Source organism: Lynx rufus, unplaced genomic scaffold, assembly GCF_022079265.1.
Source record: "Lynx rufus isolate CCGP_SWC_20201006 ecotype Redwood Valley unplaced genomic scaffold, mLynRuf1.p SCAF_18, whole genome shotgun sequence".
In the NCBI taxonomy this organism is placed as follows: domain Eukaryota; kingdom Metazoa; phylum Chordata; class Mammalia; order Carnivora; family Felidae; genus Lynx; species Lynx rufus.
This window is the reverse complement of record NW_025814832.1, coordinates 19,603,037-19,675,125: the sequence shown is the minus strand read 5'-3', so window position 1 is coordinate 19,675,125 and position 72,089 is coordinate 19,603,037. Positions and strand designations below refer to the sequence as shown.

General features: G+C 38.7%; 1 pseudogene; it reads right to left on the bottom strand.

Moving 5' to 3' along the window:
* Window positions 1-39,759: 39,759 nt before the first annotated feature.
* LOC124513188 (cytochrome c oxidase subunit 6A1, mitochondrial-like) lies at window positions 39,760-61,058 on the bottom strand (annotated as a pseudogene).
* Between the last annotated feature and the right edge of the window lie 11,031 nt (window positions 61,059-72,089).

Below are 72,089 nucleotides of genomic sequence, written 5' to 3'. Positions count from 1 at the left end.
TTGGCTCCTGGAAACATTCCATCCACTCCCTGAGCCTAGTTATCATCCTTCCAGTAAATAACCTTTTATTTAGTTTATCAAGAGTTTTCTTTTTTGCTTTTTTAACGTTTATTTTATTTTTGAGAGAGAGAGCATGAGTGAGGAAGGGGCAGAGAGAGAGAGAGAGAGAGGGGAAAGAAGATCCAAAGCGGGCTCTGCACTGACAGCAGCGAGCCTGATGCAGGGCTCAAACTCACAAACCCTGAGATCATGACCTGAGCTGAAGTCTCGGACACTCAACCGACTGAGCCACCCAGGTGCCCCAAGAGTTTTCTTATTTATTTGTTTGTTTAATGTTTATTTCTTTTTTAATGTTTATTTCTGAGATAGAGCATGAGTGGGGGAGGGGCAGAGAGAGAGGGAGACACAGAATCTGAAGCAGGTTCCAGGCTCTGAGCTGTCAGCACAGAGCCTGACGCGGGGCTCGAACTCACGGACCGTGAGATCATGACCTGAGCCGAAGTCGGTCACTCAACCGACTGAGCCACCCAGGCGCCCCAATGTTTATTTATTTTTGAGAGAGAGAGAGAGCATAAGCAGGGGAGGGGCAGAGAGAGCAGGGCTCTCCGAGCGGTCAGCACAAACCCTACGCAGTGCTTGAACCCACGAACCGTGAGATCATGACCTGAGCCGAAGTTGGACAGTTAACCGACTGAGCCACCCAGGCGCCCGAGTTTTCTTATTTTTAATTGCTAGCATACCAGAAACTAGCTGATAGATTTACCAAACAGCTATATAACCTTGAGGAAATTACATCCTTTCTAAGGATGATAATAATATCTGCCTTAGAAGGTTGTTGAGAAAATTAAAGGAGGTAAACTGCTTAGCACATAGCTAGCCACTTTGCTATCCTTATTGTTGTTGCTGCTATATGGAGTGCATAATCACAAGCCACAAAAGACACCACAAAAACATGGGTGCCTTTCCTGTGGCTCTCGGGCATTCATATGAAAGCCAACAGACTGAAGGGATATAACATAGGGGTTTTCTCTCATATATCCAACAGCCACCTTTAAAATCAATTTTCAAGCATAAAACCTGACCTCGGTTTAGAAATAAATGGAATTATTTTCAGTACTTGCTTCTAAGCCTTCCTTCCTCATGCCAGCTCTCACTCACCGATTATCTTTAGTGGTTTTGCTTATTTCGGAATCCCCATAAAATTCATTCAAATAAAATTCTCCAGGGCATCAAAATTGTTGTAGTGGACTGGACTTCCCTGACAATGAGTTATCAGTCACAAAGTACTTTCTCCAGCTGCATAGATATTAGGGGAAGAACATCTTATTTATTCTCCCCAGTTGAGCAACTAGCCCAGGCAGGGGCCAGAGAAAGCAGAGTTAAGTGATAAGTGGCTGGATATATGATACGATTATTAATAGCCTGATTGATCAACCTTTTCTGACAATCTCTTGTCCCTAAGTAGTAAATTCCCCAGTGAAAGCAAAAAATGTGAACTCAATCTAAAACAACAACAAAATGTTACTTCACCCACTCTACACATTTTTGCCCTTTGATCTCATGGTCCCTTTCATGTGCTGTTTGATTCCAGTGGACAATTCAAATATATGTGGATGGATTTTTTTTTCCCCATAGAAGTAATTAGGTTGTTTGAGATAGTACAAGCTGAGGAGTACATACTGATTAAAGGCTTCTGCTCCCAGTTACAGAGAGCCGACCTTAAATCTCCTCTCCTCCCTATGGTGCACACTGTACATAATTGGGAATATTTTGTACCAGAACCAGAGAAGGCATTTGTATGCAGGGTCTTTGCTACACAGAGCTCATGGAACCAGGCCCACTTTCAAGGTTTATCTGCAAGAAGAAGAAGTCACTTGGGCACTCACAATGCTTAACCATTGCACTAGTAGCTGGGATACGACTGCACGAGAGAGTGGTCTTTTGCCTGGCAATCTTAATACAATATCTGTAAATTCAGACAGACGTAGTTTTGGATGGCTATTTTACCTTCTGAAATGTCCTCAGACAAGACGTCTTTTTGTTATTCATAGAGATCAATAGCTTATATTCACAATCTGTTTTGTCGTTGTGATTCAGAATCAAACCTTGTTCGCTGCATGTTTCCTTGAAAACTGACAAGTTTGGGGAAGAGAGGAAGGGAAGGTAATCATTAAAAAGGCACAAAAGGGGTGACTGGGTGGCTCAGGCAGTTAAGTGTCCCACTCTTGATATTGACTAAGGTTATGATCTCACAGAGGGGTGAGATCGAGCCCCACGTCAGGCTCTGCACTGACAACATGGAGCCTTCTTGGGATTCTCTTTCTCCCTCTGTCTCTCTGCTCCCCCACCGCCGACCTCTCTCTCTCAAAATAAATAAATAAACATTTAATTTTTTTAATGTTTATTTATTTTAGAGACAGAGAGACAGAGCATGAGCAGGGGAGGGGCAGAGAGAGCCGGAGACAGAATCCGAAGCAGGCTCCGGGCTCTGAGCTGTCAGCACAGAGCCTGACATAGGGCTCAAACCCACAAACCATGAGATAATGACCTGAGCTGAAGTCGGACACTCAACCGACTGAGCCACCCAGGTGCCCCAATAAATAAACATTTAAAAGAAGGAAGAAAAAACCCTGTATGAATTAGTTCCCTGTCATATTTTCACCACTATCCTTGGCTTCATGTCTGTATGGATTTCACTTAAGAACATGGGGTAAAACGGGCCTGGCTGTTTTTGCCGCTACTGACTTTAACTGGCATGGCCTTTTCATCAAGTCCAAAGGGAATGCATCACTTTGGAGGTATCAGCTTGAGTTGGAAGGTTTACAAATAGCCTTCATCTTTCTGCATAAAGATTCAGGCAGTGCTATTTTCTGCAACATACCAAACAGTACAGTTGCCACTTATCTATTTGAGGTGCTCCCAACAAATCAAACTAGATAAGTAAATGCTCAGGAAAATGCTCAGTATTATCACAGGAAAAATACTAACAGTGGCCTGTGAAATGGAGACACAAGGCAAAACACGTTAAATGTGGAAATGCACATAGTATGGTAACTGACACACAGTTCCATAAATGTTAGCTAAAATCATAATAACGCATATTATTAATTTTTATTCTCTTAAAGTAGATCTGACTAACCATCTCTTACAGTTCCAATTACCTCCTCTATGATGATAAATCTCAAATGCATCACGAACCCAAATCTCTGAACTGAGTTCCAGGTGTAAACAACTGATCGATTGAATCCAATATTTCCTTCAGTGTACCTCCAGCCCGTCATACCCAATATTTTTTATCTTGGCTTATCGAGTTTGGAAACCTAGGAAGCCTTAGATTCCTTACTCATTCTTCACTGCCTGTGATTGAGTCACTGAGTCATTCGATTTCAGCTCCAACATCTCTTTAATTCATCACTTCCTGTTCTCTATACTTCCCATGTCCTTTTCTTGCTCACATGCTCATTTTTCTCAAAGGCATTATTGCAAGATCTTTGGCACTCTTCCATTGGTTATCTTTAAATTATAACACATAACATGTATATATATACATTCATATATGGACATAATTATACATATATGTAACTACAACGTTACATATAATAAATATAACAATATATAATATATCATGTATATAACATATGTAACAAATATATATATGAACTAGGATTAGCTACATAATTTGTGGGGCCCTGTACAAAGTTAAAATGAGAGAACCCTTCTTCAAATCTGGAAAAAAAAAAGTACTGTGAAAGGGACTAAATGTGTAAAATATTCTTTTTTTCCAATCTCTCTGTCTCTTTGTTTTATTTCCCACCTTCATGGTGTTTTTTTGTTTGTTATTTAAAGTAACAGTCCCTCCAGGGGCCCTTGGCTGGCCCCATCAGTTCAGCAGTTAAAGAGTTAAGCTACCCACTCTTGTGTGACCGAGCCCCTAGTCAGTGCAGAGCCTGCTAGGGATTCTCTCTCTCCCTCCCTCGCTGCCCCTCCCCCACTGGTGCACATGCTTGCTTTCTCTCACAAAATAAATGAATAAACTTAAGTAAATAAATAAACTCACACTCCCTCCAGCGTGGGGATATTCACAAGGTGAGTGAAGAACCTCACAGGCGCCCAGGGCCAGGCCCATGATTCTCCATGCGGCACTCTCAAGGCCCAGCAGCATCTGAAATACCCTCACACCAGCTGCCAGACGTGTGCACTGAGATCTGGCAGGGCTGGGGAGTCAATCGCTCCCTCAACACACGGCAGACCAGTGCCCCCAAAAGAGGGCACGTCTTCGTGTGGGGATGTTATCTGTACCCAGATCAAGATTGAGCGGCACACTCTTTCCCTACCCAATCACCCCTGGAAGGAGCAATAACTCATGATAAAAATATTCTTAGAGAATTCCAAATTTTCTCTCTAAATAAAATATATTGCAGTGATTAATTATATAAACTTTGGGGTCACAGAGCTTTGCCTGCCACCAGCTTTATGATCTTGGATAAATTTATTAAATTCTCCAACCCTCTAATTATCACAGATGAGTCTGCAAAATGAGATAATAATAATACCAACTTTATAGGATTTTTCATAAGGGCTAAATGAGACTATCATGTAAATTGCTTGCTTGATGTTAGCTATAACTGATATTAAATAGTCTACCTTATCCTATTTATTGTTTTCTTCTATGAATCCTAAATTATCTCTTATTAATATTTCCACTATTGATTTGTTAGCATTTTCCTATTATAATGTTCCCCATCTCTTTATTTTTAACTTTTCTTGTATCATTTTTTTTTTGTAGTGTGGCTTGAGAAAATAGCATGTAGTTATTTTTTTTAAAGCATGGGAGAGTTTCATGGGGAAATTTAACCAAACTTACTGAGTTTAGTGATACACTAACTATGACCATATGTTTTTACTATTACTTTTCTTCTTCCTACTTCAGAGTTTTGCTCTTGGTTAATTCCTTTTTACTACTTTGGTTTGGAAATTATACATCCTTACAATTATTCTATCGGTTTCCCTTAAATATGTAATAAACATCTATTAACAGATGCAGATTTCTATCTACGCCAACACTTAAACAAAACAAAGCCCTTAGTCGTTTTCTCTTACTAACTCCACCTTTGCTTCCATGTTTCTTAAATTTGAGTATCACTGTTCCCTATACGTCATTTCTCCTCTTTTTGACACTTTTGGCTCCTTTGCAGTGCATGCTCCATTTTTGTGTGTCCGTGTGTGTGTGTGTGTGTGTATGTGTGTGTGTAAATTTTATGAGTCATTACATGTCTGAAAAATGCATTTATTTTCCCCTCCAATTGAATGCTATTATGGCTATGCACCATTCTGATTTTTCTTCCTATCTTTGCAAACACTGCTTTACTGTTTTCCCCATTTGATGTTGCAAGTCCGAAATCTAAGGCTGTCTAAGTATCATTCATTGTAAGTAAACACTTTTCATTCCAGGTTTTATCTTTTCTTTTTGGAAACTTTAAAGATTTTATTCTCATCTTAATTGAGATTCAGAATTTTCACCAGAATAAGTTTAGATGTGTCTGTTTCACTTTTGCTCAGCCTCTGGCAGACTCTTTTAATCTGAGACTGAAGTCTTTATGAAGAAACCAGAATACCAAGCATCAATAGAGTAATGTCAAAAAAAATAAGAGTCTTCCCTAAAGACGGTAGTGGGCGTCTAGTCAGCTGTAATTAAAACTCCACAGCCTTGTCCCCACTTTTCTGCCTTAACAAATGCTTCTTAATTATTCATGGTGCTTCAAGCACATTCGGGCATATTGCGCTATGAAGCAAATAAGAACATTATTATTTACAGCTATTAATTTCCATCAAATACTTTCCCTTGGGGGTATGTTGAGGCTTCTCTTGTTCAGTGCTCTCATTCTGTGTTGGACATCTCTCAGAGGCTAACTAGCCAGGGAACACTCAATGACACATCACTCCCCTTTATTATTCTGACACAATTTTGGGGCGCCTGGGAGGCTCAGTCGGTTAGGCGTCCGACTTCGGCTCAGGTCATGGTCTCCTGGTTTGTGGGTTCGAGCCCATCGTCGGGCTCTGTGCTGACAGCTCAGAGCCTAGAGCCTGCTTTGGATTCTGTGTCTCCCTCTCTCTCTGCTCCTCTCCCACTCATGCTCTGTCTTTCTCTCTCTCAAAAATAAATAAACATTAAAAAAAATTTTAACCTGACACAATTTTATCAGGCACTCATTTTGTTACAAACCCCTAGCTGGGCAAGAATTCCATGTAAATGAACATGTTGAATCCCAAATGGTATGAGGAAGTAAAGGTTGCTTTAAGACCCTGGCACCAAAACCTTATGTAATATTTTGTTTCTCTCTTTTCCTTCAGACACTACATCGTGGCCTGACCTGATTGTTTTCCAGGATTTTTCTTTTTCCAGTTGGTCATACCCTCATTGATCTGATGCTCATGATATGAACACCTCTATCTACTTCTATTTGTGTGTGTGTGTGTGTGTGTGTGTGTGTGTGTGTGTGTGTGTTTACTGCTCCTTGGGAGATTTCTAACTGCCTGAGTCATTGGCTTTGGCTGCATAAATTGGTGAGCTGAGGCTGCAGATATGGAGCTGTCCCGACCTCACTCCCAGGTTATAAATGATGCTGTCTGGCTAGAGGACACTGCATTAATGGGCATTATGGATGGGCCTGCTCTATTTCAGAACTGTGCTTTTCAAGCCAATCTCTGTCTGAGACAGGGGAGATCTAGAAGGCTACGGTAGAGGGAAAGAAGTTCCCTTTTTCAGGTGAAAAATAAGTGTAAGGTAACCATAAAGTGACCAGATATGAAAGCAGTAGAGGTATGCTGGTGACAAAAAAAAAAAAAAAATTAAAAACCTCCTATTTTTTTGCCTGAATAATCTATTAAAATCTCAGTTTCATTTTACTTTGTGTAATAAAATGAAACACAAAATGAAACAAAACAATAAAAACACCTCTCCTGTTATTTTTAAACTTATACCAAATCATTTTTATATTGAGGGACTAGAATGGAAATGTATTGCCTATGATCAGTGCATTTTAAAGTCAAAGGAAAGTAGGGGAGGCTACCTTGGGGCAGAGAGGGGGCAAGATAAATGATTATTGCTGGTTCAACATGAGTCAAGGAGGTTGGTGTTGGCAGTAGCCCTCTTAGGGGGTGGAGTGACAAGCCGTAGGACAATGACTTGCCATGTCAATAATTTACCTACGTGGTTATCCTATTTACTATAGTTCCTTCAAGGGAAAAATATCTTTAAAAATGTATGATTATTGATAACTGAGGAAGGAGGAGGAAGTGACATCAGCTGGGATTTTGAACTTAGGACATCAGGACTCTGTTTCCTTCCCTTACATTAAATTCCGGAACGATCTTAAGCAAGTTATTCCACCTTTCTGGACCAGCTACTCCTCACCTGAAGAGGAATGTGACAACAGCCCCCCTACATTGATGTGGAGAAGATTAATGCAATGATGTGTTTCAGTGCCAAGCACAGTGCCTGGGGGGATTGAAAGTGAGGTGCAAATACCTGCTTCTCTCATTCCACCCCCTCCTTTGGATCGCTTCCCATCTGTCCTGCCTGCATCGGCTTCCTTTTTAAAATATGCATCATGCAGGTTTTTATATTTCAGTTGAGAGTTTACAGTTAGCACTTGAGACTCACATTACCTGCCTTTGAAATGCTCTCAGTTTCCCCTTGGACGTCGAGAAAATCACAGTGCCAGATAGGTTTTGTAAACCAGAGTAGTATCCATTAATTCAGTCCCTAGAATGTGGAGAGAAAAACACAGAACCATTTTTACCCTGACAATTTCCAAGGCATCGCTGCTTAAGACTGAAATAATTTGAGAAAGCAGATCATTTGAAGCTAATGGCATTCAGTCATGTTCTCAATTTAGAGACCTTCTACTGAGTATCAATTACTACTCACACTTCAGAGAGGGTAACAAATCAACCCGATTTCGGATCATTTGATATGAGAGAAAAAAAATTACTAGGAAGCTTTATGTAATTTTCACTTTCACTGCTTAAGCCAAAGAGGGAAAATGATAGAGAATCAGAGACCAAAATCTAACCTAATCAGTGAAGTTCCTCCTGGCTAAAGAACTAAAGACTATTGTAAAATTGTAAAATTCTTAACTAAGGAGCAATAAATTCTTACAGTTAAGCTTTTTAGACAACAGAAACTTAAACATTAAGAAGAGCAGGGCATGATCAGTCCCTCAAAGGGCTTACACGCATTTCCTAAATTGATCTGGCTTCTAATTTCTTCCTGGTGCCTTGGGAGTGGAGTGTGATTATCTGTGAAGTGATGAAGGTTCTTTGTGCAAAGCACATATGCCCCAGCCCCAGCTTAGGTCCTTATGAGGGAAGTACAGTCATTAAGTCTCACCAGCATGTTCTTGAGGCAAAGCTATGTCCGACAAACAGACAGCTGGGGCCACTTGATTTAAATGTTTTCTCTTGACCCTCAAAGGCACATCTGATTGGTAGAGAACGTCTTTGTGCTAAAACTGGCCAAGTCTTTCCTCCAGATCTGAAGTGAGGGCAGAAATGTTTATTTATGGATGAATGTTCTGGGGTAATGCTCTGGGGTAAAATCACCTGGAAGACACAGGTACAAATTGCCTTTATAAATTGATGGGCGATTACATCATGAGTTGGCATCCACTACAGATCACAAAAGTCAGTCCACAACACTGCAGGTGACTTAGGTATGGGTGAGACTCCTTTGACCCCTCATGGGCATTTCGGCTTTGGACTTAGTATGTCATTGCCCAGCCCACTCTTAAATATACTTAAACATCTTTCTTGAGTCCTCATTGACAGGCTCATTACAGGGTAACTTCATCTTGACAACTACTAAAAGCGTAGTGCTTCCCAGCAGGTGTCCCATAAACAGTATTCACGGAAGCTATGTGTCTCTATGATGAGTGTGCAATGCAAGTGTAACATAGCCACAATTAAGAAGTGCTGCCACAGGTGCAGTGTTTTATGAGGCATCATCTGGGTCCTGAGCAGAAATTCATAAGCCCGTAGTGTTTGCATGCTCACTTGTTAAAACATGGGATTCACTCACCAACGCAAAATACTACCAACAGATATTTAAACTTTGCTGGGTTTTTACTTTGTTGTTTTTGTTTTTACTCTTTCTTTGCTCCCTTCCTTCCCTCCCTCCTTTATTCCTTTCTTGGCCTTTTGTTTTTCACTTCATTTACCATGAGGTTTTTGTCTACTTGAAGCCAACTACATATTAAAAGTACCAATTATGTGTAAAACATTATGCTAAGCACAGTTGGGGATATGGCTACAGCTATAACAATGTCCTCATCCTCAAGGAACTTACTTTAGTTCCCAGTGCAAATATGTGCACAAATATATATATAGCAAAATAATGATGACAATATACACCAAGGAACACTATGCATGCGTATACAAAGCCCTCTTTGCATAGAGACATTTACATAGAAACAAAAATGGCACCTGAATTGAGCTTTGAGGAATGAGTAAGGTTTTTCAGAAAGCAATAAACTGACAATAAGAATTCAAGACAGATAGGATAGTATAAAGAGATAAGAAAACTAGGGGGTCAGAGCCAAGTTTTTTAGAGCTTTTAAGGCATAGTGATTAAAGGTTAGTGATATGATTAGCCACCAAAACAAAACAAACACCCCTTGGAAAATTAGCAGATGATAGATGGTTTGGGGATAAAATGACAAATAATATATATATGATCAGAGCCATAGACCCAGAGTGTTGAAATCCAGAGGCAAGAACTAATGTTTTGGGAAGATAGGAAGCCAGGACTTTATAGCCTCATAAAGTGATAACATTTCAGGAGAGAGTAGATATATAGGTCACTTAGACAGTTGTGAGAGGAGGAATATGTCAGGACCTTGGGAACACACACCCTTTGGAGGTAGGAGGAAATCAAGAGAGGAACCAGGTTAGTGAAGAATAATGGACGTCAGAGGAGAAGGCATCATTAGATCGGATGCTATGAGGATCCAAGAGCATGAGGACTTAGAAAGGACTAGAATGTATAATTAGGCAGAGAGCAGAGCATCAGACTTATAAGTCCATAGTTTGAGTTTGTATCCTTGATCTACCACTTAGCTGTGTGAACTCAGGGAAGTTATTTAGCCATTCTGGCCCTCCATTGTCTTATTCATAAAATAGAATTGTGGTTGTAAGCAAACATGGAAAAAATAATTTGAACAATACTGGCAAATAGTGAACAATACAAATATGTTCTCCATCTTTCTTTCCCAGCAGACTCTCTTCTTCACGCCTATTTACACCAGCTGCATTGAGACTGATCTAAATGACGGTTGCAAGTCCTGAGTCCACATGACTTGTTAGCTCAAGTGCACCCAACACTGATCAAACATGCTTCTTTAATGTTTTGTTTTTGCTTGGTTGTCTCCTAATTCTCAACAAAAAGAATCTAATTGACCCAACCTAGTCAGATTTCTTCCCCCCAAGTCAATCAGCATTGGCCAGAGATCAGAGTAAGGTGGTACTGAATTGGGCACCATCAGAGCTGGGGAAGTGCAGACTATCTTAAGTGGCAGAGATGGCCAAAGTGGGCTTGATTGCCATTTCCGATACAAAGGGAACAGATAAAGGCTAGAAAAGGTCAAATATAAATCCTGGGTTCAGAGTGCCATCTTCTGTTTATGTGCTTATAGTGCATAGAATGGGGGATCTAAAGCACTCTAGTTGGCCAGCACAGATTATAGCTTATGGTTCTAGTCAAGCTAATGGTTTCATTCACCAAAACCTAACAGTGACAGTGGAGGTGGTAAGATACCTCACTCTTACACACATGCCCTCTTCTGGAGTTTCTGCTACTAACCATTACTATTCAATCACTGAACTCTCCAGCCAGAGGACCGATGCTATACAGACAGAATCGTGCTCTGAGACAGGCTCTGCACTTATTATCTGTGTGACTTTGGTTGAGTTCCTTAATATCTGTGCCTCAGTTTCTTTTTGTGTTAAATGGGAATGTATTCACCAGCTCACAGTTTGTTACACCTAGCACAATGTCTGACCTATAGTAGTTGTTCGATAAATGTTATATGCCCTTGAAGAGTGAACACAGAGTGGAAACATTTACTATATGAGACAGAGTGAATCAGAGGAAATGAAGCTTGAGCAAAAGTCCTAAGATTCCATTTCTTTTTTTCTCTATGAGATGCCCTAGTTATGTGATGTTCGAATCTCAATTTTCCTTTGAACTTCAAATTTCTCATGTACAAACAGGGATAGTCTTTAATTGCTATGAATATTTTTCTAGATGTTCAAAGAGCCAAGTGAGCTAGGGTGTAGGAAAACACTTTACAAATTAGAAAATGCTGAATACAAAGTATCATGAAACCTTATTCTAATCATTATTATTGAATAACTGGAATTTTAAAACGTAGTCCATATAGATTTTGTTTTTAAAACATCATTAAAGTAGATTCTGGAATAAAATATGTTATTCTTAATCTCCTAAACAGAAATTTCTTATGGTGTGGGCCAAATATGATGAACGAGTGGACTTGGCTTTGTCCATATGCTACTTTAAAAATATGGCTAAAAATGTTTTGAAAACGTGTTTAAAATGGGAGATTTCATACAAAAACCTCTATTTGCATCTTCTCTTGAAAAAGAAAAGGAGTGTCTTATAATACAGAGACAACATTTCACGTGGGCATGATGTGCCATAGCTGAGTAGCAGCTATCTACTTCCAATAGTGCACACACACATTCTGGTTTGCCAGAGTCTCCACTACTCCTTAGTATACTACACACTGAAGCTGAGTGTCACTATTTATCAGCAAACACTATTTTATTCTACTTACACCACAGTGTTTGGATTTGCTGTTGTTGTTGTTTGTTGTTGTTGTTTTCAGTTTTATTTATTTTGAGAGAGAGAGAGAGTACCAGCAGGGGAGGGGCACAGAGAGAGGGAGAGAGAGAATGCCAATCAGGCTCTGCACTGACAATGCAGAGCCTGAGTGGGACTTGAACCCACGACCATAATAAGATCACGACCTGAGCTGAAATCAACAGTTGGACGCTTAACTGAATGAGCCACCCAGATGCCCCACTACAGTGTTTTTTGTGTGCCAAGTAGTCTCCTTTATTATTTACTTTATCTGCCTGTGCCCCCTGTCCCAAAATATGCATAACTACATCAGTATTCCTCCACGGAGAATCCATTTCCTGGGCATAACACCCAGGACAGAGTCTGAACCACCAGTAAAATGGTATGATCAAAGGCACAAAAGTGAATTATTATTATTTAGAAATAATTCCAAATATAAGAGTGAAACATGCTGTTGTCTTCCTGTTAAATATAAAACTCATAAATCTGAACAAGACACTCTCAGCAAATGCCAGTTAATCTAAGTTTCCCTACATTTGTTGCATATTTTTCTTCTCACAAAACCAATGATATTGAGCTGAATGCACCTGTGAATGGGATTCCTAGAGTCTGTAATCTCTAATATCATATGTAACATTATCTGTGTTTGCCTTTGTCTAGGAAGTGGTCCCTTATCATCATATAAATTCCTAAATATTTATTCCTTGATATTTATTTATATCATATATATATATTTATATCAATTAATATCAATAATTTATATCTATATATATATTTATATCAATTCCTTTATATTTATTCCTAAATATAAATTCCTTCACATTTAATGTGAAAAGTTGCTCAACATCACTAATCACTAGAGTGATGCAAATCAAAACCAAAATGAGAGATCACCTCACACATTTTAGGAGAGCTATCAAAAAAAAAAAAAAAGATAAGTGTTGTTAGGGCTGTGGCGACTAGTAACTCTTGTATACCCACTGGTAGGAATGTTAAATTGGTGCAGCTACTATGGAAAACAGTATGGAAGTTCATCAGAAAAAATTCAAAATAGAACTACCATTAAGATCCAGCAATCCCACTTCTGGGTATTTATGTAAAGGAATTTTAATCAAGATCTTGTAGAGACAGCTGCATTCCACGTTTACTGCAACATTATTTATAATAGCCGAGATACAGAAGGAACTTACATGTCTATTGACAGATAAATGGATAAAGAAAATGTTGTATATGTATATAAGGGAATATTATTCTGCCTTAAAAAAGAAGGAAGTTCTTCCAATTGCAACAACATGGATGAACCTGGAGGACATTATGCTTAGTGAAACAAGCCAGGCACAGAAAGACAAATATATACGATCTCACTTTTACATGGAATCTAAAATAGTCAAAATCATAGAAGCAGAGACTAGAATGGTGATTGTCAGAGGCTTGGGGGAGGGTAGAATGAGGAGGTAAGGGTCAAAGGGTACAAAGTTTCAGCTATGTAAAATAAATAATTTTTGGAGCTCTGTTTACAGCATAGTCGCTACAGCTAACAATACCGCATGGTATATTTAAAATTAATTAAAAGTTATGTTAAGTGTTCTTACCACACAAAAAATCATCATCGTTATCATCATAAAGAGGGTGGAGGAAACTTTGGCCTTGATAGTGGTGATGTTTTTGTGGGTGTATACTTATCCCCAAAGTCATTGACTTGTATACATTAAATACATACAATTTTTTACATATCAATCATAAGTCAATATTTTGGTTTTTAAAAATCACTATCCTACAGAGAACTAATAGTATTTTAACTATAGTATCTAAGTCTGTGTTGAAATTTAATAATTATGGGAAGAGGAAATACATTTTCTCAGCCAATCCTGATATTGAAATATGGTGGGTTGAAGGCAGGGATGTCACAGTGAAAGAAACTTGTGTATGTGTGTAGAGGTGTGTGCACGTGTGTGTACATGTGTATATATGTGGAAATCCCGATTTCAAAAAAAAATAATGGAAATATGGAAAAAATCCTGAAATATGCTCATATCCAATAAGATCTACTCAGATGCTGCACACACTTATTAAGAGACAATTTTCCACTGATCTCTCATGTTCCATCAAGTCTTGGGAGCAGAGGTACTAACTTTCCTTTTATTCCAAACTATGTGTCCAAGGATGTTTGTATAGCAAAAAGCCTTGGAAGATGGAGACCATCACACTCTGTAGCAGAGGGCAGGATTGTTCAGTAACCAAGATAGTGTCTCCTTTTAGAGCAAAGTTTGGTTTACAAAGAGGCTAAAATTTTAGACCCTTCACAGTTTTTGACAACATTCAGCCTCACCCAATCCTCTTTCTTAGAGCCCTTTGTCTCATTTCTTAGCCTTCCTCAGCTTCTTTGGGGTCAATATTCCCATCTATATTGCCAAAATCCACTATCTCTGGCCACACTTTCCATGGAGAACCTGGAGATAAACTAAAATTTAAAGTTTTCAGCCAATTCAAGTCCCTGACCCATCAGAGCATTACTGGCATCTCAAACTTTTAATATTCCAGTTGAGAATGGAAAAACAAAGGAATGAAAAAAAAACACATCATTACGTAAACATTGATTCTTAAGTAGAATAGAAACTGATAGAACCAGTGGATCTTGTGCACGTCCCCCAAAATTATACCGAGCCGTATGAGGATGGCAAATTTGCTCAGCCCTGAAAGAGGTAGGGCGATGGGTATCTTCTCTACTCTATGAAGTCCTTACGTGAAGTAAAAGGATATGAATCCACCATACCAGTGCAACAGTCTTATTGATTTTTTCCACTGTAGTTCAGTTTATGTTTCTGAAACACTTTAGTGACTTAAACGTAGGATGCAGAATGGCTGTTTACTGAAGGCTCACTCTGAAATAGCTATTCTTACCTCATTTATATTAAGACACATGGGAGGGGGAAGTGGGCAGACGCAAAAAATGGAAATAGATGAAATTTGCATTAGAAGGATGTATTAAGTTGCTTTGTGCTTGCTTTGATTATCTTATGTCACGAAGACTTGCTAAGAAAATGGAGAATCTGGAACTTTTAAAAAATAAATTTAAAATTAAACAGCTTTTAGGTGTAAGTTGAAGCTAAGGAGATAGATGTCTGTCAGTGTTTTATTCACACACACACAGATATGTAAAAAAGTTTTGAAAAAACACTTTTTATAGGTAATGAGATATTCTCAAAAAAAATCTTAATTTCTCACTTTTCCCTTCATATTTTGACCTGTTTCCCTTCTTATTTAAACCTTCATTTGAGGGGTGCCTGGGTGGCTTATTCAGCTAAGCGTCCTGCTTCGGCTCAGGTCATGATCTCATGGTTTGTGAGTTTGATCTGTGCTAACAGCTCAGATCTTGGAGCCTGCTTTGGATTCTGTGTCTCCCTCTCTCTCTGCCCCTCTCCTGCTCATGCTGTGTGTCTGTCTCTCTCTCTCTCAAAAATAAATAAACATTAACAAAAATTTAAACCTTCATTTGAAGGTTTTGCTTCTAAATGTCTACAGATTGTGACCCAGGAATTCCAAAATGCGTAATTGGGAGTCTTCCTTCCAAATATATGGACAGTATAATGTACTGGAGAAATACCATCCGCACTTAGAATCCTCCTCCGCTGTCCTTTGAGTGGTGTGGTATCCTATTCAATTATGTGTTATTTATGTTTGCCAAGTTAAAATGAATGAAAATTTAATTTTAGGTTGAAAATTATAAATTCACAACACATAGTGGTAACTGGGGATGCTCTACAGGCCAGAGGCTGGAGGTAGAGAACAGGGAGAGAGAAGATAGGTTCAAAAGGTAAGTTCCATCCAGGGATGGAATGCACAGTATGAGACTCAGGACTGCTTTCTCGAGCACACTAGTTCCTTCCTGGGGTCGACAAAACCAGGGCTTCTGCACATCAGATAGATAATATTTTCAGGCCTTTTGGGAATAATAAAAGTAGAGCCTGCAAAGTTAAGACAGGTAACATCAGAGATGCATGCCACTGTATATATCATCCTTCACTCAAAGAAAAATCTCGTAAGAACAAACTATCAGATCACAGCTTTTTTTTCCCCTTTACAATCTGTGCCCCTTTCACTTACACTGGAGCATCAAATGAATGCTTCAGCAGAAGTTGGGGGTGTTTAATAATTTAACAAGCACACGGGTCTATAGTATATTATTAGGCAATGTCAAATGAAGAAAAGACATTTCTTCATTTAGCAAGTTCTACTGAGAGATTCTTGTACTTTAGACAGGATGCTAGGTGCTGGGAATACACTGATAAATAAAACAGACAATATCCTCACCCTTGTAAGATGTGCATCCTAGTGACCACAGTCTATACGGTAGTTCCCGCGTATTTGTAGGAGATAACGTTCCAACTCCCAGTGGATGCCTAAAACCGTTGCTGGAAGCCGAGCTATCCCAGCCTGAGTGGCATGGCCAGGCTGTGGACGGATTGGTGACTGCAGGGCGGCCCGCCAACAGTGAAGCTTCTTGTCCTCCCGCTATTAGGTAATTTGGCCTTATTAAAGTACCTGGGGTATTGTCTGTTGGGGAATTGCCCTCGGCAGGCCCCCTGGGAAAAGAACCATTAGCGAAGAAAATAAGTTTCCACAAGAAATTGTGCGGCCTTACATTTAGCCCTTGCCGTCCCCTATGGAGACTCCTCTACTTACAGGAAGGATAGCCTCATACATTTGCCAGCAAAGAGGGCCTGTAAAGGAGAGACACATGGATTTGAAAGTCTCACTCTGGCAACTAAGGAGTGTATCTCTGGGCACAGGTGGCTTCAACCCCTAGGCCCACCTGGCCCCCCGGAGGCATTCCAGATGATGACTGAACCTAGTCGGTTAAGGTACAGGATGGTCCATTCGTTCCTAGGTGCATTGTCTGAGAATGTATGAGGCATGGGTTTCTAAGGTCCTTTTGGTCCCTTCCTGGCACCTTGGACCAAGGCAAACACATTGTTCTTCTGGCCTCAGGTGGTTAGGAGCTCATGTCCCTGTAACTGTTCCACTTGAGGTGTTGAGAAATGGAGGACCTTTCATGCGAACAGCAAGGCAAATGCTTTATAGACTGTAGATAATTATAGATAAACGCAGATGCATAATGGAATAATGTAAGAAATTAATCAATAATCAAAGGGTATGCGGGAACGTTAGGGGAAAATCTCCATGTTATTTCTTAAAGGTTGATTACACATAGGAACATTTTCAAAGTTAGGTAATGTTAGAAAAACATAGATGATGTATGTTACAAGGAAATCACTAGCGAATATAATGCCACGTTTACTACAATAAATCGGCCAGTTCAACACGTTGCTGTTGTCTGTGTCCATTTTACTTTAGTTTTAGTTTTTCATTTTAGTTTTTTTATTTTTTAGGTTTTTATTTTAGTTTTGTTTTATTTTCACCGACACCGTTCTTTCTTTGGGAGCCCCTGGTTGCTGGAGCTGGTCTCCGGCAAACCGTAGATAGTACCCAATCCCAGATAGACTATTTTTTTCTATGCATGCATACTTATAATAAAGTATAATTTATAAATTAGGCACAGTAAGAGATTCACAACAATACTAAAATAGAACAACTGTAACATTATGCTGTAATAAAAGTTATGTGAATGTGGTCTCTCTTCTCAGAATAACTTATTGTACTGTACTGACCCTTCTTTTGAGGTTGTAAGATGATAAAAGCCTGTGTGGTGAGATGAAGTGAGGTGAATGACATAGGCCTTGTGGCTGTAGTTAGGTTACCATTGACCTTCTGAAGATAAATCAGGAAAATCATCTGCTTCTGAACTGCAGTTGACTGTAGGTCACTGAAACGACAGAAACACTGTACATAAGAAGCGATTACCATTATAGTTCATGGGAATATGGAAGAAAGAAAGCAGAGTGAAAATTGAATAGCCCACCTAGATCTGAACCACAACAGGCAAGTGTAAGGGGCTAGCAGCAGGAAAAGAAGAGGGAATTGGAAAGACTCAGTAGGAAAATCTAGTGGTCAGTCCTAGTTAGTTTTCTCTTTTCCTGGGCATAGAGCATATCCTTTTGTGGCTAAGTGTAACAGTTGCTTGGTTAGGGTCAATGTACTATAGGAAAATATGGTGTGTGTCATTTCCAAGCCAAATCATTGAATAGCCAGGGCATAGTTCCATGGTGGTCTCTTTCCTGCCTCAGCAAACCAAAAGAACTGTTGTTGAGATGGCAGAAGCAGAGGGTTGAAGTGGACACATGGATGATAGTTTTTGGACAGTCACCCTGCTTTGTAGTGGCCTCTGTGTGAAAAAGAAGCATATTTTCTTATGTTAAGATTTGAGATTGTAGTGTGTTTTCTTTAGCGTAGCTTAACATGCCCTAGCCACTACAGTGGGGCTAATGGACACATAATACATGAATATGTAGAGTCATGTATTTATTGAAGGTAGGAATAAGATGCTAGGAAAGAGGGGCTGGGAAGGAAGGGAGAGAGTAGGGAAAAAATCCACTTTCTTGAAGCCAGTAAATGAAATTATAGAAATCCCTTGTTGCTTTACAGAAGAGCATATCTAACTCCACTTCAATTTGTTTGCCAAATAAGAAACAGATTGGAAAATTACTTAGAGTACAACTATTCTTAAGAATTTAATGAAAGAAATATTCTCTAAGACCAACAACAAAAAAAACCCATAAAGTATGTATGATAGAGTTTTTGTTTGATCCACGTATTACCGCTGTATCATATCACTAATTTGATTTCATTCATATGAAATGTGCAAGTACAAAATTTTGTGTTGTCTGTGTGTGCATGTGTGATATAAAACTAAGTTAATTTTACTCAGTTCCACCAGGGAAATTTCAATGTAATTTTTCAACTGCATAATGAAATGGGTTTTAGGTGGGTAGGCTCAGATCTCTGACTTACACAGAAAAGGAATCATTTTTGTTTTGTTTTGCCCCAAACCCTGGAAACAAATAAAAAAACATACAAAATGTGCAATACATAAGAATATCAGTAATAGGCTTAAAAAATTGTTTTGGCCTCAGTTGTGGAAAAATACCCCTGAAATGGTCATTTAGCAGCTATTGATGCCTTGTTCTCCTGGTACTCAGAATTCATTCATTTATTAATTCATTCAAATATTCATTCACTAAAAAACATATTGAGTGACTAAGATATGCCAGACCACATTGAAGGTTCTGAGAATTTATCTGAGACCAAGACCAACATGGTCCATGTTCTCTTAATGTATATATTCTATTGGGGGAGGGGGGAAGAATATAACTAATAAATTAAGAAGAAAACATCAAATAGTGTAAGTGCTATAAAGAAAATAAAACAGGAAGATGGGATATCGAATGTCTAGGGTCTAGGGGCTTCTTCAAGTAGCGTGGTCAGGTAGGCTTTTCCAAAAAGCCCTCTTTAAGCAGAGATCTTACTGGCAAGAAGGAGGCACTCTTGCAGAAATCCGGGGAAGTTTGTTTTCAGGCAGAGGGAATCAAAACTACAAAAGTCCTAAGCAGGAAAGGGCATAGCATTACTCAAGGAACAGAAAGAAGACAGTTATAGCTCCGGCAAGGTGAGCCAGGGCAAGGTTTGTAGTAGTTTGTAGTGGTTAATGTCATGTGTCAACTTGACTGGGCTAAGGGATGCCCACATACCTGGTAAAACGCTATATCTGGGTGTGTCTGTGAGGATGTTTCCAGAAGAGATCAACATTGGAATCAGTAGACTCAGTAAAGAAGTATGAATGTGTGTGGGTTAACCATCTAACCCCTTGATGACCCAAACAGAACAAAACAGTGGAGAAAGAGTAAATTCTCTCTTTCTCTTTTTGAGCTGGGACATTCATCTCTCTTCCCCTTATACATCAGAGGTCCTTTTTCTCAGGCCTTCAGGCCCAGAGAGAATTATACCACCAGCTTTCCTGAGTCTTCAGCTTGCAGATGGCAAATTGTGGGCTTCTTGGCCTCCATAATTGTATGAACCAATTCTTATAATAAATGTGGTAAATTTTAAATACCAACTCGACATTTGAGAAAAGATGACAAGTTGCAATTAGACAATGACAGTCTGAAACTTATGACTGGAGAAAAAAATGAGAAGACTATAAAAATATATTTAAAACCATGGAGCTAAATGATACTATCTCGAGAACGAGAGTGTCTTGAGTGAGAATGTCTATAGAGAAAGAAGAAATAATCTTCCATTGAGCTTTATGACTCCCTGTATTTAGAAGACTAAGAAGAATCAACAGTAAGGATGGAGGGAAACCAGGTGAATACATATTTTTAAAGCCAAGAAAAGTTGTAGATTAATTGTATTAATGGCTATTGATAGGTCCTATAGGAAGAAAGAGAAAGGACTTCTAGGTTCTGGCATCATGGAGTTCATTAGTGACATTAATAGGAGCAACTACCAAAGAATTATACAAACAGAAACCCAAACAGTGCACTGAGGAAAAAACAGTGGAGGTTGGCATAAGAAAGTGGAGAAAGTAACTGGAAACAATTTTTCTAGGAAAAGTTGCTGTGAAGCCAAGTGGAAAAGTCATACCATAGCCAGAAGGATGACATGAGACCAAGGGAAGTTATTATTATTTCCTAAGTGGAAGTTTCTAGGCATGTCTTAATGATCATGGGAGTAATCCAAAATCAAGGGAGACATTAATGACTCAAGAGAGAAAAAAAAGATGATTATATGTGAGAAATTCTTGGGAGAGAGAGAGAAGAATTAGAATACAGAGCCTAAAATACCCCATGACAGAAGCAGGTATATTTAATCCACTGGAACAGGAGGAAGGCCTGACAGTAAGGGTACAGATATAGGTAGATCACTGGATTAGAGCTGATTCAGGCTGGCTGTTATTAGAAAGGAGATCAGGAACTTCATCAGCACATGGTCAGCGAGGGCAGGTCAGTGTTACAGGCACCTGAGTTACTAGTTCGAGTGTGTGTTTAGGATTTTTTCACTCCCACATTTCTAATTAGAGATTATGCTTTTTTGGTGCTGTAGTGAGTTATCATTTGCTTGTCTGCTGTGCAGCTCCCAAAATTCCATGGCTATTGTCCCCCCCCCAACTATCCCCATTCTTTTAGATTTTATATCTTTTAAAAAATGTGTTACAGTAATTCTATTGAGTACTTGGCTGGTAGAAAGATTAAATGGGAGCACTTAATCCGTAGATTTTACCAAGAAGCTTATAAAATCTTTTTAAATTTTTTAACATTTATTTATTATTGAGAGACAGAGAGAGACACAGCATGAGCATGGGAGGGGCAGAGAGAGGAGGAGACACAGAAGCTGAAGCAGGCTCCAGGCTCCGAGCTGTCAGCACAGAGCTCCACGCAGGGCTTGAACTCACAAACCGCGAGATCATGACCTGAACCAAAGTCAGACACTAAACCGACTGAGCCACCCAGGCACCCCTAAAATATTTTTAAATAGAATAGTCATGGTACCCTTGATTTATCAATACAAATTTAACTTTAAAACTATAGAGTATAACACTTGATAAACTTGATAAAATAAATTGGGTTAATTCTATAGTCACACACACCCAAAACTATATTTAAAAGTACGTTGCCCTCCCGTTTATGGACTGCATGTTTGTGTCCTTTCAAAATCCATATGTTCACACCCTAACCCTTGATGTGATGTTATTAGGAGGTGGGAATTTGGGAAGTAATTGGGTTTAGATGAGGTCATGAGAGTGGAGCTCCTATGATGGGATTCATGTCCTTACAAGAATACAAAAGATTGGATTGACTCTTTCAGACATGTGAGGATGCAGAGAGAAGCTGGCCACCTGCCAGCCAGGAGGCAGGATCTCACCAGACACTAGATCTGCTGGAACCTTGATCTTGGACTTGTAAGAAATAAATGTTAGTTGTTAAGCCATCCAGTTTATGATATTTTATTATCAGCATCCCAAAATGACTCAGACACCCATTGTGTCCATTTTTTCTTATCTGGCCTTGCCTTATTCATAGTGCAACAAATTGTAAGATAATTAAAATGACTACATCAGAATCATGGGTTTTGAGACATTCCTGAAGAGATTTGGGGCAACCTATCCCTTAATCAAAGAGACTCAGGGACGTTTCCTCCAACAAATTTTGTTTTCTTTATTGTAAATTGCATCGGAAGCAAACTGCAGTCTTAAAATACAGGTATTTTGCTCTCATTGTGATTATTGTAGTAGACAATTCTTGAGGGTATCTTCATAGCCCCTGTGCCTTTCCCACATAAACTGTTTCCATAACCATGGTGACACAGGTGTATGCTTGCCTTTCTGATCTTGAGGAAATAGGTATTAGTCGTTCTGTATGCAAGGATCTGGGAGCAGAAACCCAGTTCATAATTCCTGAAATGACATGTTTTCAGTTTGGGAATTGGGATGGCATCGTAGCATCGGAATTTCTGGGAGAATTCATTTGGCCTCATTTGGGTCATGTGTCTACCCCTGGGCAATGGTTATGACCAGTAAGACTATGACATGACACAAGAGTAAGGACTTTCCCCCACCCCATTTTTATGGAAGACTGAAAATTATAGAACGCAAAGAATGGTTTTGACTGAAACTGTCATTATCCGAAATGTCAATAAACTGAAAAACTATCTTTATGATCAGAAAGCTGGAATAACAATATACTGAAAGGAGAATAATTTACAAAATGAGATGATCAATAGTGTCAGAAAGTATAAAGCAAAACCATTTGATTGTTTACTTTCAAACATGCAGTTTTAGTAGTTTAGAGGGATCCTGAAATCGTTACAATATGTAAATAAACTAGGTGGGGGTGGGGAGAACTTCTAAAGCAGAGACCACAAGTTCTAAAGCCCTGGTTGTATCCTATCTCTTGACCTGGTACATTTTATAAATTTGGCAGTGAAGGATGGTAGGATGTGATCCATTTGTAAAGTATTTCTCATTCTCAGTGTCCAAAACATGAATACTCGATGGAGTTTTTGATGTGTTTTAAAACCAACAATAGAATTCTTAAAGAATTTTCCTATCATAGAAAACCATACTTAATACCATCTGTGTAGGAAGATCTGATCCAATTCGTGGTCACGGTTTTAACAGACTACTGAAAAATTCTCACACACAGAATGAGACCAAGGAAAATCTGATGAATTAAGTAATTAGGTTTCTTGAGTACCTTCAAGTGAGTCAGCTTCTTTCTTATGTGTAGAGTTTAGTCAGAGTCAAAATGAGATATAATTGCTGATAGAAATTGTGGCCCAGACCAGGATGTCCAAATTATAACATACAACACTTAATGTATAAGTTAACGGTCTTTGTAAACATTAGAAAAGGGCTTTAGCTTATGTAAATATAAGCTTACTTGTTGGGATGATTCATAGAATCAGAGGAAAGCTGAACTAGCTTCCCGAAGCACAAGAACTAGGGCAGCTTTGAGAAGCTCAGCAGTAGAGCTGAGAAACCAACTTTCCAGGGTCCTATGTCACGTGAATTCTGCTCCAACAGCCTTATATTCCCAATTTCCATTCAAGACTCTTAACTCTTTAAATTCTTTTTTTTTTTTAATTCGAGAGGGAAGGGGAGAGGGGCAGAGGGAGAAAGAGAGAGAGAGAGAGAAAGAGAATCTTAAGCAGGCTCTGTGCTCAGTGCTGAGCCCGACATGGGGCCTAATCCCACGACCCTGGGATCATGACCTGAGATGAAATCAAGAGTGGGACGTTCAACCGACTAAGCCACCCAGACACGCCAAGATTTTTAACTCTTGAGAGAGATCATCTAATTGACAAAGTCTGAATCAGGTGAATCTCTCTACGTGAGGATCAGAATCTCATGGTCAAAAGACACAATCGTAGTGATGTAGAATAATTGTGAGCGGTTACAATGTCATCTTTGAGCTGACTTCTCTTTGACTCTTCCATTTCTCTCAATCTGTTTGATGTTTTATTCATCTCTGTACATGATCTATCCTAAATCTTGCTATCTGCCTCAAAAGTCAAGTACTGGTAATTAAATTTAATAAGAACTTTCTATCACTCATTCTCTGTTTTAAATGTTTTTCATATGTTCTCTCAATACAAGATAGTTTTTATTATCTCCATTTTACAGGAAAGTAAACTGAAGCAGGGAGTATCTACCTTTCTCAGTTCATAGTTACAATGTAGTAGAGACAGGATTTTAACTAAGCTGTGAGTTTCTGAGCTGTGCTCTTAACTATTATGCTATATCTGCTCTGATAAAATGCTTATTAAATAGTCATTTGGTTAAAAAAAAGCAATCTTTCTGATCTTTTTAGAAAGGCTAATATTGTGTGTTTAAAGTGGGCTAAAAGTTGTTCTTGTCTCCACCCACACTAAGAGGACTGATCATTAGATCAGCTTTCTAGAGGCACACCTTTCTGGACGTGGAAGAAATATCCACACCACTTTGTGCACAAAGTACCTCCCCTTTCATCTGCTAAAAACACTTATCCAACTATTGCTGCTGTTTCTTCTCCATCATCAATTTCTTTTTTTTTCCCTTTCTATCCTAGATCGTGGTGATCAACATGCAAACACATATAAAACATCTCTTGACTCACTTCCTCACTAACACTCCATTGCTCTGTTCCTCTTTATACCAAAACTTCTAGAAAGAGTCCTCTGTACTCTCTGTCATGAGGTATTTTCCTCCGATTTGCTAAACTCTCTCCAAAAAGGTCCCCTCCTCCACTGCTCTTCTGAACATGCCCTTGCCAAGGTCACCTAGGACACACCCTGGAAAGTCAAGGGTCAATTCCAGACTCTCCATCCTACATACCATTGATCACTGTTTCTTCTTCTTGTCTCCTTTATCCTTACACACTTCTGTGACAAGTTTTCCACCAGCTTATGACTTGAATACCATCTCTACGCTGGTGATTCTCCCAATTTCATCCCCAACCTGAACTTTTCCTCTAAGTCTATACTCTTATATTTTAAGTCCTTTCTTGCCATCTCTACTTTGATGCCTCGTCAGAAATTATACATCTACCACATCCAAAATAAAAATCTTGATCTGTATCAAATTTATATTAAATCTTGATCCAGTACCAAATATAAATTTATATTTATATTTCTAAGAACAAAACCCTTGGTTCATCCTTGACTCTGGTAAGAGACATATCTACATGGCTCTGAAGGCTCATTTTCTTCCAACTTTTAGTAGTTCATTGATAAGTCAGCTCCCTGGGATTGAACCAGACTGTGATAAGATAGGCCTTTAGCTGCTGTTCTCCTGGCCAGCATACAAGGCTGTCCCCAGGCCCTTCATGTTCAGATCTTGGTCCTCTGCATACCCACCTCCTAGCATTGTTCCTGGCCAGGAAATTCTTTGACTCATTTCTTATTATTAGCATTCTAAACCACTGTGCATTCCCTCGCCTCTTTTGGGCTGATCTGTAAATAGATAACAAGCTGTGGGGTCAAGAGCCTTTTCTTTTTCAGACCTCTGAGTTTCACATCCAGCCTGTTGGCTAAGGAGGGCCCTTTCTGCTGGAACTCTGGTGCTTACAGAAAATCCATGCTTGTCCCATGCTGTGGAATAAGGACAGTCCGGGGAACTTCGGGTTGTTCTGTTAATTCCCTGCTTGGAAGACTATCTCCCACAAGCTCTGTGCTATATCTGTGCTGTGTGGTACTTGTGATGTGTGTGGGTGACATCCTTGAATAACAGACCTTTTCCTTCCTCTCACACTCTTCAACCAATCCGTCAGCAGCTCTTATCAGCCCTGCTTTCAATGTATATTCAGAATATGACCACTTATCACGCCCCCAACTACCATCTGATTGAGGACACCAACATCTCTCAACTGTATGATTTAGGCTTCTAAATGGCTTCTCTGCTTCCACCCCTGCCCTCTATGCAGTCTGTTGACAATGCAGTAGCACAGAGGCCCTCCTGAAATGAAAGCGCAAATCAGGCAAAACCCTCCAGGGCACTCCATCTTACCTAGAGCAGGAAAAGCGCCAGTCCCTGTACAAAGACGATGGCCCTGAGGGCATGACCTGACCTATACTCCAGAAGCTAACATGACCCATGCTCCACTTGCTCTCAGATCTCACTTCCTACCACGTAAGCCTTTGTCTGCTGTGTTCCTCTGCTGGGGCTGCCTCAATGAAGCACCACAGACTGGGTGTCTTCCACAACAGAAATTTATTTTCTCATGGTTCTCAAGGCCAGAAGTCTGAGATCAAGACATTGAAAAGTTGGTTTCTTCCTGAGGCCTCCCTTCTTGCCTTAGAGGCTGTTTTCTTCTGTGTTTGTACCTGTGCCCTTATCTCCTTTTCTTATAAGAATACAGTCATATTGGATCAGAACCCAATGATCCCCCTTTAACTTAATTACTACTTTAAAAACTGTATCTCCAAATGCAGCCACATTCTGAGGCACTGGGGTTTAGGACTTCAACGTATGAATTTTCAAGACGTGACAACCACTCTGAGCATGCCCAGTAGCCTTTCCGCACATTCCAGAGCTTCAGCTTGGCTGGAATGCTCCTGTCTCAGGCCCAGAACTGAATGTTTATCTATCTATTTGGACAATGCTTCCTCCAGATATATCTATGGCTCTATTCCACACCTCGTTAAGTCTTTATGAGTATACCATCTTCGCTGGAAGGTTTTGTCTGTCCAACCTTCCTATAACCTTCAAACCCAAGACTTCAGTCACATTCATTCATTTCCCTCCGTAGCACTTATTATTTTGTCTACCATCTGTCTCTCCTAACTAGAATATGAGCTCCAAGAAGACCTATATTAACTGCTGAATGTCAAGAATCTAGAATAGTGCCTGGCACATAGTTAACATTCAGTAAATATCTGCTGAAAGTTGAATTCTTTGATGCCTAAATTAGTTGGTTTCTGAATATGGCCTGGATGGGCAAAAATCTGTTCATTTCCAAATCTAGTGAAAAATAAGTTATTAATAAAAAATCTGAGTTCATGTAGCAATACAATGGTATTAATAATAGAAAATGTAATGAATGGTAGAAATAAATACTATGGAGCATAAAATAGGAGAATAATAAATGGAAACTTCCATTATATTTTTTCTGTTCAAGCCAACATATTCACTGGAGTTCTATTAGAGTAAGCATAAATTCATTTTATTGTTTTCTAACCTTAAAAAAGACTTTTCTCCGGGCACCTGGGTGGTTCAGTCCATTAAGCATCTGACTCTTGATTTCAGCTCAGGTAATGATCACATGGTATGTGAGATCGAGCCCCGCATTGGTCTCTCTCCCACTCTCTCTGCTCCTTTCCCGCTTTCTCTCTCTCTCCCTCAAAATAAATAAATAAACTTAAAAAAAAAAAAAGACTTTTCTCTCCAGGTGGTCAAGTAGTGCTGGGGCAACAGGTGGGGGTGGGGGTGGAAGACATCTTTCCAAATGGACAAGCACTGTTGCCCAGGCACCAAGGTGGATGTGGGAACCCTGAATCAAGTCTGTGAAATTTCCTCTCTACTTGGGCAGAAGAGAAGGGACTGCTGGAACAGACATAGCCCAGAGCCGTGCCAAAGGCAAGCGCAGAGGCACTTTCCCTGATGAATTTTACTTCTACCTTATGTTTCTTGGAAGCAGAGTGTGGTTGTTAATACATCAGAAAGACTGGGGGCTATAAAGAGGAGGAGGAAGAGTTGGAGCGGTACTCAGTAAATACTTTAAAGTGCCCCAGGGATTGAGAGAAGGCCTGGAGTGAGTGAGACTGTTTACCAAACAAAGCTTATATCATCACATTTCATATTTTGCCTGGCTCCCACGATGTGAGCTACATAAAAATGCATTCGACTGTGGCATTCCCCTGCTCCGCTGGCTTTAATTAAACTTGCTTTGTGCTTAGGAAATTAGCAAACTCTTTGCAGTTGAGGGGAGAAAAACATGGGTTATTCACATGGGTAGATTTTTCCCTTTAATTCACACAGCTCAAATGCTTTGTCATATTCAGCGACTCTGGTGGCTACAGCACAGTGCCAGAATCCATTAGCAGAGGCTGCTCACCATGGCTGTAGAATGGGATTTCCACCTGACTCCAGTGCACATGATTGATGGCATCAGAGAAGAAGGTCGCTGGGTTCTGGCGCTTAGCAGGGATCTGTCACTCTGTAAAATGGCCCCACAGCAATGAGTAGAAACAATGGGTCCCCTTGTTGAACCAACAGGGGCAGTGGCTTAGGGGGCGTTTCCTGGCCCTCCCTGCTGACAATACTCCATTTCACGTGCGAATGACCAGCTGATGTTGGAGTTCTGAGCCCATAACAAACCACCTTTCACTTTTTACAAAGAAATAACATTATCTGCTGAATTGTCAGGCATGAAAAATTAATCCTTTGGCGGCAGCCGTGTGCAATATTTCAGTTAAGAGGTAAGGGACATGTGGAAGGGAAAAGAAAATAAAACCCTTCTTTGAGGAGATTGGGGCATGATTTCACTTCACTTAAGTAGAAAACACAAAGCCAGTAAAAAGTGATTAAGGCACAGAACAAAATTGATTAGAGAGCAGAAATCTGAAACTCCAGAAGCCTCAAATCTGTTTGAGGCCAAGACTGGCTTGTTGACATATGTTCTTAAGTTAAAGCCACAGAACCAACAAATGGCCCTCCTGCAGCCAGTCTCTGAAGACCACAGCCTACATAATGAAACTCCAAAGCTTTCAGAAAAGATAACCGGTCCTTAATTACATCCCTTACCTACTTACTACTTCTTAGATTACTTGAATAATGTAAGTTTCTGAATTCACTCATTATGCTTTCTCTGGGCTCCAGTCTCCTCTTCCTGAAATAGCCCCATCTTCTTGCCTTCACATGTGTAACTTCTAGTAGAAAGTTTCCCAAGCTGGGATTCTGTTTCCTTTGGTAGATTTGCAGACTCCAAATAAGCCTCTTTCAATATTCTATATGTGACATCGCTGTTGCTATTAGGTAAAAAATGAGCCAAGCAGCCTTACGATGGGTCATAGACCTGATTGATTAATAAGTTACGTTAACCTTGGGGTTCCCTTGAATAATACCTAGAAGCCACTGGCCTCAAGGTTCAAGTCCTAACATCCCAGTTTGAGTTACCTATGTGCCTTACCTGCTTCAGTCTTCATACACATTGACATATCATTTCCTTTCATCCAGACTCCAGTTCCTGAGCAGGCAGTGCAGTATATTTCTAATTTGGGGTACAGACTGTATAAAAATGCCCCCCTTTACCTTCCTTCAAAGCTCTGGAAGTGAAGAGTGGCTCTCTCCAGTGAGAGGATTTTTTGCCTTAGACACACACTCATGAAAAGTAAATGCAAACCAGTCCACAAGACATACTTCAAGGGGCTCTCATGCCAGCATTCCATGCCCTAAAGGAGCATCTCTCTGTCATTTGCACCCTCTTCTGTCTAATGAACATTTGTGTGTTTTTTTTTAATTTTTTAATGTTTATTATTTTTCTGTTTTAAAAACTTGTTTTATTTTTTATTTTTTTAAATTTACATCCAAATTAGTTAGCATATAGTGCAACAATGATTTCAGGAGTAGATTCCTTAGTGCCCCTTACCCATTTAGCCAATCCCCCTCCCACAACCTCTCCAGTAACCCTGTTTGTCCTCCATATTTATGAGTCTCTTCTGTTTTGTCCCCCTCCCTGTTTTTATATTATTTTCGTTTCCCTTCCCTTATGTTCATCTGCTTTGTCTCTTAAAGTCCTCATGAGTGAAGTCATATGATTTTTGTCTTTCTCTGACTGACTAATTTCACTTAGCATAATACCCTCCAGTTCCATCCATGTAGTTGCAAATGGCAAATGGAAAGATTTCATTCTTTTTGATTATTAAGTAATATTCCAGTGTGTGTGTGTGTATATATATATAATATATATATTATATATTTAATATATATAATATAATATATATTATATATATTTAATATATATAATATAATATGTATAATATAAATATATATATAAATATATATATATGTGTATATATACATATATATATATATATATATATATATATATATATATATATACCACATCTTCTTTATCCATTTATCCATTGAAGGACATTTGGGCTCTTTCCATACTTTGGCTATTGTTGATAGTGCTGCTATAAACATGGTGGTGCATGTGTCCCTTCGAAACAGCACACCTGTATCCCTCGGATAAATGCCTAGTAGTGCAAATTCTGGATAGTAGGGTAGTTCTATTTTTTGTTTTTTGAGGAACATCCATACTGTTTTCCAGAGTGGCTGCACCAGCTTGCATTCCCACCAACAATGCAAAAGAGATCTGCGAAGAGAGACCCTCCACATCCTCACCAACATCTGTTGTTGCCTGAGTTGTTAATGTTAGCCATTCTGACAGATGTAAGGTGGTATCTCATTGTGGTTTTGATTTGTATTCCCCTGATGATGAGTGATGTTGAGCATTTTTTCAAGTGTCGGTTGGCCATCTGGATGTCTTCTTTGGAAAAGTGTCTATTCATGTCTTTTGCCCATTTCTTCACTGGATTATTTGTTTTTTGGGTGTTGAGTTTGATAAGTTCTTTATAGATTCTGGATACTAACCCTTTATCTGATATGTCGTTTGCAAATATCTTCTCCCATTCTGTCAGTTGCCTTCTAGTTTTGCTGATTATTTCCTTCCCTGTGCAGAAGCTTTTTATTTTGATGAGGTCCCAGTAGTTCATTTTTGCTTTTGTTTCCCTTGCTTCCAGAGACGTGTTGAGTAGGAAGTTGCTATGGCCAAGATCAAAGAGGTTTTTGCCTGCTTTCTCCTTGAGGATTTTGATGGCTTCCTGTCTTACATTGAGGTCTTTCATCCATTTTGAGTTTATTTTTGTGTATGGTGTAAGAAAGTGGTCCAGGTTCATTCTTCTGCATGTCGCTGTCCAGTTTTCCCAGCACCACTTGCTGAAGAGACTGTCTTTATTCCATTGGATATTCTTTCCTGCTTTGTCAAAGATTAGTTGGCCACATGTTTGTGGGTCCATTTCTGGGTTCTCTATTCTGTTCCGTTGATCTGAGTGTCTGTTCTTGTGTCAGTCTTGATGATTACAGCTTTGTAGTAGAGCTTGAAGTCTGGGATTGTGATGCCTCCTGCTTTGGTTTTCTTTTTCAAGATTGCTTTGGCTATTTGGGGTCTTTTCTGGTTCCATACACATTTTAGGATTATTTGTTCTAGCTCTGTGAAGAATGCTGGTGTTACTTTGATAGGGATTGCATGGAATATGTAGATTGCTTTGGGTAGTATCGACATTTTCACAATATTTGTTCTTCCTATCCAGGATCATGGAATCTTTTTCCATTTCTTTGTGTCTTCTTCAATTTCTTTCATCAGCTTTCTATAGTTTTCAGTGTATAGATTTTTCACCTCTTTGGTTAGATTTATTCCTAAGTATTTTATGGTTTTTGGTGCAACTGTAAATGGGATCAATTCCTTGATTTATCTTTCTGTTGCTTCATTGTTGGTGTATAGGAATGCAACCAATTTCTGTGGGTTGATTTTATATCCTGCAACTTTGCTGAATTCATGAATCAATTGTAGCAGTTTTTTGGTGGAATCTTTTGGGTTTTCCATATAGAGTATCATGTCATCTGCGAAGAGTGAAAGTTTGACCTCCTCCTGGCCAATTTGGATGAGTTTTATTTCTTTGTGTTGTCTGATTGCAGAGGCTAAGACTTCCAATGCTATGTTGAATACCAGTGGTGAGAGTGGACATCCCTGTCTTGTTCCTGACCTTAGGGGGAAAGCTGTCAGTTTTTCCCCATTGAGGATGATATTAGTGTTTGGTTGTTCATATATGGCTTTTATGATCTCGAGGTATGCTCCTTCTATCCCTACTTTCTTGAGGTCTTTTATCAAGAAAGGATGTTGTATTTTGCCAAATGCTTTCTCTGCATCTATTGAGAGGATCATATGGTTCTTGTCCTTTCTTCTATTGATGTGATGAATCACGTTAATTGTTTTGCAGATATTGAACCAGCCCTGCATCCCAGGTATAAATCCCACTTGGTCATGGTGAATAATTTTTTAATGTATTGTTGGATCTGGTTGGCTAATATCTTGTTGAGGATTTTTGCATCCATGTTCATCAAGGAAATTGGTCTATAGTTCTCCTTTTTAGTGGGGTCTCTGTCTGGTTTTGGAATCAAGGTAATGCTGGCTTCATAGAAAGAGTTTGGAAGTTTTCCTTCCATTTCTATTTTTTGGAACAGTTTCAAGAGAATAGGTGTTACCTCTTCCTTAGGTGTTTGGTAGAATTCCCCTGGAAAGCCATCTGGCCCTGGACTCTTGTTTTTTGGCAGATTTTTGATTACTAATTCCACTTCCTTACTGGTTATGGGTCTGTTCAAGTTTTCTATTTCTTTCTGTTTCAGTTTCAGTAGTGTATATGTTTCTAGGAATTTGTCCATTTCTTTCAGATTACCCATTTTATTGGCATATAATTGCTCATAATATTCTCTTAGTATTGTTTTTATTTCTACTATGTTGGTTGTGATCTCTCCTCTTGCATTCTTGCTTTTATTTATTTGGGTCCTTTTCTTTTTCTTTTTGATCAAACTGGCTAGTGGTTTATCAATTTTATTCATTCTTTCAAAGAACCAGCTTCTGGTTTCATTAATCTGTTTTACTGGTTTTTTTGGTTTTGATAGCATTAATTTCTGCTCTAATCTTTATTACTTCCTGTCTTCTGCTGGTTTTGGGTTTTATTTGCTGCTCTTTTCCAGCTCCTTAAGGCATAAGGTTAGGTTGTGTATCTGAGATCTTTCTTCCTTGTTTAGGAAGGCCTGGATTGCTATATACTTTCCTCTTATGACCACCTTTGCTATGTCCCACAGGTTTTGGGTTGTGGTGTTATCATTTTTATTGACTTCCATATACTTTTTAATTTCCTCTTTAACTGCTTGGTTAGCCCATTCATTCTTTAGTAGGATGTTCTTCAGTCTCCAAGTATTTGTTACCTTTCCAAATTTTTTCTTGTGGTTGATTTCGAGTTTCATAGCCTTGTGGTCTGAAAATATGCACGGTATGATCTCAGTCTTTTTGTGCTTATTTGGGGCTGATTTGTGTCCCAGTGTATGGTCTATTCTGGAGAATGTTCCATGTGCACTGGAGAAGAATGTATATTCTGCTCCTTCAGGATGAAATGTTCTGAATATATCTGTTAAGTCCATCTGGTCCAGTGTATCATTCAAAACCATTGTTTCCTTGTTGATTTTTTTATTAGATGATCTGTCCATTGTTGTGAGTGGGGTGTTGATGTCTCCTATTATTATGGGATTACTGTCGATGAGTTTCTTTATGTTTGTGATTAATTGATGTATATATTTGGGTGCTCCACATTTGGTGCATAAATGTTTACAATTGTTAGGTCTTCTTGGTGGATTATGATATAATGCCCTTCTTCATCTCTTGATACAGTCTCTATTTTAAAGTCTAGATTGTCTGATGTAAGTATGGCTACTCTGGCTTTCTTTTGTTGACCATTAGTATGATAGATGGTTCTCCATCCCTTTATTTTCAATCTGAAAGTGTCTGTAGGTCTTGTAAACAGCATATAGATGGATCTTATTTTCTTATCCATTCTGTTACCCTATGTCTTTTGATTGGAGCATTGAGTCCACTGATGTTTAGAGTGAGTACTGAAAGATATGAATTTATTGCCATTATGATGTTTGTAGAATTAGAGTTTCTGGTGGTGTTCTATGGTTCTTTCTAATCTTTGTTGCTTTTGGTATATATATATATATATATATATATATATATATATATATATTTTCTCCCCTTAGAGAGTCCCCCTTAAAATTTCTTGCAGGGCTGGTTTAGTGGTCACAAACTCCTTTAATTTTTGCTTGTCTGGGAAACTTTTTATCTCTCCTTCTATTTTGAATGACAGCCTTGCTGGATAAAGAATTCTTGGCTGCATATTTTTTCTGGCCTGCCAAGTTTCTGTGGATAAGTCTGCTGCAAACCTGATCTGTCTTCCCTCGTAGGTTAGGGACTTTTTTCCCTTGCTGCTTTCATGATTCTCTCCTTGCCTGAGTATTTTGCGAATTTGACTATGATATGCCTTGTTGATGGTTAGTTTTTGTTGAATCTAATGGGGGAGCTCTGTGCTTCCTGGATTTTGATGTCTGTGTCTTTCCCCAGGTTATGAAAGTTTTCCGCTACGATTTGCTCACATAACCCTTCTACCCCTATTTCTCTCTCTTCCTCTTCTGGGATCCCTATGATTCTGATGTTCCTTTTTAATGAGTCACTGATTTCTCTAATTCTTAAATTGTGCTCTTCTGCCTTAATCTCCCTCTTTTTTCTGCTTCATTTTTCTCTATAAGTTTGTCCTCTATATTGCTGATTCTCTGTTCTGCCTCATCCATCCTTGCTGCTGCTGCATCCATCCATGATTGCAGCTCAGTTATAACATTTTTCATTTCATTCTGGCTATTTTTTACTTCTTTTATCTCTGCAGAAAGGGATTCTAATCTATTTTCGACTCCAGCTAGTATTCTTATTATCGTGATTCTAAATTCTGGTTCAGACATCTTGCTTGTATCTGTGTTGGTTAAATCCCTGGCTATCGTTTCTTTGTGCTCTTTCTTTTGGGGTGAATTCCTTCGTTTTGTCATTTTGAAGGGAGAAAAGGAACTAATGAGGTAGAAAAATTAAAATTAAAGAAAATTAAAAAATATATATATTAAAATTAAAAACACACACTCACACAAAAATCGAATAAATGATGCTAGATCCTAGGTGTGTTTTGGTCTGGGTGTTGAAAGTGGTTTGACAGATTAGAGAAAAAAAAGGGGGGAGGAGAAGAAAAAAAAGGAAATCATTTGAGAACTTGAAAAAATGAATACACTGAAGTAGACTAAAATGAGATGATGGAGATAAAATAGAATTTGAAAATATATATACAGAAGTAAAGAATATGGTAGAAAAAAATTAAACAAAAATATTTTATTAAAAATTAAAAACAAAAATGAATTTTTTCTGTTTATATATTCAAGAAAAAGAAAAGAAACGAAAAAGAGAAAAAAGAAAAAATGGAAAAAAGGAAATCGTTTGAAAATTTGAAAAAGTGAACACTGTAGTAGACTAAAATAAAATGATGGAAGTAAAATAGAATTTGAAAAAATTTACACAAAAGTAAAAATATAGTGATAAAAATTAAAGAAAAATATTTTTAATAAAAATTGAAAATAAAAATGATTTTTTTCTCTTTCTGTATTCAAGAAAAAGAAGTGTAAAAGAGAAAAAAAACAAAAGAAAGAAAATTGAATAGATGGACCTGCTAACAGACTGAAGTAGGACTGAGATTACTTCATTTTCCCCTAGAAGTCAGTCTATGTAGCGCTTTATTGTCCATAAACTAAGCCGGTGGTGAGACTTGTTTTTTTGAAGAGCAAAGTTGGCCCAGTTGGGCGGGGATCAGTGTAATGGCTCTGCTCTCCACTAGATGGCGCTGCTATCCTACTGGGGTGGATTGTTGCAGGGCTCGTAGGTGCGTATGGACATGCACAGGAGTGGTGAAAATGGTGCCACCCAGCTACCCAGTCTGTTCTCCTGGATCAGCAATCGCACACCCTTCCTGTCTTCAGCTCTCTTCCACTCCCTGCTTTTTCACTCTCTGTGACCAGGCCCCAGCAGTACCTCTCTCCCACGTTTTGTCTTAGATGCGGCTGTTTTACCCGGCCCCTTACTTTCAAAGGACTGTGACTTTGACCCCTTCTGCCCCTCTGTGGGAGGGTCTCACTGAGCAATGGCCGAATTCCAGCTGCACCCATGAATGCTTGCTGGACCTGCGGCTGCCGGTGCCCCAAGACTGCGGCCAGATGCCAGCCTACCCCAGAAGAAGTTCACGAGATAGTGTTGCAGCGGCTTTTCAGGGATTATGGAAAATCACAACACACATCTGGCACCGGGCTTCACCTTTAACAACCTTGTTCCAGTACCAACGAATGTGGCTGTTTTCTAGGGTCTCCTGGGACCAGGTGGCTTCAACAGTCTCTACCAAATGTCCTTCCTACAGTGGATCTGCTTTTCCCCGTGTGGCCTGAGAACCTCCCAGACTCCACCCTGTTCCTGGGGATTTGCTCTTCCCACCAGAGCACCACCAGGTATCAAGCTACGGAGTTGCAGACTTTGCACTCCCCTTGTTTACAGTCTTAATGGAATTTAAACCCTCTCCTTTCTCCTTTCTCCTTTCTCCCTTTTTGGTTTAGTCCCTGTGGCTGTTTCCAATTTTCTGCTTTCTCTCCAGCTGCTTTTGGGGAAGGGTGCTTTTCCCGTATTCTCCCCATCCACCCCCCCCCCAGTCTGTGTCCTCTCTCCATCTGCAAAAGTGGCTCCCTGCCCGCTGCCAGCTTCTCTCTCCCCAAGTTCACCTCTTTGCACCGCGTACCTGCTGAATTCTGTGGCTCAGGTTGTGCAGATTGTTGTGTTAATCCTCCAATCAGTTCTCTAGGTGTGTAGGATGGTTTACTGTTGGTCTGGCTGTATTTCATGGACGCGAGACACACAAAAAAACTCCCATGCTGTTCCGCCATCTTGGCTCCTCCTCCTTAATGTTTAATTTTTTGAGAGAGAGAAACAGAGTGTGAACAGAGGAGGGGCAGAGAGAGAGGGAGACACAAAATCTGAAGCAGGCTCCAGGGTCTGAGCTGTCTGCACAGAGCGCAACACAGGGCTCAAACTCACCAATGGTGAGATCATGACCTGAGATGAAGTCAGATGTTCAACCCAATGAGCCACCCAGGCGCCCCCTGTCGAATTTGGATTTACTTTAAGTAACAATCTAAAATGCTTCAAAATGGCATTCTCTGGCCACTGAGTGAAAAATAGCATCCTATATTGTATCCCTTTACACCATCTTCATTATTCCCCCTTCACGATCTTTCCTTCAATTGCTATCAGGGATTTCAGTATTCCACATGGGACAAGCCTGCCTGCTTTGTTTGCTGCAGGGTTCTCCATCCAATAGGATGACTAGTTTATAATGAACAAATATTGTTTGTTGACTGAATAAGTGAACAGATTACGAAGCAAGTATTTCTCAGAGGGGTAACACACAGATATTCAAAACACCTTCCCTAAGAGTAGGTTCTGATAGGAAGAAAGACACTCTCTAAGGATGGAGGACAAGGATCATGGGGGCAGTGGCCAGAGTGTCTTACCTATAGTGTCCTCTGCAGGCAAATAACTTTATCCCCAAGTCTACTTTCTCATCTGTTAGCTAAAGTTGTTATAAAATTGACATTAACCAATGTAATACTGTGCATTATACTGCGTGTCAATTATTATGACTTTTCCAATTCTACCTATTGGCTCTTTTTAAAATTTTTTTAATGTTTATTTTTAAGACAGAGAGAGACAGAGACAGAGACAGAGTGTTAGCAGGGGAGGGGTGGAGAGAGAGGGAGACACAGAATCTGAAGCAGGATCCAGGCTCCGAATGTCAGCACAGAGCCCCCTTGAACTCACGAGCCAGCTGAGATCATGACCTGAGTGGAAGACAGATGCTTAATCGACTGAGCCACCCAGGTGCCCCTCTATTTGGGTCTGAATGATTAACCCCAAAGACTAGTTGCAGTTATCAGAAACTGATAGAGGTGAGAATGATGTTACAAAACAAAAGTGTCCTTCTCTCTGGTTGCTTGAAATCAATATGTAAGAGCCCCTTGTCGAGGGTAGCGAGCTCAGTGTCATGGCTGATAGGGGAATACATCACTGATGATGGTTAAAGATGATGCCCCAACGAAAAGAGTTTTGAAGCAGTGAGGACATTGCAAGTTTGAGCACAAAACCTTGAAAAGATGGGGGAAAAAAAGGAAAGTTTGAATCCAGAGTTAGGTGTGTGATAAAGAAGCAGAGAGCAACAATCCATCAGAGAGTCAGTCAGAAGGCAATCAACTTTTAAAGCATTTCTGTTGTGCTGCAGGGAAGTTTTCGGACTTTCAGGTCTTGGGATGTCATTGTTAAAGTGATAGGTACCCTGACCAGTGCTGCACAGGGCTGACCTAGTCTTTATTCACAATGGCTCAAAACCTGCACATTAACTCCCTGGATTTGGGCCATTTGGGTTCCTGGCATAAGGAACTAACAAGGATAAAAAAAAAATTCCTTTTACTATTTTTCCCCATATCCCATAGAATTAACCATACAATTCTCATTTATTTTGCACTGGTTTTTAGGTTATGGCCACCTCATCCATTTCTGTGTTCTTAAAACAGGTTTTGATATAGAATAGGTCTGGATCAAACTAGTAAAAAAAAGTGTAATATATTGACTAACAGTGTAAGGTTACATTGGAACTTTGAACCACAACTCACTGAAGTAATTGACCTTTTTTGTTGTTCAGAAGTTTGGGTTTTTAGTGAACTGAGAATTGAGAAATTCAGAATTGAGAAAATCTGAAAACAACCCCAGTCTTTCACCAGTCAGTAGTCAGTGGATTTTTTCCAAGAACCTCATGGTTCTCTTTAAAAACATTTGGAGATGGGAAATGCACTTCAGTCAATCTCCTCAGTGCGGTTATGCAGATGACTTAGAGGAAAGGATCCAGCAAGCTTGTTTGGCATATCTTGCTTTGGAGAAGTGATCATAACCTATCTCCCTGTCATTTTTGTCCACAAGACAGAAACATCCTTAAGTGGCTGTTTGGCATTAAGGGAGAGAGGTTTCTCAGGTTCCATTGGGGAATTTTCTTGAGGATTCTCACTGTGTGTGCATGTGTGTTGGTATGTAATGAAATATTTCCAGTAGTTGTCTCTGAGGAGGGGGCCTGGGGATTTAGGGTTTTGATTGGAAAGGTGACTACTTATTTAAAACTAACTTTTCATTTTGCATTAATGCCAGATTCACAGAAAAGTTGCAAAGATAGATATCCCTCATCCAGTTTCTCTGTTTTTTTTCCAATATTTTTATTGGACTAAAATACATACAGCATAAAATTTACCATGTTAAGCCATTTCTAAGTGTAAAGTTCAGTGGCATTAAAAATATTTATAATATTGTATAACCATGACCACCATCCATCTCCAAAATTCTTTTGATCTTGTAAAACTGAAAACCTATACCAATTTAACAAAAGCTTCCCAGCTCCATTCTACTTTTTCTCTATATAATTTTGACTCCTGTGAGTACCTCATACAGTATTTATCTTTTTGTCACTGGCTTGTTTCAGTTAGCATAATGTCCTCAAGATTCACACTATAGCATGTGTCAGAATCTTCTTCCTTTCTAGAGCTGAATGGTATTTCATTATATGCAAATGGCACATTTGCTCATCCATTCATCCTTTGATCGATGCTTGGGCTGCTTCCATGTTTTGTCTATTGTGAATAATACTACCATGAACATGGGTGTGTACATATCACTCAGAGCCCCTGCTTTCGATTTTTCTGGGTATGTAACAAGAAGAGGAATCGCTAGGGGCTCTTGGGTGGCTCAGTCGGTTAAGTGTCTGACTTCGGCCCAGGTCATGATCTCACGGTTCACGAGTTTGAGCCCCGCGTCAGGCTCTGTGCTGACAGCTTAGAGCCTGGAGCCTGCTTTGGATGCTGTGTTTCCCTCTCTCTCTGCCCCTCCCCACTCATGCTCTGTCTCTTTCTTTTTCCCTCCCTCTCTCTCTCTCTCTCTCAAAAAATAAACTCCTCACTTTACACAGATTTTGCTGCCCCTCCCCCATTGATGTCTTTTTCTTACCAAACTTCATTTTTAACTTTATTTATTTATTTCATGAACAAATTGAAGTTATTTATGTAAGACATCTGTCATAAGCAAAGGGATGGGAGATCAGTATCATTTGATACAAGTAAGGAAGGTGAACTTAAGGTCCCATATGCTTTTTGGTCTGTGTGCAGACTCATGGTCCAAACCAGTGCTGTGGTCCCCACTGGGTGGTGGTCCATGTTCTCTTTATTCATCTTCATAGCCGGTTGGAAGTGGATTCGTGTGAGAGTTATGGAATGGAGTATGATTACCATCTCCCCAAGGAACGGGATTGGCCCTGATGTGTAGATGGGGGTAGGCGACAAACTTAGGTCTCTCTTGCTCTCCCAGATGTGACTTCAGGAAGACGTTCAACATGCTCACACCTCTGCTGAGGAAGCCCTACCAAGGATATGAAGACCTTCCACATGCAAGCTGAACCCTCCTCACCATGGGCACCACTTGACACGGATGCCCCAGCTGTGCCCCTCACTGACCTAGCAGCCCTGAAAACTGGGACACAGCCACTGCCATTTTTGACCTGGACCCATTTTTACTTTATACTTTTTTCAATGATTCAGATTGTTCATCTTGTGCATCAGTTTTTACAACGCCTAAAAATATTAAAGTACAAAAAATCCAACACATATACTTAATTTATGATAACTTTTATTGTTTCAAAACTCCGTTCAACACTTATTTATTAGGCACCTAAACTATGACCATTTTGAGGAACTGAGAAGAGATGGTTGCAAAAAATGCAATCTTTTCCTTTAATTTGCTTGCAATGTAATTTTTTTTAAGTTTATTTATTTATTTTAAGAGAGAGAGAGAGAGACCAGAGGAGGAGAGAGGGAGAGAGAGAATCCCAAGCAGGTTCCAAACTACTAGCACAGAGCCCAACTCAGGGCTCGATCCCACCAACTGTGAGATCACAACCTAAGTGGAAACCAAGAGCCTGATGCTTAATGGACCAAGCCATCCAGGTGCCCCATATTTTCTGTGTTATATATACATTTGCAAACAAATGTTTTACCTGGAATGATCAATAATTGAATTATAAGCATTGTTAAAAAATTATGTGAAAGGACAGTCACACTTCATATTCCAGGCACCGTGCAAAGCAGGCATTTGACATGCTTTACCTGGATTATCTCATACCTCACAATAACTACTAACGAATAAATGAGCATTATTTGTACTTATCTATGAAAACTTGAGGAACAACAGACTCGGACAACTTGTATAAGGAAAACTGTGTGCAACAGAGCTAGAATTTAACCCCTTTCTTTATGATCCCTGAATCTCTATCTCTTTTCATTTTCCATGTGGTTTCTATTAATAAGTCAAATTCAACCATCCTAAAATCAAATAAGTTGGCTTTGCTGTTTCTGAACTCAAGCTAAATGACAGGGCAGGTAAATTAAGGCAAGAAGGCAAAGCACAGTAAAATTATAAAAGGAGACTCACCAAAAGGAAAATCAATGCACATTAATTTTGCATATTTTGCATAATTTTTAATGGCCACTCTAAATCACAGTGTGCTCCAGACGTTAGGGATATAAAGCACACTCAACTTCAATGTTCCTTAATGTGCTTGTAGCTCATAACTGGAACTGCATTCCACTATGATTTGTTCCCATTTTCATTAAATCTTGGGCTTTTAAAAAATTTTATTTCTTCCTCCTGTAGATTCACCCATAAAATATGTTGAGGAATCATATCTTCTCTTGAGGTCGTTTTTTCCAGGTACTGTATATTTCAAAGTGATGGCCCAGAGGTGGAACAGAGATTAAGTGGAAGAAGATGCATTGAGAGGGAGGCTGCAACTGTGGTTAAAAGAATAAAGCAGACAGAGATTTGAAGAGGAAATAGGCTCTTGGCTTAAAGTATCGTCTTCTCTTAATACAGGTGAGAGTTGGCACTTTTCGCCAGAGTTGTATTTTCATGAAACTCTGTATTTATTCACAGGTCTTAAAGCTTCGGAAGTAAAGACTCAGCTAGAAAGTTTGAAAACTTAGTGAAATTCTGACTTTTCTAGAAGCTTAGCTCTCTTTCAATGGTATACACTTGGGATTTGGTTAAGTACTAACTTAGGTCAGATTTCATCTCTCTTTCTGGCTGGAGGGAGTATTAAAACAGTTATGAGATTAAGACAATAGAAAAACCTTGAATATGACTGTGCCTTATTTACCCAGCAGGAAACTAGACCAGAAAAATCAAATGCCAATGCTTAAAAGTAGTTATTAAGCCAAGAATGTGTGTTCTAAGTCTTACCACTACAGACTGTCATTTCTTGAGAAAAAGTTACCCCCTTCCCCCAAAAAAGATTTGAGATTCTTCAAGATGTAAGTGAACATATAAATAAAGACAACTGAGAAGAATAAAATTCCTATCTTCATTGTATTTTAAACTGCTTGAAGGCAAGGACCATGCCTTCTTCATTCAAGTATCATCCAGCTTCCCTGATTACCTTCAAAAATATTCTTCTCTGGTGAACCTGTTATTTGTGATACAACATCTACAACAGGGAAGAATAGGTTTGTTTATTTGTTTCATGATTTAGAGAACTAATTCAAGAGTTGAAGTTCAAAATACATAGGTTCTGCTGGCTATCACCTATTCATCTATGATTATCAAAAAGTAATTTACATTACAGAGCTGGGATGACATTAGAGAGAATACTTTAAAAAGTATAGGCCAGTATACAATGTTTTGTTATGTAGAGTCTAATTTATAGCTAAACAACTTAGCTTGCCTTCTGCTCCTTGATTATTTATATTATTTCTGCCCAGAGTATGGATACATTACAATGATTGTATAATAGGTTAAGCTAGAGCATAGGTTTTTCTATATATCAAACATTATTCTGGTCCCAAAAGACATATGCAAACACGGGGCACAAAATTACTTACTAGTAACAAGGCTGGCTTATGGTGAACATGTCAGATTTGATCTGTTTTTCAGATTATTCTGCTTTAATTGCCATTCTTCCAAGGTAAGCTTTAGAATGAGGTAATTCATCCCTTAAAACTTCACATGGTGCATGATGATAGCTAGCAGTTCATTCACTTTACTATGTACATATCTACTCTCTCTCCACCTTGTAAGACAAGCCATTGTTTTAGGATGAATTATCCCAGATGCAGACCTTGAGCCAAGGATTTGAATGCTAGTGATTTATAGGGTAAATGCTCCTAGAAGAAAGGTAAAAGTGGGGGAGAAGCAGGACACACGTTGGGAATAAACCAAGAAAGGTTACAATATCAGGGGAAGCTTTGGCCTCAGCCTGATCTCACCAGGAGCAATGGAGTACACAGTATATCTCAGAACTTGTGCCCTGTCTGCAGTGCTGGGGGTGTGGGAGGGAGACTGGGACTCTGCAGGAGACTCAGCAGATGTACCCTCTCTCCTTCACAGTTTATTGTCTGCCTGAGTCAAGGATCATTTTGTCACAAATCAGAGATAGTACCTCAAGCTGGTTTAAGCAAAAAGTAATGTAGTCAACTAATACCTGACTATGTCATACAATACTAGACAAGCCCAATAGCCTACTCATACTAGAGACTGAACATGGAAACAAGAAAGTCAAAAGGAACCAAAGCAACCCTTCGTCTTCTGTCTCTTTCCCCAGTGTCTCTGTTTCTTTCTAAAGAAACCCTCTGTCTGATGCTCATTAGCTATTTGGACCTCCAAATGACTGGCCCACTCCCTATGTCTTCATGAACTTTGACTTCCTAGAAAATGCAGATGACTGAAACTTCTGGATCTCTTAAAGTTCTTGAAAGAGGGAATCAGGAGCAGGTAGCAAGTTTTGTTTCCATGAGCTACAACTGGAGAGGAGAGGCGAGAGCTAGTAAAGCATGACTTGAAGAACCCACCTGTGTACCCAAGACTTAGATATGACAGACCTCAGAGAATCAATGAGGATTCGGCAGGTACACCCCCAACCCAAGGCATTTCTATGTACTGTTACATACGATTTCCCAACACGTAGAAGAGTGCACAGGATGTGGCAATCAAATGCTTTGCCTTTAAATGCATTTACTTTACACACTTGGAGTAAAACAAAAGCAGATTATGAGGTCTGTTTACTGATACCTTAATTATCCCCTATTACACATAATGTCAATAAAATTGGAAATACAGAAATGCATAAGCTAGCATCCTTAATAGTTGCCTTAATAGTAATATTATCCTTAAATAACTGAGCTTTATACATAGTTAGCAGCACTGTAAATTGGTAGAATCTCTTAGAAAGCAATTTGATAATAACCATAAGAGCTATAAAAATGTTCATGTCCATTGACCCAGTAATTCCGCTTAAAAGAAACTACCATAAAGAGTTCAAAATATAGGGAAAAGCTTTATATACCATATGTTTGTTACAGAAGAATTTATAGAGGAAAAAAACAGAAAATCATCTGAATATGCTTCAAAAAGGGAATAATTAAATAAATTACTGAAATATTTTTGAGTCATTAAAGTTCTGGTTATGAAAAGCATGAAGCATCATGGAAAAATGTTTATGTACTCATAAGTGAAAGAGCAGAATGCAATATTGGAAGGAAACTCAGACAAAAAACGAGGGTAAAAATGCATAGGGGAAAAGCAATTACCCCAACATGCTAATCATGATTGAAACAAAGTAATGAATTTTTTTCCTCTACTTCCTGAATTGCTTCCAATGTGTTTCTATTATTTTTATAAAATAAAAAAGTATAGTCAAAAATTGCTAAACCACTAACATCACCCTCTACATCAGATATAGTTTGTATTCTCTGGAGCTGTTTCTTAACAGTCTTCAACAGGCTCTCTTGAAACCTATTACTTTTTGAAAAGACTTTTTAAGTTAAAGACTATATCCCTAAGTGCTTGGAAACAACTAGAGGAAAATAGAAAAGCCAGCTTAAGTAACTACTTTGGAGAACCTTTAGTAAGGACCAGAGAAGTGTCTGTGTTTAAAAAAATTACTGAGAGTGGAGGGCAACTGTAAATCCTCAGAAATGTCTGAAACTGTCAATTGTAAGGCAGCAATATGATAAAAGGATCGACTGCATTAAGTATGTGTCCTGTGAAGCATCCAAGAAAGCAATGCAAGGGGTAGTAATTATGCATCAGCAATGTAGATTTTCAAGCGATTATTAGCCTGATTCTTCTGCCTGTTTATAGGAGGCTAGAGTATTATAAAACCACACAGAGGTAAAAAACAAAAATTGCATCTCCCATGTTCAGAATAAGTAAATGGTGGCTTACTGAAACTGTTTTGAGAACATAGTGCTATGCCCCTATAGCATGAAAGGAGAATTAAATTATTATGACATTGTCATTGGTTACAATTTGTAGTGCACCAATTTCCAAATTATACTCTGCAGAACACCAGTCCCAAGAGATGTTCCTTTAAGGAAAACAGTTGGGGGGTGAAATATGTCTGTCATATGTTGCATACATGGCTTTTTAACAACTAGTATATTCCTTTAAAAGTCCCACAGGAAAGACGGCTATTTTATCAGCTTTTCCAAAACTTAACTGCTCAAGAGATCTCCTTCCCTACCATGTAATAACTATTGTCATTGAGGAAAAGTAACGTTCAGTAAAATACAGTTTGGCAAATGCTTGTGTGATGTTGGAAGATTTCATAGACTAATAGATGTAGGTTCAAATCCAATTTCTGCCACATACCAGCTGCGAGAATCTGAATGAGTTACTTGAGCTTTCTTATCAGATCAGAGCTCTTTAAATGGTCTTGGTCCCCCTAACATATAGTCAGAAACATACAAAAATGCATCAAGGACAAAAACCTCTTATATTTGGTGATTTCTAAGACTTTGTACTCACTCACTCCTGGTGAAGTTTTTATCCTAGCTCTTGTTCCTCTTGGTCATGCAGACCCCAGTATTCCTCTTGACCTCCCTTGTGCTTCTTACTGACTTTGAAACACATTTCCAGTTCTGTTCAGGAACCACGAATTCTGGGCACAGGGCTCAGGCAGTATAAGATGCCTACACATCTGCACAACTGAACAAAGGTGCAGCAGCTTGAACCAACAAGATGAGCCCTCTTCCTCTGGCAGCATACCTCTAGAGCACTCTACAGAGAAAATTTAACAACCCGCTCACTTCAGGGGAGGAATACTTAAGGAATCCAGATCGATATCACAGAGTGGGGCTTGAAGGGAAAATCTGGACCTGAAAAACAATCAATTAATAACTGGCACAGCAGTGGTATCTAATTGAAGTTTTAATTTGCATTTCTCTAATAATGGTGAGCAACTTTTCTTTTGTCACTCATATATCTACTTTGGCAAAGTGTCTGTTCAGATCTTTTGGGCTCTCCATTTTTCGTGGCTTTGTCTTATTATTTAGTAGTGAGAGTTTCTTATATTTTCTTTATATATCCTTTATACATTTCTTTATTGAATATACATTTTGCAAATTCTTTGTCTCAGGCTGTGTTTTGCCTTTCGTTTCTTTCTTTTTTTAAGTTTATTTATTTATTTTGAGAGAGAGCACAGTGGGTGAGGGGCAGAGAGAGACAGGGAGGGAGAGAGAGAGAGAGATAGAGAGAGAGGGAAAATCAAAAGCAGTCTCCTGTCAGTGTGGACTCAATGCGGCGCTGCAACTCATAAACCACATGATCATGACCTGATCTGAAGTCAGATGCTTAACTGACTGAGCTACCCAGATTCCCCGCCTTTTACTTCTCTTAAACTGTGTCTTTTGAATAACATTTTTTTTTGGAGATTTTTAATTGATCTATTTTCTTATTTGTAATCTGTGTCTCCACTTTTCTATTAAAAAACGCTTCCAGCCCAAAGTCATTATTACCTTTTAAAAAGTGTCTTCTAGAAACTTTAGTTGTAACATGATATTGGCAGGCTACATCTGAGGACCCAGAGAGGGCCCCACATGACCAGCCAAGAGGGTCCTTGGCTTTGCACAGCATAGAATCAAACATAAGCCAAGAAGTGAAAACAGAGTTTATTGAATAGTGTTAAGTGATAGAGTATAGCAGATTGAGTGTCTGGGAGACTTGGAAAAGAAATGTGAGTGAGTCTCTTCATCACTTGGTGTTAGGGGTTTATATTGGAAAAGAGGTCCAGCATATGTGTTCCTTCAGGAATTCAGGGTAGGGTTCGATCAAAGGTGAGTAACAGGTGAATAGCTTCTATTTCATAAATCACTAAACACAGGGGTTATTGATGCCGGCAGCATCAGTAGAGGATTGTTCAAATCTAATGTCCTGGAACTTGTTTGGGATCCAGCTCCTTGGGAGTCTAAGAGAATGATTAACTTCCTTGCTACCCCTTGGAGTGGGAACATAACTTCTTTGGTTTATCCTGATGCAAGGTGAAATATAGGACATAAATAAATGGGGCCTAACATGGAAACAGCAGAGATGGAGACTTTCTAAAATGGAGTCCCTCCAGTTTCCCTATCTCAAACATTTGCATGTGGTTCATTTCAAGTTAATTTTTGTAGAAGGCATGAGATAGGGTCAAAGTTTATGTTTTGCATAAAAGACAGTGAAGACAATTCCCTTAGAAAGTAAAAGCATGTCCTGGGATGATAGCTACACAAGAGGTAATCTATCCAGTTTGGAGTAAGAGTATTTAAGATTCCAGGAATGATATTTCCAAGAGGAAAATAATCAAAGTAACAGAACATCTGATGTATTTGACTCTGTTAAAATAAGTTTCAATTTTTTGGCAAAGAATGCAAAAGAATAATCAATGATAGCTTCATAGAAAACTAAGCAAAATAAAAGCAATTATTAACTCTAGGAAAAACAGAAAGATTTATAGGAAGAACTATTTAATAATAGTACACTGTGTGACACAAATCTAATAGGCACAATTATGACTGAACCATTGATTCTGATAAGGTTCAAGAAAAGATTATGTGGGCTCTGTTAATAGTGGTGTGTCAGGATGAGGGCCTCTGTAACTAAAAACACTTTGGAAATGATAGACTAACTCATGATTTGAATAGTTAACAAAGTTTGGGCCAGTGTCAAAACTTTTGAAAGCGTCAGCTTTCTAATCTGGAAAGTTTGGATAATATCTACTTTACTGGATTGCTTTGAGAGTTAAAAATTATCATTGTCTAGCAGAATTTCTGGCATATGTCATGGCTCAATAAATGGAGTACATTATTTTTTAATGATTACTCTAGTCTTGACAACATGATTCAGAACAAAATGTTATTAAAATTATATTCTATTGTATTTGTTCACACAGAAACTATACTACTATAACAAGAGACTGAAAAATACCCTCCTTCATCAAGACAGAAGTCAATTTCTCTCTTAAATCTAATCATGGAAGGCATTCCAGGGTGTTTGGGACAGCATTATAGTGTTGAAGAGCAGGACCCTTCTAACAGGAATGTTTAAGTGTTGCCCTTGTCTACAAGGTCAAAGACAACTTGCTGCCACACCAAAATCCCACCCACAGGAACACTTCCCATTTAAGGCCATGATCCAGAAGTTACAAATAGCACTGCCACTAATGTTCCACTGGCCAAAATTTAGGCCTAGTTAGATGGCCATGGCCACCAGCAAAGAACTGTGAGAAATATATTTTGGGGGGCAGCAGCCATGTGCTATGATAGAAGTGGTATCACTATGGAAAAGAAAAAGGAGAATGAATAATTAAAGGGACAAACAACAGTTTTCTACACACCTTCTGAATTCTAAGTCTTTAAGCTAAAGTAATTTCCTCACTGGAATGTGAGGGGGGAAAAAAGATTGGAGTGAGGAGCTTAAGAAATAGGATGAGTACAAAAAAAGTGTTATTTAAAAATCTGAATACTAATATATCATATTGTTGCCAATAAAAATGTAAGACAAGGAAACAACAGATCCCTTTGTGCTGGTGAATGAAAAGCCTTTAAGGTTCATAGTCTTCAATCTTATTCCCTCCTGTGGCACCTGAAATCCAGAGGTGGTAAATCACTGTGCAAGGCACTTAGTTACTTAATGGCATGGCTGAGGTTAAAGTTCATTCTGTCTGCCTCTTTATGCTTCCACTTTGCCTTAACAAAATATACAGGAATATTAGTTTTTCTCTCTCACCCCCCCAAATAAGATATCCGCTGAAGGACTAAGTGAACAAATGTGGTTGATGTTGTGGTTATGCATTTGCTTTCATGTTTACCAACAAATACATCATCATCATCATCTAATAAATATTTAATGAGTGCCTAGGAAGGGCCATAGAGTGCCTATGAATATAGCCATGATCAAAAACAGACGCAAACCCTTGACTACAGAGAGCTTAGCTTCCAATGAGGAGAGACAAAAAGTGGAAGTAATAAGTAATGTATTGTGATTCACAGCACAGTAAACAGCACTGAGAAAAACAAAGCAGAAAAAGGGATAGAAACTTCTCAGAAGGAAGTCTGCAATTTCAAATAAAATGGTCTTGGAAGGGCTCACGGAGAAGAGGACATATGAGTAAATACCTACAGGAAATAAGGGAACATGGCCGGGGATATTGTAGGAGCATACTGCAGCATAGAAACATAAAATGGACATGCCCTGGCCTGTGAGTGTATCTGACCTTGAGGAACAGCTAAGAAGGCCTATGTGACCAGAGCAATGAGTGAAGCAAGTGTGGGAGGAGATGACTTCAGAGTGGAAAGGAAGGGGGATGGGATGGGATGGGATGGGATAGCCAGAGTGGAAACGGCCTCACAAGACTTGTCAGGACTTTGGCTTTCACTGTATGTAAGCAGCACCTTTGGAAATTTTTTTTTTCTTCTAAATTTTTATTTAAATTCTAGTTAGTTAATATTTAGTGTAATATTGGTTTCAAAAGTAGAGTTTAGTGATTCATTACTTACATACAACACCCAGTGTTCATCATAACAAGTGCCTTTCTTAATACCCATTACCCATCCAGTCCATCTCCCACCCATCTCCCTCCATCAAACCTCAGTTGTTCTCTATTGTTAATAGTTTCTTGTGGTTTGTTTCCCTGTTTTTCCCTCTCCCATACATTCATGTTTTGTTTCCTAAATTCCACATAAAAGTGAAATCATATAGTATTTGTCTTTCTCTGACTGACTTATTTCACTTAACATAATACACTCTAACTCCATCCATGTCATTGCATATGGCAGGATTTCATTCTTTTTGATGGCTAAGTAATATTCCAGTGTGTGTGTGTGTGTGTGTGTGTGTGTGTGTGTGTGTGTATCTTCTTTATACATTCATCAATCGATGGACATTTGGGCTCTTTCCATAGTTTGGCTATTGTTGATAATGCTGCTATAAATATCAGGGTGCATGTACTCGCTTTGAATCTGTCTTTTTGTATCTTATTGGGTAAATACCTAGTAGTGCAACTGCTGGATAGGAGGATATTTCTATTTTTAACTTTCTGAGAAAGCTCCATACTGTTTTCGAGAATGGTTGCACCAGTTCAGTTTGCATTCCCATCAATAATGTAAGAGGGTTCTCCTACCCTTAGGTTTTTAAGCAAGGAGGAACATGATCTGATTTTCACTTTAACAGATTAATAATACTAATATTAATGGAGCTTCAACTTATTGAGTATAGTAGTTTCCACTTACCTGCTGAGGATATATTCCAAGACCCCCACTGGATGCATGAAACAAAGAATAGTACCGAATTCTATATGAACCTTTCTTTTTCCCATACATTACAAATTTTGACAAAGTTTAATTCATAAATTAGGCATAGTAAGAAATTAACAGCAATAAATGATAATAAAATAGAACAATTATAACAATATACTGTAACAAAAGTTATGTGAATGTGGTTTCTCTCTCTCAAAATATCTTATTGTACTGTACCAAGCCTTCTTCTTGTAATGATGTGAGACAATGACATGCCTATGTGATGAAGTGAATGAGGTGAATGATGTAGGCATCATGACATAGTATTAGGCCACTGTAGACTTTCTGAAAATAGGTCAGAAGGAGGATCACCTGCTCCCAGACTGCAGTTGACCTCAGGTAACTGAAACTGTGGAAAGTGAAACCACAGATAAGGAGGGAATACGGTCCTCTATTCTTGGCACTACAATGAGTGCTTTATGTACATCACTTCAGTTTAATTCCCACAGCACTGCAAAATAGCTTTTAATATCCCCATTTGTACAGATGCATAAACTGAGTCTCACAAAGGTTGAATACATTTATCTACGAATTAATGGCATTCTTAGGAGCTCATCTCAGGTACTTCTGCCTGCAAACTCTTTGTTGTTATTCACATCATTCTATCACCACTGTGACAGCTCATTTGAAAGGTTTATGTGTTCTTGTCTCTCCATAAAATTGTTGCCTATTATATTCTGTCCACTGATATCATAAATAGATATGATAAAGAGGTATTCTACTGTGTCATTATGAAGAGTAGTATTACTTATGATAGCAATTATTACTCATTAGCATTTGATGAAAACAAGCTCTGTGCCACTGCACTCCTAATCTAAACAGTGATCATAAATAACAAACCTTTGCAATTGAAGTAGGACTTCTAAGGGTGTTTCCTTTTTAATCCCAGTAATGAGGCATTGAAATTAACAACCTTTTTCCATAATTACGGGAGTTTTTTCTCAAGTCTCTTCCCTCCTCTTCTTCCAAATATCACCTTTTCCTTGAAGCCTTCCTGCATAGATGTTGACTTTGCTGATTTGCATTCTCCCTATGCATACAGTCCCTACCTCATGGTCACTTGCAATGGTTCCCATAGACAGGCGTGAGTCACTATGCTGAATATTGCTATTTTCTGTATTTCTGTCACTTCTTTTATAGCTGCAGATCAACCCCTTGCTTTTGTGGGGCCCAGAACAAGAGTACAAATGGAAGTTTCATATCTCATGTCTATTTAGAAGTTACGAATCAAGCTAACAAACTGTTAAATCAAATATGTTCCATAGGCCTACACTGAGAACTGTAACAATGTATTTATCTATCTTCAGTTCTTTAGAAATTCTTTTCCAAATCCCCCCTTTTTAAAATTTTAATCATGATCTCAATTTATACTCATTCTCTATGTTAGAAAACGAAATGAAAAAGTGAAATGGAATCATGTGAAAAGAGTACAAAATTTAATATAGGTTATTAAAATGTAAGTTAAAATGTAAAAATTAAAAGATTAAAACTATTTTTCATGTACATTGTCTAAAAAGCTCTCTTATCTAAATAGTCAATGTACTAAAATTAAAAGGTAAAATATAAATTTTATAATTAGAGATATATTCATATGTTAATTATATTATAATACAAACCAATAAATATATTACATTATGCAAATTAGGCTACATTTGTTGTTTACTTTTTAAAAACTGAATCGACTTATAAATAGCTTAGAAAACTAAAACTATTTACAGTTGTAGCCCTCAATGTTCATCTAGTTACAAATATAAATACAGTTGATCCTCACTACTTGCATATTCTGTATTTGCAGACAAGCCTACTTGTGAAAATTTACTCATGACCTTAAAATCAATATCGCTGCATATTGAAGTCATCACTGGACATAATAGTGAAAAATTGAGCCACCTGAAGTGCCAGTTCCAAGTTGGCATCCTTTTTGCTACCTATTTAGCACCAATTTCTCGTTTTGGTGTTTTTTTGTTGGTGATTTCACTGTTTAAAATGGCCACCAAGCATAGTTCTGAAGCATTGTCCAGTGTTCATAAATCCAAGGAGGCTATAATTTGTCTACTTAGTCTCCTCTGTACCAGATAAGTTTTATTCAGGCACAAGTAATAGTGTGTTTGGCCATGATCTCGATGCTAATGAATCAAAAATATATGTTAAATAAGGTACCTTTAAACAGAAATACACATAAAGAGGTTATGTATTGCTTGATCGAAAAAAATACGATCAAAGGCTCATGGGAACTTAATGCTGTGTTTCACAGGAATGGTGATACAGTATTGGCTAATTCAGTGTTCAAGGGAACATAACTACTATGCAAGAATTTTCTAACATTTTGTCTTAGCCAGCGAAGAGCATGTAGGTGTATCATGTGTTAAAGCAGATGTTGAATAAACATTTATCATGGCTTTTGTGGAAATGAATTTTGGATTATTTAACAAATTATGCTATAATACTCTTAGTTCCCCTTCCATTTAATTAAAGATAGCAGAATAAAGATTCTCGGTAAATACAGAAGAACAGAAGTTAATCATTCTATGAGAAAGTAAATAAAAATAGTAAAACTCAACAAAATTTTTTATTACTAGCTGTGAAACAAGAGATTCAGCCTCTGTCATAAATTTAAAAGTGGTAGCCAAAGAAATACACAGAAGATTCTGCCCAGTTTCTGAATCCTAATACAACAGTCCAAAAGAAATAGAGGGAAATAAAACCTGAGGGAAAAAATCATGAGAATTCCAGCTACTGGCCCTTTATTTCAAGGGAAACAGGTCTTAACTATAGAATCCAAGAAGTGATAGGAAAAATAACTGCTTACCATTTTCCAGGAAAACACTTTGAACTGGTGAATTATCAAAAATCCAAGTATCTCTGCCTCCTGAAATAAGATAAACCCACAACTGGGAAATAAGGTAGGAATAAACAGTGGTATAGGATATTTCACAAAGCATCAGTGTCTAGCTCTGATTCTCTTTATCCATTAACACTACCACCCATAGTGCACTTCAGTTACAGGGAAGTGAATGGAAAGCAATATTCAACCTTACAATTGTAGGTCAGAGGAGAATATAAATACTGAATTGAAGTAGAAAAAATTTCAAGGAGGATCCATCAACAAAACATCAAAGCAGAGTTATTCTGTATAGAGTTGATCATACTGAAAAGAAATGGGCCAAATTTTCAAACATAACTGGGATGTACAGAGAAAATATAGCTTCTTTATTTTTTCTATAACTAAGCTGGCAAGTCCTATAATTACTCATGCAGTGATTAGCTCAGGGGAAGGGAAATTTAAAGCTTCATCTAAGAGAGTAGATCTTAAAAGTTCTCATCATAAGAAAAAAAAATTATAATTCTGTAGGGTGACTGATGTCAATTAGACTTACTGTGGTGGTCATTTTGCAATATATACAAATATTGAATCCTTAGGTTGTACATTTGAAATTAATCTAACTTGTATGTCAACTACACCTAAATTAAAAAAAAAAAAAAAAAAACGAAAACAAAAACAAAACCTTCATCAGATCCATGATCCAAGATTGTAATAGTCCTTTTCAGGTAGTGTTTAGTCTCTGGGACAAAAATCTCTCAGGTGGCCTCCCTCTCCCCATAAAGGGAGAAGGATGTGTTTTCTTGAATGTATGATAGTAGAGTAGAGTCAAAACACTCAAGCTTCACATTGTCTGTGTCTTCTGGAATAGAACACAATCTCTCTCATCTACTTTGGTACTGCTTACCCTGCTGATGCTGACAGCTTTTTGAAGTCTACAATTGGTGTCACCTATGATTTGGTATCTCTACACTTCATCAAGGTCCAGTGTAATTAGCTGCCTGATTTGGCAGCTATTTTAATGCCTTTGTTTGCTAATTCTACCTTCTTTGTCATTTCTGGGTCTGTTTCTATTGATTGATTTTTCTTCTGACTATGGATCATATTTTCTGCTTCTTTGAAAATACCTGGTAATTTTTTATTGGATACATACATTATGAATTACATATGTTTGAGTGTTGAACTTTTAAAAATATTATAGGTCTCTTTCTTCTGGGATACAATTATTTCAAACCAGCTGGATTATGTTGAGGCTTATTTTATAGATCTGTTAGCATAGGTCCAGAGCAAATTTTACTACATGACTAATTTGGTCCATTATTAGACATTGCTTTTCTGAGGCATCTGTCTAATGTCCCATGTATCATTAGTTCTTTCCACTTTGGATGATGAAAATAGGAACTCTTCCCAGCCCTGTGGGATCTTTGTGGATTGTTCCTTCTACATGTGCACACTGGTACTCAAAGACTCAAAGGCAACCCTCTGCAGATCTCCAGCATTTTCTATTTCTCTCCCTCTGTGAAGCTCTCTAGAGCTTTCTTCTCTGGTGATTTTGTCTGTAAATTTTACCTGCCTTGACCCTTCAAACTCCAAATTCTGTTTTCTTAACTCAGCCAGACTACCAAGCTTTGTTCATCTTCCCCCTCCTTGTACAGTGCTTTGGGAATCCCCAAGCAGTAAGTTGGGGCAATCACAGGGTTTTACCTCCTCTGTGTCCCTCCTCTCAGGGGTCTGTTTCCTGCAATGCCTATTGCTCAATGTCTGCAAACAATTTCATATATTTTGTCTAGTTTTCCAACTGAGAGGAAAGGTAAATTTGTTTCTTTGCTCTATCATAGCTAGAAGAGGAATTTAAGTGTTATTTCTAATTGTGGAATGAAACTTAATGTTCTCTGGAAAATGAATTTCAGGCCTCAGTGGGCAGATGAGGGAAGTAATGTTTGTTTTGTGGTTGTTTTCTTTTCCCTAGTTGGGTTTTTCTAGTTCCATAAAAATGGCAGCCTACTCTGTTTTCCTGCAAAGTCATCCTTCTTGTCATTTGTTTCTAGTCCCTACAGTTACTTAAACATTCTATATATAATCCTCTGAAAATCAAATGACTCACCATTTTGCCATTGAATAAGAGAGATTTTTTTATATCTTTTTTTTTTACTTTTTTTGGGAGGGGGTGATATTTTTAATTGATATACTTCTGAAATATGCTTGATGAACATTAAAAAAAGTGAATATTCCTGCCATTCTGAACATTCCATTTCAGAAGGACATGGCAAATAAAGTTTCTAAAAGTTACTCTGATACAATCCACAGTTTGGAATTATTTGTTTATTTTCTTGGTTATCTTTTAAATGTTCTATTGATCAGTATTCTGTTTTTCAGAACTATCTTTGAATAGGAATTTCCGTAATATAATTACAACAGGTGCTGATATCAGTAACTGCATAATCAAAAAAGTCCTTTTAGTGATCAAAGCATGGTCACTTTGTGTATTTATATTAAATCCTTTTTTATTTTGAAAATTAGCAAGTCTTTGGTAGAATATTGACTAATTCCTCTTTCTCCTGAATACTTGAGAACTAAGCTTTCCCATATCAAACTGGATAACAGAATTTCTTTATGAAAATCTAGGTTGGTAAACAGATAATAGCATGTCTTCACTTAAAAGAAAAAGGAATCATGAAAGTCTTCTCCTATATGTGGTGATTGAGTTATAGATTCATTTATTCATATGTAATATTGCAGGCACTGAGTTTGGTGCTGCTATATTAGCAGATTTATCTAGCAGATTAGATTTGATGGACAGGTAATCCTTGCCAGCAGACAGCTATCAAATCAAACAAGTTCTAAGAGTTATTAATGGAAGCTAATAGAGTTAAACATAGCCCCAGCAAAAGATATCATTTATTACTAAAAAAAACAACTTCCATTTAAATAGTCTACATTGATTCAACAAACTTTTCAGATAAGCTTAGTGTCATTTGGCACATTTTAGAGTCAAAATAAAGTTTTGTCAAAATGCGTAAATACAGCAATTACACATGCACCACCATAGATGTTTATTTTCAATCTTTTACAATACTTCTCAGACATGCACTTTTTTTCCCCTCAGCAACCACAGAGATGTTATAACTGGAAGAAAAATACTCTGCGATTACAGGTTTGAGTTGTTCACCTCTGTGACAGGTATCTGCTGTAGATATGGCACTTGGAAGCTACAGGGAGACGCCATCTTAAGAACTTGAAACTAAGATTGCACTTTGTTAAGCAACAAGCAGTCAAAAAAGGTAAAGATATGAAGAAGAAAAAAAAACTTAAAAAGACTCAGAGACCAGAGAGTACTCAATAATCTGATAGTCTGAATTTTTGTTCTTAAATATGTCAGTCAGAAGAGGCTAACTTGGTTTGTGAGTTCGAGCCCTGCGTTGGGCTCTATGCTGACAGCTCAGAGCCTGGAGCCTGCTTCAGATTCTGTGTCTCCCTGTCTCTCTCTGCCCCTTCCCCGCTAGCACTCTGTCTCTTTGTGTCTCTCTCAAAAATAAATAAACATTAAAAAATTAAAAAAAAAAAACAAAACAGAAGAGGTTAACTTGCCTCAAAGGATTGAAAGCAAAATAAAGATCTGTGTCTACCCCCAAAGCCATCCAGAAGAAAACACCTTAGCAAATTTTATAAGCAAGACTACTTTGTGTGTGAGAAAGGAGTGTATTAAGCTATTAATCCATTTGTCTAATTCTTTCTAGTCCAATATGCATTAGGCAGCACTCTGATCATAATTTAGTTTTACACATAGGTGTGTCCACGGTAAGGAAATATGTGAATCACGTGGCCCAAAATGCTTCCAGGCCTTTGACAGTTTTCCTCATCATGAATGAATACATTTTCACTATTTCTCAATAGATAAGTTTCATGGGTTCAGTTGCTAGGAAGCTTTGCCTGAAAAGTGGGTCCACTCTTGATTAGAAGATTAAATGAAGTTTCTGAGCCAAAAACACTGAGAAACAGACTTGGCAAACTCACCTAAGGAGACAATACACATCATTCCCTATGCTTAACAGAATCCATCTTTGTACTCTCTTGAGCTGCCAGGTAGAATGGACAATTTGTCTAACACAAGGGTTGAATTAAATACAGTTCAGCCTGCCAGCTGATCCTTTATAAGGAGGAATACGTCTAGGCTCAGAGAGATGCCATTAATTTATGTCACTTAAATGTTAATGGAGAACTGCAACACAAATGAACCTTGAAAACATCATGCTTAGAGAAAGAAGCCAGACACAAAGGTCACATGGTGTATGATTTCACTTTTAAGAAATGTCCAAAATTGGCAAATGCATACAGACAAAAAGCAGATTAGTGTTTGCTAGAGTCTGGAGGAAAAGGGGTGGGGGAGAAAAGACTAATGGATAGAGAGTTTTGTGAAAAGTGATGAAATGTTTTGGAATTATATAGTGGTGATGGTTGCACATCCTTATGAATATACTAAAAACCACTGAAATGCACACCTTAAAGCAGTGAATTTTGTGGTATGTAAATTATATCTCAATTTAAGAAATATTAATGGGGCCATGTTAGGGTTGTTGAATTTCAAATGATTCTTTTTTTCCCCACATCTGTCTAGATTACTTATTTTATAATGCACAAAATCAGAAATGATAAAGCAGGTTTCATTAGAAAGGAGAAACTAGTTAAAACCAGGCCATTTAGAAATTCTGATATACATAGCTGACCAATACCATGCATAGCCTAGAAAAGTAAAATTTCAAAATTCCATTTCAGTTCTCTTCAACTGGCATTGGTTCTTATCCATAACACAGTAAGTGGAAGGTTGATGAATCTTTGGTCCGCTCTCCATATGGAATGTTTTATGCTGACGTAGGTATTTATATGGGATTACTAAAATTTAAGGGTTTAGTCATTCGTTTCTTCAATAAATATTTCATAAACAGCTACTGTGTGGCAAGAACTGTGTGAAGTACAGAGATAAAAAGCAGTATGAACAACCACTAGGTTCTTCCCCAAAATGTTCCTCATAACAGGAGTCAAAGGTGAAGTGTTAGATTGGAAAACCTCTTGAATTGACCTGTTACAGCTTTTGGTAAAACTCTCCATTCTTAATGTAAATGTTAAGGAAAAATGAAGGATTTCTTTTGCCTTTCTTCTCAACAGCCACCATTTTATATAGACATTGGAAGTAGATGTGGGAAGTAAACCTGTTGATGACCTATTTACAGTGATAGAAAAATCTAGGGGCGCCTGGGTGGCGCAGTCGGTTACGCGTCCGACTTCAGCCAGGTCACGATCTCGCGGTCCGTGAGTTCGAGCCCCGCGTCGGGCTCTGGGCTGATGGCTCGGAGCCTGGAGCCTGTTTCCGATTCTGTGTCTCCCTCTCTCTCTGCCCCTCCCCCGTTCATGCTCTGTCTCTCTCTGTCCCAAAAATAAATAAACGTTGAAAAAAAAAAATTTAAAAAAAAAAAAAAAGAAAAATCTTCAGGATGACTTAGCATGTTCTGTGTTACTCACAGAAACCAAGATAATGATAACATTTAGGGATTAATTAGCCATTTTTGGAATTTTACACATCCTGCCCCACATGGTTGGAAGAGGTGATCAAAGCAATAATCTATAGCAGTGATTCTTTACCTACTTGGAGGTTTGCAGAACTCCTCTGAACATTTCATTGCACTACTCCTCGCCCTTCTAAAAAATGCATATAGGCACATCTAATTTAAAAATTGCAAAAATTTCAAAGGGTGGTATTTTCTTTAAAAACCATCCATGGATTCCAGAAGCATCATAGAGATTTTAAGAAAAGCTCGCTTATTATAAGAAGAATATCTTATTAATATAGATTGATACATTCTTAGTTAATTCATTCAATCAATTAAATAAGTTGTAATATATAAAATGCTTAGAAATGTATCTGGCTCACAGTAAGTATCCAATGAGTGTTAGATAATTTTTTATTGTTGTTGTTATGTTGAGTAATGGCTAACCTTTTCTGTTTCTGTTTTAGGCCAGACATATATTTAATTTAATACATCTAATCACCTTAAGCAGTAGCTATTTTGATGCTTACTGCTTTACAGATGAAGAAACCAAACATACAAGAGTCATTCATCTTGCCCAGCGTCCGTAGGGTTTGTACTCAAAGCTCCAACTTCACTCCCATTGCCAGTGCTTCAATTCATTACCCATATTGTTGTGTTAGGGCTCATACTCAAATCTAGAACTTATCGTTCCATAACCCAGTCTTTTGTTCCCTGGGATATGCCACTGTTGTTTGGTTCCAAACAGCCTATTCAAAATTTGTCTGGGATTATTCACTTAGATCACCGAGGTGAACATCTATATCTTATAAGAACAATTTTCGTTAATATAAACTCAGATCAAAGTTAAAATGAGAGCGAGGCAAACCCCCTACTTGAAGTAAATGTCATAAATTTGCATTGGCAGTATGCTCCGAGGGCTACCTTTTCATAAAGTCAAGGAGTAGATAAATTACCATACATTTTCTTTGTCAAGTGAACCTTCCCCCCCTACTCACCTCACTATAAAGGGCTGAATATTTCAATTCTTATAATTTTAATATTAAGAATCCTAGGGCACATTTAAAAGGTTATACAATTTGTGCACAGAATGCGTCCTTGCACACCTTGTTTTTGCCTTGTTACGGTGTAAATCCAAGGTGCTATGGCCTAAATTACTTTAAATCTTAGAGTTGGGCATTTAAAATCTCAGAGATGATTAACACTCGTGTTTTCCCTGATAGTCAAGACAAGTTTTTTTTTTTTTAATTTGTCTAAGACATTCTGGTTTTAAATATTTCTTAGATTAAAAAGTGCCTGAATCTTAAATGCTGAGATACAGAAAGAGAGGATGTGGTGGGGAAGGGGGGGAGGGGGGGAGAGAGAGAGAGGGAGAGAGAGGTCTACTTATATTTGAATCTTTAGGAAGGCAGAGCAACTTATGAAAGTATAGTCTTTAATCACACTGCTTTTCTGATCCAGTGATGAAATTAAAATATAACTGGAAAGATACACTGGTTTATCAATTGTAATCAATTGAATCTCTATGAACCTGAAAAGTTAGGAATTTTGGACTTAAAGGGTTAGCTAAGAAAGCAATGGATACTTCTATATTAAGTAGAATTCTGCCTTTAGAATTTTTGGGGATTTTCCCTTTACAGCAAACAACATCAATGAAACTCCTCCTTTTTTTTTATTCCCTCCTTTTTCTTATTCCTCAAAAAACATTTATAATCCCACTTGCCCAACCAACTAAAGGTAGGCATTACATTTTTAAAGCAGTCACTGGAACAAATACTTCTGTGAATAGCTACATGAAGTTCAAAAGGATAAAGGAGGTTAAAATATGAGAATTCTAGAGAAATACCAATGGAAAGAGTGTGGGCTGTAGGGGCAAGGAGAGGTCAAGAGAAGGAAACACAGTGAAGCCTCTCACTATAGTCCTCTTTGCCAAACATATTTAATTAGTTATAGAAAGATGCCTGTCCCCTGGGGGAGGGAGGTGAGCAGACAGTATGACCTAGAGCCATCAGGTTTCCTGGCATCCTTTTCCTGGTTCTACCCTGAGTTGTGTCTTGGGCAGAGCCTGAGCTGAACTAGAGATGGCTGGGGAAGGACTGCTGTAGTCACTTCTCTGGACTAGTTCTTGGCTTAATGGGTGTGTATGCAGGTGAGTTCTACAAAGCTATTCTAGTTGCCAGAGGTCTCAAGAAAAAAAGAAGACAGAGACATAAGAAGTGGTTTGGAAATACGGAACCTGATGATTTGAGTGGCAGAGAGGTAAGCAAAGACACCATCTACTACCTCTGCACCCTTCCTCCCAACCAGTGTTCCATAGCACCCTGGTGTGACCCAAATGGATCACAGATGTACCTCGATGCAGATCCCCCCAGCCCATGAGCCAGCTGGGTGACTTTCACCCCAGCGGGCATAGAACGATGATCCTTTTCTAGGAGTCCACTGGTGTGAGCTATGTTGGGGAGCAGTGCCCATACAGCATGTGACCCATACCACTTTCATGTTTCTAGGTAGTTTTATGAATCAAGCATAGTGATAGCGTATTCCAGGAACTTAACACATATTAATTCACTTAACCCTCATAGCAACTGACAAAGTATTTATTATCCGTATTTTGTACATGAGGAAATAGAAGTCCATAAATGTAAAGAAACATACTGAAGGCTATAGAGCTGGTAAAGAGCAGAACAGGGAAGAGGGAAACTCAATTGCACCTCATTGCAGAATCTGTGATCTTACACTCTTCAGAGGCCTGACTGGAACAAACAGCTTATTAGAACTCTTCCTTCCCCCCTAGACTCTGAGCTTCCTCAGAAGAAGGAATGTGTCGTCATATTTGGCTAGTTAGAGGCTGGCACATACATCCATGTTACTTAAATCTAGAAGACTGCTATGTGAAACCTCCAAGCATGCAAAGAATAAGTTGTTTGCTATAGTCAGAGCTAATTAGACACTTTCCTACTATACAGGTTGCAGGAATACAAGGATGCTTTCCTTTTTTTCCCTACTTTTTTCTCTTATCTAAGCTAGCAAAAGCACATATGGCAAATTACCCTGGAGTATTGTTATACCCTGAAATCTGCTGAAGAGGCATCTCTTTCTAGATAGCTGTGCGCGCACACACACACACACACACACAAACACACGCATCCATCCTGAATTTTACTGTGGGGCACTTCCCTGGGACGCAAAATCTCTGGACTCCAAAGGAACAATCCGAGAATATAAGGTTCCCAAGAAACAATTCCATCTCACCAAAGCTAAATGAGCCCAAGAAGAACTTCAAAGGCTGTACCTTATTTCCAGGTGATACTCACATGGCAAGTCTCTAGGTCTTTTAATCTATCACCCCTGTTATAATTAGAATAGAGTGGTGAAATGGTTGTCAAGGAGACACATATTAACACATTTATCCGCCTTGAAAAATGAGCTTAAATATAGTCAGAAAAATAACTCTGATTTGACCGAATGGCTGACCAATCAGGTCTAGCTTACCCCCCCCCCTCCACACACACACCCTTTGGATTATATGGTGAATATTTTCCATAAACTGAAAGAGGGAAATCAACCACTCAAAATCTTGAGGAAAATGTATGTAACAAATATAAATAGTATGTTGGGAATTAAACATTACAGTGTGTACCTATTGAGGGTTTAGGTGAGCTACTTCATGTTATTGTGGCCTCAGCATCTATTTTGTTTGGCCAAGCAGGTTTTGGGGGCCTTGACATGACATTAGCCCCACATGAAGAGCATGTCTTGGATAATAACCCACAGAGTTCAAGTCAATGTAAGTTCCTAATATAACTTCCCCAGTACCCTTGTGATAAACAGTCTTCCCCACCTCCTTGTGCACCCCTTCGATAAGACCGTTTGTGGAGCTTACCAAAACCCCATTGTTTTCGGTTTGAATTGACCAGTCTGGCCTCAGCCCACAAGCCCCAAAGCACTCTACCCATGGACCCTAATAAAGGCATATGCCCCAGCCCCTGCTCCTTCAGCTTGCTCCCTGCTTTGACTTCTCCTTGAGTCCCCTCAAAGCACAATGTGAACTTCCTCCAGGACCTGTGGGTAATAAACTTCTCTATTTCAATTGTGGTCTTGCACTGAAACTTTGCCCATCGTCCAACACCCAGGGGCTCTACGTTACAAATATTAATTTCACAAAATCACAACAGCAAACATAAAATTAGATGTCCACTTAAATACGTGAAAGGGCAAACATTTATTTAAAATACAATTTTATGAAATATACAAGCTAAAAAAATGTGTAGACCTCCTCTGAACCTGCCTTTAGAGCTGAGCACTTAAAAATGATGCTAACTCCATGTGGGCAAAGTGGGTGAAGGTGGTAGAAACCTGTACAAAAGGTACAAATTTGCAGTTATACAATAAGTTATAAGGATGTAACGCATAGTGTGGTGACTGTAGTTGAATATGCTGTAGTGCATATTTGAACGTTACTAAGAGAGTAGATCTTAAAAGTTCTCATCACAACAACAAAGTATGAACTATGTAAGTTGGTGGATGTTAGCTAGACTTCTGGTGGTGATCTTTTTACAATATATACAAATATCAAATTATGTTGCACACCTAAAATTAATACGGTGTTATAAGTCAAATCACCTCAATAAAAAAAAAATGCTAACGCATGACTTTTCAGAGGACTTTTTTGTCCTTTTTGTCCTTTCTGCATGATCAGTGACATCCATCATCTGGATGATACAGTATTCTTTATTGTATGGCAATGCCTACACGTATGGCATATATGAATTTGGTGTTGATGAGGTCCTTGTGGATGCCCCAGAGCAGAGGAGCTTGGGATCTCATTACCCTTCCACCGCAAAGGACCATCACCAGGGCACCAGGCACAGTACCAGGCATCATAATTTCACAGCTTCTTTTCTGTCATCAGAGATTTTCCAAGTCCAATCTCTCCTGTTTGGGGGTATGCGTGTTATTTATTCCACATGCTTAAAACAAAGCCTCACAGTCAACATCTTCACACGAAGCCTTTTGTTCACCCCATTTAACTATATATAAACTCTTTCGCTGGTTCCTTGGCTCCCACCTCTAGAAATGTTACCACAACTGGTCCTCACTTTCCCTTCATTTTCAGAGTCTCTGTGTCTGGCTCTTTTGGAGTTTTATTCTCTCAGAAGTCATTCCACCATATCTTTTTTTTTTTTTTTTTTTACAAAAATAAAGAAGGGAAAAGGGAAAGTATGAGAAAGCAGGGGGAGACAGAAAAAAAAACTGAAAGTCCCCTTCCGCTTGTAAAAGGGTTCTTTACATTGAGAAACCTAATTCGTAAGTGCATGCCCCTGAATGATGTTCTAACTCTGGATAGATTTCTGAAAATGGAAGAACTCCTGAATTATCTGCATTTGCACAAATAAATTCCACATTTCACATCTATTGCTAACTGACTAGCTTAATCAGATGCGTATCAGTTGGTGTTTAAGCCATACAGAACTATGACAGCTGACGGCTGCGTGTATTAAATCAGCAAATATTTATTGAGCTCCCTGTAGCTGTGCTCTAGGTGCTGGTGATAGGGGGGCGGCCCTGGTTTCCATCCTCATGGGGTGTATTTTCTGATGGGTGGAGGCCCCTAAATGTGAGTTATAACACTCAAAATCAGCTGAAAAGCTTGGTGTAAGTAACTCCTGGATCTTTCAAGTTAAATGACACACACCTAGTGTAAACAAGGGCAAAATACCTGCTCTACTCCTGCATCGTATGCTCATTTCCTCTCATCTCATGGAGAGAAAGTGTGCTGTGTTTGGAAGGAAAAGCAACCTGGAATTGGATGACTGTAAGTGTGTTATTTGGAACACTTAGGAACTGTCGATCCATAGTGTTCTGTTTTCCTCTTCAAGTGGGGAGAATTATACATACTTCACAAAGTGATGAAGATTTCATGAGACAAAATAACGTAAAGTATTAGACAGCCCTGGACATAGTCACATGGTCAGTAAATGCTGCTCCTTATTTTTTCTTCCTCTTACCTTTTTCTTCTGTTCTTTGCCACCATGAAAGGCAGACATGGAGATGTATTCAACATTGAAGGTGGGGCGATGCAATTTAGGCTTCTTTCTTTTTCCTCCATTATAAGAGCAATGTGCAGATTACAAGGCACCCAGGACACAGGAGAGCATGATGTTCACCACAAAATTGTTATATAATGTTAAGTATTTCTTCCAGCAGTTTACTCCCAGCTCAATTTAAAGTTTGTTTTTTTCGGGCGCCTGGGTGGCGTAGTTGGTTAAGCATCCAACTTCGACTCAGGTCATGATCTCATGGTTTGTGAGTTCGAGCCCTGTGTCGGGCTCTGTGCTGACAGATCAGAGCCTGGAACCTGCTTCAGATTCTGTGTCTCCCTCTCTCTCTGCCCCTCCCCTGTTTGCGCTTTGTCTCTCTCTGAAAAATAAATAAATATTAAAAATAAAATAAAATAAAATAATAAAATAAAATAAAATAAAAGTTTGTTTGTCTTATTTCCAAGTCAGAAGGGCTCTAACATTGACTGAATGCTTGTATATGCATACTTATTAGCATCACAAAGCCTGAAGGAACTGTTAGATTTGATGCTTAAAAAAATTTTTTTTTAATGTTTATTTATTTTTGAGACAATGTGAGAGACAGACTGCGAGCAGAGGAGGGGCAGACAGAGGGAGACACAGAATCTGGGGAAGGCTCCAGGCTCTGAGCTGTCAGCACAGAGGCCGACCCAGGGCTCGAACTCACAAACCATGAGATCATGACCTGAGCCGAAGTCGGACACTTAACCGACTGAGTCAGGCGCCCCGAGATTTGATGTTTGAGATTTGATGTTTTTAAATATTCCTGTAACAAGGAATGTAGGAGGTGCTGTGTTACACTGAGCCACCTGTTCCAAGCTCAAGCCCCCACACGATAGGCAACATGAACCTAATGACTAGTCAATGTGAGGACAAAGGACTAGCTCCCCTGATGGAAGCTAAGACAAGTCTGAAGGACTGCCCTACCTTGGATTGGCTGAGGCCACATTGTGACTATATCACAACTCAGCCTCTTCTCTGCCTTCTCCTGCTTCCTCCCCATCTCCTGGCACGTGTTGCTGGAGAGAACGAGCTCCAGAAAACTTATCATACGCTCATCACCATCTCAGAGGCAGTTTTCCTGGGAAATTGTCCTGCAGCGAAGTGTTGTATCTTTTTTTGTTCCACTCATTGACCTCAGTGTCCTGCTCAGGTTCATAATTTGGCAATTTGGTGTCAGTTTCATAACTCAGAGTCCTGAGGTAACATGTTCGTGCAGCACAGGAATCAGAATAAACAAATGACGGCTACATTACAACCACTTGTATGCATTCCGTGAACCTATGACTGAGAGAAGCCAGATACAAAAGAGTACTTTATATGACACAAAGTAAAAACTGCATCTTTATATAAAGTTCCAAAAAACAGGAAAATCTAAAGTGTGAGAACACAGGATAGTGATTGCATTTGCCAGGAGAAGTAGTGATTAGAAGTGAGCGTGAGGGCTTTATGGTGCTGGGAATGTTGTGTTTGATCTGGGGGCTGGATGTTGTGAAAACCCCCTCAAACCATACACTTAATGATTTGTGCAGTTTTCAGCAGGTAGATCATATTCCAAACGAATGTATCAAAACAAAAACAAAAAAATGCACACCTGATAATATAGCCTTTAGGGAAATAAAGTGAGTCTAAAATGTAAAGATCTAGAGGCATTTTAAGAAGCTCGGAAATAGAATATTCCTGCTGCTTATCATAAGCCAGGCAATAATTGTACCAAACGTGAACAACAGGCAAGCATTCAGTGGTGGATGGTTTTGTACTCTGCAGAATCATTTACATATATTTCCTACAAAAATATTTATTCCCTCTTTCTTCATGATGACAAATTATCATGGCCTGGCAGGTGATCCACCACTGAAATATTTAGAAGGCACTTAAGATGGAGAAAAATCCAACAAACACCATTTGAAATCCATTTAAAGAAAATTTCTCTCTGAACAGCAGAAAAGCAAAGAAGGCAATTGATGGCAATTTATGACATGACAAAATCAATTAGCTTGTTATGGGATCAGCCTGCTTTTAGAATGAATGGGTTGAAGATAATAACACACTCAGTTAACTCCTTTCTATCTGTCCAGGATGGCATGTAGAAGTCATGTGATGTAATGGTTCTGCAAGAATGAAATTTGTAGCTAAGAGGTGTCTTCATTAAGATACTTCTTGAGCAGGTAAAATAAAACTGGCTTATGCATTATAAACTAGTTTATGCAGAACTGGAAATCTATCTAAAGTATAGTGGTATGCTCAGGAAATTAAATATATATATATATTGGTAAACAACCACAGTTTAGGGAAAATGGGAACTAGAAGCTATAACCAAGCTGCTCTCTTACACGTGTGCTCTCTCTCTCAATCCATTTCTCCCACCCTTCCTCCCTCTCCCTTCCTCTACCTCCCTCCTTCCCTCTACCTCCTCTATTTCTTCCTCCCAACCTACCTCCTTCAGTCCATTTCTCCCTCTCTCCCTCCCCCCACCCCCCATTCTCCTTCTTTCTTCCCCCAACTCCTCCCTCCCTAACCCCAATTCTCCTCTCTCTTTTCTCACTTTCCTGCAGGAGTCACTTACGTTTTATGCCATTCTGTAAAGTAACATGGTGAATATCCACAGTTAAATGAATGAATAAATGAATGAGATCTATGACATTTAAAATACTTTTAAAATATGGAACTTTATGGGGCGCATGGGTAGCTCAGTCAGTTAAGCGTCTGGCTCTTGACCTTGGCTCAGGTCATGGTCTCATGGTTTGTGAGTTCAAGTCCTGCATTGGGATCCACACTGACAGTGCAGAACCTGCTTGGAATTCTCTCTCTCTCTCTCTCTCTCTCTCCCCACTTGTGCTCTTTCTCACTCAAAATAAATAAATAAACCTTAAAAATTGTTTAAAATATAGAACTTCAGTCTCAATCCCATAGAAATTAATAAATAAAAAATATAAAACCCATTATGGCTTCTATACATACACCAAAAGTATTTAGATAATGAGTTATAATGATATTTTTGTTTCTTTGGATTTATTCCCATGCATAGAACCATACTAAATGAAATTTTCTTTAAAATTTTGAAATATAGTCAATACCTAGATGGTGCAAACCTGATGTCTTTTAACTTCATAGAATGTATTACAATACATGACTAGAAGTTTGGGAAAATTTTTTACCTTACCAAGCACCCACATTGATCCTTTAAAAATACGCATTAAACAACCCCACTCTTCTCTCCCTAGAACTCACAACAAAATCCAAGACCCTGTAATGGCCTAGAAAGCCAACCTTTCTCTGAAATTAATTGAAGCATTCTCCAAATGAACTGAGCCCTGATGTTCTAAGGCATGCATTGAATGTCGTGAATGAGTTATTTTGTATGCATTGGGGATGGGACTAGCTCTGCACCATGGTACAAATAGTGGATAAGAAAACGTCACTCAAATCATTTTTATGTGGTTTAATTCTCTTGTACAGCTGAAAAAGGCTTCCAGACTGTTTCCTCTTCGACCATGCTCTCTTCTACCTCTCCTAACATCTTCTGGGTTTTTCTTTGTTTGTTGTTTGTGTTTTGTTTTGTTTTGTTTTGTTTTGTTTTGTGGGGGTTTTTCCTCCTTCTTCATCCTAGTCCAAGCTTACGAGCTATCTTGAGATTCTACAGGCAAACTTGACATGCTCTCACCATAGGCTATTTTCAGTTGTTTTTCCCTCTATTAGGAATGGTCTTCCCCTAGATAGCTGCATGGTCTGCTCCCCTCCCTGCTGCAGGCTTATAAGGGCATATTCTCAGCAAGGCACACCCTACTGTCTCTACTTCTTGTTTTCCACAAACACACACTGAAACGCCTTTTCTGCTATAATTTTCTTAATATTACATATCACACACAGTGCATATTCTATTTTTTTGTATTATCTGTCTCCTCTCTAACATCAGAACAAAAGCCTAATGAAAGCAGGTCTTTCGTGAACTGTTGGCTTTGCTGTGTCTCCTAAAACTGTTCAAGTTCTCCATAACTATTTGTTGGATGAATAAATGAATTCATTCCATGAATGATGGAAAAGTCTTAATGATTCCATTGCTTCAGCACGCTGAAATTGAAAAAACGTTATGTTACCTAAAATTGTGATCAACCTTACAGCTCAAGTTATAGAACCCTGGGTTCTCAATTGTCAGTGATAAGAATGATTCTGTTTCGAGAGAGAGACAGAACACATGGCTTTTCATGGGTTTTTATAATCCATAAATTTTCTATAAAGGAGTAAGTTACTTCTTGTAAAAATCCCTACTTGTCAGGTACAGCACCCTACATCCCTTCCCCAAGACTACAAGCCTCTCCTGGTTCCTGGTTTGACTCCCTTTGAGGCTAAACTCAGGTGTTCTCTCAGCTCCATATACCTAGTAAATCAATGGAGCTGTGTTGTACATTCCCAGGCTGTGAGATGTTGGGAAAAGTGTGGGAACTGCCACCTTCCAGAGCAACCAGGTAAAAGCGGGCAATATCCTTTCTATTCTCAGATCTGTAAGTGTAAAGGAGTTTTCCACTCTCATGGTAGCTACTCTTCAGAGTTGACCCCCAGTATCCTGTAGAATCCACGTTCCTGTGGATGTTCCCTTCAAAGCTGAATCTGTGCAGGGAATGTAAGACAAGTATCACTGTGCCTGGAAGGACTGGAAGCCTCTATCTTTGTCCTCCTGGAAGCCTTGGGTTGCCATGTTAGAAGCCCAGCTAACCTGCTGGAGAAAACAAATTGTAGGAGCATAAAGAGGAAGAGGACCTGAAACTACCTAGAAAGAGAGAGAGATACTTCGTGATCCCAGTGCCCTCACTTAGCCCAGCCCAGTCTTCTGGCTGACATCAGCACGTCAATCATGTGAGTGAACCATCTTGGATACTTTAGTCCAGTTGAACCCCTAGATAACCGCAGCCCCAGGATACGGTGCCTCAGAACTACCCAGATGAATCCAGGTGACATATAGAATCATGAGGAATTATTATTGATGATAACTCAATTGTTGTGTTAGGCTGCTGATTTGGGGTATAATTAAGACAATTAATTAAGGCATACTTAACTGGGTGAGGAAGGTGAGGGATAGGGCCCTCTTTAAATGACAGGGTTTTAAGACTCCTGCCTCTATCTCATTTTCTGCTTTTCAACTTGCAGGAGGTGGAAGTAGCTGAAGAGAGGGTCGGGGTGGCTGCCTCAGCACGTATTCTTCCCGGTTCTATCTTTCATCAGAATGAAGATTTTGAATTTAAAACAGGAATTATTTTTTCTCTAATTTTGGGACTGTTATTTTTACTGGCCATGGAGAAATGTAGGCTTCCTATACCATGTCTTAGATGGGGGTGGAGGACGGTGAAAGTTTAAGGTCTCCAGGGCACCTGGGTGGCTCAGCCGGTGGAGCCTCCGACTTCGGCTCAGGTCATGATCTCGTGGTCTGTGAGTCTGAGCCCTGCGTCAGGCTCTGTGCTGACAGCTCAGAGCCTGGAGTCTACTTCAGATTCTGTGTCTCCCTCCCTCTCTCTCTCTCTCTCTCTGTCCCTCCCCCACTCATGCTCTGTCTCTGTCTCTCTCTCAAGAATAAAAAATAAAAATAAAGAAGTGCCTGGATGGCTCAGTTGGTTAACCGTCCGACTTCGTCTCAGGTCATGTGATCTTGCGGTTCATGAGTTCAAGCCCCTCACTGGGCTCTGTGCTCACAGGCCCTGGAGTCTGCTTCGGATTCTGTGTCTCCCTCTCTCTCTGCCCCTCCCGGCTCATGCTCTGTCTTTCTCTGTCTCTCAAAAAAAATGAATAAACATTAAAATTTTTTTTTTTTTAATTTTAAGGTCTGGGTGTGACAGGGCAATATCAACACTTTATATATCATCCTGCCACATCTCTTTAGATCAGACACATGTCAAACCAAATCCTCTTGGCCTCACAAACCATTCCAAAACAGAAATCTGCCCCCAGTTCTTAAACACTAGAGTTGACCCTATATTTGAGTCATTATATAAAGTATTCATTACATTATACTACCAACCACAGACAGCATGTATCCTTAAGGTGTAAAATAAAGTATTTAAAAAAAAACCTTTTTTTGGTATTCCAGTAAAATAACTGAAAAATTTCAGTAGTAGAGGCTTCACTCATTAAGATTCCTAATTAAGGTGTCTGGGTGGCTTAGTCGGTTAAGCATCAGATTCTTGATTTTGGCTCAGGTCTTGATCTCACAGTCATGAGACTTAAGACTCTCTCCCTCCCTCTCCCTCTGCCCCTCCCCTGCTTGTGCACATTCAGGCTCGCTCTCTCTCTCTCTTTCAAAATAATAATAATAATAATACATTAAAATATTTTAAGAAAAGATTCCTAAGCCAGCATCATTAAAGTTGAGCCCAAGTGAACAATTAGGGAGTCAGAAGTAGAATTTTACACTTTCCCTCAAATTTGTATTTGCTTTCCTTTATTTCATTTCTATTCTGTGGGTTCTGAAATAGATCTTCCAGTTGATTTTGTCTTAAAGGAAGTAAATGTAACAATCTAATCTACCCACATTCAAACCTGAATGCACAGAGTACTTTATAAAAAGATGTGTTAAATAATTCAATGAGCAGATTATTATTACAGTGAATTAAATAAATGGACGTAGTATATCTCTAATACCCTAGTGTAAATCCTGCTTTAATTCTATAATCCCAACTGGATACAACATACTTAAATGAGCACTATTAACTTGTATTTTTTTCTGTTCTGTTTAGAAACATAATAACAGTTGAGAGACATTTATTAAGAAAACATCAACTGTGTTTGCACATTCTTAAAGAGAATATTAGAAAACCAGAATTTTAATTTTCATGTGCATAATTTAATATAATTACAATGGAATACAATTAGGTACTTTCAGATCTTTCAGTGTTAATTAAAAAGCTAATAACTTGAATACCTATAAATACTGAATTAGTGGGACTAATGCTCCAGGCAGTTAATCCTTTATTTGTCATTTACTGAAGATCACTTAACTGGGATGCTATCTTTATGTCAGGGATCCCTTACCAAAGACACTTCATGAATTGTAAGGTCCCTAAATCTTAGATGGTATATCTCCCAATGATTAGCTAGTATACTGCACCCTCTCTGGGGATTTTCTAACAGCCAAAGACCACTGCTTTTGACTCACTCCATTAAGGAATTTTACTGTCAGCAATTTTTCTTCTTCCAAAAATCCTAGTAGTGATTTTCAGGTTTTAGAGAAAGGAAAAGTACCTCCACTCAAAAAATAAAAGCGGAAGGCTCCAATTCTAGAGCTCAAGAAACTTATCAATATTGGGTTTAGTTAGAAATAACATTTTAAAATTAGAAAATATGAGCATCAAAGAAATTAGTACCAGCAATTGGTGAAAATACATCAAATAGTGTTTGTTTTTTATAATGATGAAATGCATGTGTACATAATACTTACAAAATAGAATAAAATAAAATCTGA